We start from the raw sequence: 72,089 nt of genomic DNA on the forward strand, positions 1-72,089 counted from the left end.
GACCTGAGCTTCCATTGTTCTCACTCTGCAAACTCCAATTTGTCCTTTTTGTGTCCCTCTTTGTCCAGATTGGCAGTGGTTTCATTTATACCAACAGTTTCTTCAAGCACTCCAGGACTTCTCCATCATCCTCTTCACAGTTCCTCCAAAATCTTCCCCTTATCCATCCAAAAAAACTGATCCAACATGTCTGGTGTTTGCAAACTGCAGCAGCACCTCACTCCTGCTACCAAATTCTGTCCTAGTTTGCTAGCTGCCAGAATGCAAAACACCAGAGACAGACTAGCTTTCAATAAAAGGGGATTTATTTAGCTAATGCATAGTTCTTCAAAGGAAAGGCAGCTAACTTTCAATGAGGTACTTTCTTACATGGAAAGGCACATTGTGATCTCTGTTGGCCTTCTCTCCCAGGCCTCTAGGTTCCAACATCTTTCCTCTAGGTTCTTTCAACCTCTAGGTTCCACCAGCATCCTGAAGATTCTGCTGAATATCCAGATGCAGAACAAATTGTCACTTGTGCAGAATGCCCCAGTGAGAGCGTGTACCCTGGAAGATGCAGAAAGGGTTATTCCTTTCTGCATCTCCAAAGGCCTGGGCTGAGCTGCGAGTGCTCAGATGAGGTGTACTGATTTTGTTTTGGCTGTGCTATGTTGAGCTATCTCATTTAAATCATTCACATCTCCTAGCCAACTGCAGATGTAATCAGCAGCAGATGAGGTTCACATGCCATTGACTTATGTCCACAGCAATAGAACTAGACACTTCACCTGGCTAAGTTGACACTTGAATCTAATTACCACACTAGGTATCTGTGAACTTAGTTCTTTGTGCTTGGATATATGTGGAGTTGGAACCTGCTGCTGTGAATTAGTCTGCATTCTCTATCAGTGGTGAAAGGAACTGGATCTTGCTGCCTCTGTATGGTTCATGAGTCATGTAGGACCAAGTGTGGGGGAAATCAGAAACTAGCTCACAGTCCGACATGGACTTCTCCTTCCTGAGATTTTTGTTTTTTTGATTCAGCACTGATGGAGTCATTTCCAGTCTGTCCCACTCTCCTGAGTTTGAAGCAAGTGGAATTTGTCTTTTTATTAGCTAAACCTTTGGGTAGGTTTTTTCAAGGGATATTTACATTGTCATGTTGACATCACTCCCAGCCACTACTTTCTGTGCTTTTCCTGTTCATGTAGCTGGCCACATTCACCAGGGAATACATAGTGATCCTGGCCATCATCCTGGATTCCCACCTCCACACTCCCATGTACATCTTCCTCTCTGACTTTCCTTTTGCTGACATGTTTCATTTCCACCAGCATCCTGAAGATTCTGCTGAATATCCAGATGCAGAACAAATTGTCACTTGTGCAGAATGCCTCAGTGAGATATTTTTAAAATTTGTTTTTGGATGCCTGGACAACTTATTCCTCACTACAATGGCCTACAACTGCTCTGTGGCCATCCTATCACCCCTTGCACTACGTGGTTATCATGAATCTAAGATGGATTGCTAGTCCTGGGATCCTGGTCCATCAGAATGACACCCTGCTCCAGACCTTGACATTTTGAGGCTGTCCTTCTGCACAAATATGGAAACCAGTAATTTTTTTTTTTATTTCCCTAAAGTTTTGAACCTCAGCTATTCTGACACTCTTATCAATAAAATAGTGCTGTGCTTTGTGGCTACAGTTCTAGGCATTTTTCCTCCTGCTTAGATTGTCTTCTCCATTCCAAGATTTTCATCAGCCCTAGGCAAGTATAAAGCTTTTTTTTTTTTTTTTTTTTACATGTTTCACCTTCTCAGAGTCTGACCTCTGCAACCACACTGTATTCCAGAAGTCTGATGGCATTAGTGATGTATACTGTGGATACCCCCATGCTAAACCACTCTCCTACAGCCTAAGGCACAGAAACATGAAAGGGGCTCTAGGGAGGCTCTTGGCAGGGTGGTTGCATCTCAGTGATAGGGCCATTAGAGGACTATCATTGGCAGCAAGACTTGCCATTCCAGTGATCAGAAACCAACCTTTTTAGTTCATTTGCTTTTATTTAAATGTGAACCTCAATCTAGTGGTTACCATGTATATCAATTTCCCATTGTTTCTGTAACAAATGTAGTACAGCAAAACAAGGAAAACTTCTTATCTTTCCATCCTGGTCATCTTATTGGACTAAAATGTTCTTCTGGGACTAAAGTCAAGGCTCAGTGGGGCTGCCTTCCTTTTGGGGGACTTTAAGACAGAATCCATTTTTCTTTCCTTTTCCATTTCTAGAGGCTGTTTGCATTTCTTGGCTCACTGTACATCTCTCCATCTTCAAAGAGTACAAAGTAGCATATTCTGCCTCCCTCTTCAATATTTAAGGACTCTTGTGACCCACCAAGAAAATTATGGATACCCTTCCTTAATACCAGTTGATTATCAACCTTCATTACATTCTCTATTCTTTTCTATGTAGCCTAAAATATTCACAGGTTTCAGGGACTAGCTCATGGATATCTCTGAGAGACCATTATTGTGATTAATGTACCATGTGATGCAATTTGGATCAAAGAAATGAAAACTGAAGTCTGTTAAGTGGAGTTTCTTGGGAAGCATGTATTTTCCTTAAAGAAAGTCACAAAGTTGAACAAATGAAGTTATCAATAAAAGAATATACACTGCATGATTCCATTTTTATCAGATGACAGCAGGAGAAAGTTCACAGCCTGCTTTAAGAAGACAGAAGAAAAGTGGGTTGGACTTGGGTTGCAGCCCTGAAGATGTGGTTATATTTTGGTTATAAACCAAGAGGACTTGGTATTTTCCTGAACATGAAGGGTGAGGGAAAAGGAGGAAAAGAAGGTGACAGTGTTTCTCCTAATGTAGTGATAGGATAACATTTACTCACAGGAGAAAGCCAGTGAGCAGCACATTTGCTGGGATGGGATTTCAAGAGCTATTTTGTCTGCTTTGGGTTTTAGAGCCATTTAGTCAGCACCCTTGGTGGATATGGGTAGGGATGGGTGTCTGAATTCACTGGTACTCAAGTGCCCATATGTTGTCTCCTTTTGGCCACTAAAAAAAAAATCATGACCTCTGACATGGCCTCCACCTTTTGCAGCTTCAAACCAGAAAGAGGATCACAGTCCTGGCATATATTAGAGCTTTAAGAAGTGAAAGTTGATAATGTGGAATTATCTAAGGCACAACTCATAGATTCTGGGCAAGAAAAACTTAGTAGATTTGAATAAAGTTATGAATATGGCAAAAGTGCCTAAAGTACCAGAGAAGATACCAAGAGGAAACCTCAATCCTAAATGGGGGATTCTAGACTATCTATTATGGTGGGCTGAATTGTAGACTTATTCAGACATGTTCTTGGTTTCATTCTGTTGGGTGTGGATGCATTGTAAATAAGATCTCTTTAAGAGGTTACTGCAATTAAGATGTGGTCCACCTGGATCAGATTGGGCTTTAATTTGGATTATTAGAGGCTTCTATAAGCAGAGTGAAAGTCAGAGAAGAAGCTACAGGGAGCATCAAGAAGCTGGAAGTCAATGGAACCCATAAAAGAAGACACCACCATGTGCATTGGCATGCTACAGAAAAGCAAGTAACCCCAAGTTTGCTGGCCTGTCAGAAGATGTCAGTCCCAGGAGGAAGCAAGTCCTCTAGCCTCTGAAATCCTGAGCCAATAAATTCTCACTTTTTAAGCTAACATTTAGGAAACTAAATTTTTTTTTACACCAAAAATAGAGTGCTAAAAATGTTTAGCACTTTTAGAATTGTGTAATGAGTAGAAGCTGGAAGAATTGTGAGACACTTGCTAGAAAAAGCATAGATTGCTTTGAAGAGACTGTTGGTAGAAATATGGATGCTAAAGGTACTTCCAAGGAAATGATGAATGCACTATTGGGAACTTTAAGAAAGGTGCTCTCTATTATAAAGTGTCAGAGAACTTTGCAAAATTGTGTCTTGATGTCAAATATATATTGGAACTTGGATGAGTTCCAAGTGATGAACTTGGATATTTGGCTGAGGAGGTTTTGAAGCTATGCATGGAAGGTGCAGCCTGGCTTCTCCTTACAGCTTATAGTAAAATATGAGAGGAAAAGGATAAAACGTCAGAGGAAGGCTGAAATTTAAATTCTTAAGCACAAAGGAACCAGCAATTGATGATTTTAAAATTCTCAGCCTCTCCTGATAGTGTGCTCTGAGACTAGAGCCAGAAGTGGCTCCATTAGGCACCTCCATGAGCTTTTGGGAAGTGACTCCCCAGAGAACAGGGTTCTATGTGAGGGTCTAACTGAACAGCCTTTTGCTAAAGAAGGTGTGGCTGAGTATGGATTCAGTCTGCCATTTCAGTTGAATTCAGGACTGACAATGCAGTTATCCAGGAAGGATCCGTGGAAAGTTCTGTTGTCTAATGGGTTGGATACATTTGAACTGCACTCAAAGGTGACAAGTTTTTGCAAAATTTGTATGAGCAATACCACTGATAGCCTATCCTGAAAAGGTCAGAGAAGGGATAAATTAAAGGAAGCATGATTTCATGGGAAGAACCACATATGCAAAGATGAAATGATATTCAAATACGAAAATATATTTGGGTCAAGGGAGGGTGCCCATGCATGTGTACAGAAAGGGCAGGTTCACCCCTGTGCTTGAAAGGGACATACTATCTGCCCCTGCTTTTGGAGATGGGTCTTATGCCCTATTCTGAGTGCTGCCTCCTTGATAATTGGATTTGGTAGGGCCTCTGTCCTGGCATATGCAGAGATCCTGGTCATCATCCCAATGTTATAGAAGGTGAAACATTCACCCCAAGTGTTAAAGGAGAGCATGATAGATAGACAAACACTTGGAAAAAGTTGGTCTGCTGCTCCACCAGGACCAGAGGACAAAACAGTGATCCATAGATGACTCTCAGACCTTGAAATCTAATGGAATTTGCGATGCTGGGTTTCAGACTTGCTTGGGACATGACCCCTGTTTTCCTTCCAATTTATCCTGTCTGGAATGGAAATGCTTATCCTATGTCTGCTATACCATTATATATTGGAAGGAAATAACTTGTTTTCCAGGTCCAAAGATGGGAGAATTTTGCCCCAGGATGGGCCACACTCACAACCAGTTTTGATGAGATGTTGCACTTAGCATTGTTACTGGAATGACTTAAGGGAAATGACATTCGGGAAGAAAAGGTCTTTTAGGGGTGGAGAGCATACTCTGGTAGATTGAATTGTGTACCCCAGTTTGAACATGTTCTTGATCTTAGTCCACTTTCTGGTGGGTGTGGATGCATTTTAAGAGTTCTTCAAGATGTTACTTCAGTTAAGGTGTGACCGAATTAGATCAGCTTAGGTTTTAATATGGGTTATTGGATTCCTTTATAAACAGAATGAAAATCAGATAGTGGAAGAAACCACAGGGAGCAGATAAGACCTGGGGTTCTGTGGAACCCAGACAAACCTGACTCCACCCTACTGGGAGGAGGCACTGTAGCTCAGGAGGAGCTGTGGCAGGGTGGAGGAGCCAGGACTGTGTGTGGTTTCCCAGGTAATGACCATTCGGCTGCATCTGGTGGGTCAGACCCAAGGCAAAAGAAGAAAATACATACCTCACACCTGTGCAGGGGTATGACAGAAAATGGCCAGGGGCTCCCTGACATGCACTTCTGTTGCTTGTTTCTGGGACTCTGAGGATGAAAGGACCCGTGTTCTGTGAGCTGATGTAGAGGATCCACCCAGTGACTGTGGGATCCAGTGGCTTTCCTTTGGACTTGAAATCTCCCTCCACTGCTGTCTTTTCTTCTTCTCTTAAAGGGTTAGGGTTTCTGAAATGAGTATTTTAGCTTACATGTTCTTATTAGGGAGGAAAGAAAGTAGAAATTTGTATATTTGTCTACTTGAAAACATTTTTCTTCAGTGAAATGGTACTTTTGCTGCTCCTAAATATTTGCTCACCTTCAAATTCTTTAAGTTGAAGGGCTGATTTATGTTTCACAGTATATTGTCTCTCGTACATCAGTTACTTTTCCCAGGAATATGGCACTGACTATACAAATCCAGTCTAATCTTTCCATTGGTATGTAAAGAAAAGCTGTGAACCATGAAGAGTTCTCCAGGGTGAGAGGCAGACAAATATGTGTTCTTGTGAGGAGCCATACATTTCTTTCGAAAATGACAATTATGAAGTTTTTACTTCATACATTTCTTTTGAAAATGACAATTATGAAGTTTTTACTTTTTCTCAGATATACATATATGAAAGTGCATCAAGTGAACTAATCATAAGTGTACAATGTGAGTAATCTTTACACGTGTATATACTCATTCAACCCTCTCTGAGATCAAGTTAGGGAATATTCCTAGTAACCTAGAAGATACTCCTATGCCCCATTCCCAGTTGCTATCACCCCTAGGAGTAACCAGTGTTCTGACTCATCATGAAGGATAACTGTCGTCTTTTCTTGGACTTCATATAATCAGAGTCATACTATATGAACTCTTTTGTGTCTGGCTTCACCTACTAAAAATGTCTGTGCAATATTTGCTTTCTTTCTGTGTACTGTTCTAGAGTATGAATATAACACAATTTAAAAAATAATTAACCAGTTGTTAAGGTTTGTATTATAACCAGAATATGATCTGCCTTGGTAAAAGTTTAATGAACACTTCAAGATACTGTCTTCTGTTGTTGTCAGGTTGAAGTCAATTAGGTCAAATTGGCTGATGGTATTGTTCAGGTCTTGTATATGTTTGCTGACTTCTACATCCTTGGGTATTGTTTTTTTTCTATTTTGTCTTTCAGTTCTATCAATTTTTCCTTCATATATGTTGAAGCTCTGTTGTCAGGTGCATACATGTTTTAGATTGTTATGTCTTCTTGTTGAGTTCACCTCTTTAACTTTATAAAGTGTCCATCTTCATCCTTGATAATTTTATTTTTTGTATTCTTATTTGCTAATTATAACTTTTTGTCTCAGAGTGGGAAGTCTGGTTTCCATTATCTTGCAATTTATGTCTTTGCTCAACCTGTGATTTAACATGAGATTTTCTTTTATGAAATCTTGTCTTTTGATGATATTTCTCTTGATTTTTTAAACAATTGTTAATTTTATAGAAATGTTTTAAACTAATCATTTGTTAGATACACATGATTCTATATAAGTATAACTGTAAAATTAATTTCTGTCCGCTCTCTGTGGAATCTTTTTTAAAACTTTTTTATTGTATAGTATTACATATATACAAAGCAAAGAAGTAAAAAAAAGCAAGTTTTCAAAGCACTCTTCAAAAAGTGGTTACAAGATACATCCCAGAGTTTGTCATGGGCTACCATACAATCCTCTCATATTTTTCCTTCTAGCTGCTCCAGAATATAGGAGGCTAGAGGGCTTAAATACTTTTTTATCATCACAACCGACTTTTTCCTCTTTTTTGTGAATAACATATATACAAAAAAGCTATAAATTTCCAAGCACAATACCATAATTAGCTGTAGAACATATTTTGGACTGTGACATGGGTTACAATTTACAACTTTAGGTTTTTACTTCTAGGTGCTCTAAAATACTGGAGACTAAAAGATATTTTAATGATTCAGCATTCATATTCATTTGTTAAGTCCTATCTTCTATGTATAATTCCATCATCCCTTTGATCTTTCCATACCTCTCATTAGGGTTATTTGGGCTATGGCAATTCTAAATTTTTGATATTGGAAGGGTTTGTCATGAATATGCGGTAGGGAGATGGAACTATCTGATGTTCTGGAGAGGCTGGGCTAGGTTTCAGGACTTATCTTGACCAGGGACCCATCTGGGGGCTCTAGGTTTCTGGAAAGTTACTCTAGTGCTTGGAATCCTTGTGGAATCTTATAAATAGCCCTAGGTATTCCTCAGGATTGGTTGGAATGGTCCTGGTTGGGGGTTGGCAGTTTATAATAGGTAGCAAGGTCTACCTGAAGCTTGCATAAGAGCAACCTCCAGAGTAGCCTCTCAACTCCATTTGAACCCTCTCTGCCTCTCTGTGGAATCTTAATGAATAGGATTTAATTTTTAATGTAGTCAAATAATCATTGCCTTTACTTTGTATGTTTCTCTGTTTTCTCTAAGAAATCGTTCCCTACATAAGGTCATATGTATGTTCTGCTGTATTATATTTAAATTCTTTATACTTTTGGTATAAATTATGTATTTTAATCCATCTGGAATTGAATTTTGAATGTACTATTGAGAACAGTCTGATTTCACATTTTATCCCCATGAATAACAAGTTTGTCCAAGAACATTAACTGTAATTTTCATTCCTCTTTCCTCAATGAACTGCAATGTCCACTTATTCATTAATGAAATTTGCACAAATATGAAGGTCTTTTTTTCAGGGCCTTATGTTTTTTTTCTAAGTTAAATTCCTTGCTTCTGCAACAATACAATTTTCTTTTAATAAGAAGATTTATAGCATTTAAAAAAATCTGTTACAGCAAGTCCCCATACATTGTTCTTCAGAAATGCTGGAAGTTTTAGCTTTTCATGATATTGAGGAACTGTACAAATGACCATGCAAGTTGAAACTGTGCAAAACAGTCTTAAGGGAAAAATTACAATTCTTTTGTGACCTTAATTTTTTGTCAAAATATTAAAAATTCTCTTGCTGTTGGATAAACATGTATAGGGAAATGAAAAAATATAGTAAAAAATTTAGTACACTATAAGATAAAATGTTAGAAACAATGAGAAAGTGTTTTCTTTGTAAAAAATGTATCAAGAGTACTGTAGTGTGAACAGTGCTTGTGCTGCCCTGTATAACTTACCATATGGAGCAGGCAAGCATCTTTTCTTTCCCTTGGTGAATTGCCTTACTCCTTTCTAAGTCTGAATCAACTCCCCACTTTATCCATTGTACTTTAAATGTCATGAAATATCCCCAAGAATTCCTTTAAGATTTCTTGCTGGTGTCACTTATTCTGGGACAACTTCATTTTCTTCTGGACAATTGCTTTCTGCACTTATGATGATAAATTTGCCTTCATTAATTTCCTCAGGCTGCATATCTAGACCCTCTCCACCCCTAACAGTGTCACTATTTCCATATATGTATTCCTTCTTCTCCATTCCTACCTTAATTCTCTCAGCCTCTCAACTACAAAACACTGTTTAAAATATGTAAATCCAAGGTCATTTTCACAAAAGCTGTGTAGATTATCTTTATATTTTCTAATACCTTTTAGTAGGTGATTAATATACTCTAACCCCAGTCCTAGATTGCTGCTCCCAGTACCCCTTTAAGGGCCTATTCAACTAAGCCTCACCTCTAGGCCTATGCCACCTGCACTCCTGCCCTTGATTCTTAATCTTCCAACATTCATATCATCCAATCTTAGGGACTGTGGTAGTTAGATTCAGGTGTCAACTTGGCTAGGTGAGAGTGCCTAGTTCTGTTGCTGTGGACATGAGCCAACAGCATGTGAATCTCATCTGTTGTTGATTACATCTGCAGGAAGCTAGGAGGTGTGCCTGCTGCAGAGAATAATGTTTGATTTAATCAGCTGGTGCTTAAATGAGAGAGCTCAACATAGCACAGCCCAAGCAGCTCAGCATACCTCATCTCAGCACTCGCAGCTCAGTACAGGCCTTTGGAGATGCAGAAAGGAATCACCCTGGTGAAAGGTGATAGAACCCAGAGGCCTGGAGAGAAGGCCAGTGGAGATCGCCCAGTGCCTTCCCACATAAGAAAGAACCTCAGTTGAAAGTTAGCTGCCTTTTCTCTGAAGAACTATACATCAACCAAATAAATCCCCTTTTATTGAAAACCAATCTATCTCTGGTGTGTTGCATTCCAGCAGCTAGCAAACTAGAACAGATTTGGTACCAGGAGCGGGGAGCTGCTGCATTTTGCAAATACCAAAACTGGAATGGTTTTTTTGATGGATGAGGGGAAGATTTTGGAGGAACTGAGAGGAGAATGATGGAGAAGTCCTGGAGTGCTTGAAGAGGTTGTTGGTGCACACAGAACCACTGCCAATCTGGACAAAGGGGGACACAAAAGGTACAGATTGGAGTTTGCAGAGTGAGAACCATGGAAGCTCAGGTCTGAAGCCAAGAAACCTCGGCCTGGAGAATGGACCCACCCAAATACATGGAGATGGTGAGTTTACCCTGAAGGGCGAGGATGAGTCTCCCACCTTGTTGCAGCAGAAGAGTCATGTAGCCTCAGGCCTTGGAGAAGGTACAGCATGCTCCTTGGGGGACTGGGGAGAGCTTGGCTGTCACCACATGGAGGGGCTGAGCGTATGCCCCGAGAATGGCAGAGAGCCCAGATGTGGCCCCAATATCTGGAAAGAGTGGAGCTGAGAAAAAGGTGGTCTCCTCAATGTTCCCCAAGGATGATTTGGAAAGAGGAAGGTCACCGCATAGGCCCTTGGAAAGGGTGGGACTGGCACTTTCTAAAGCCGAAGGATAAATGACTTTCAGACTTTGAAATCCACTAGTGTTTGCCCTGCAGTTTTATATCTTTATTCCTTCCAATTTCTCCCTATGGAAATGAAAACCTGTATCCTGTGAATATCCTCCTTTGCACATTGGCACCAGATAACTTGTTTTGAGATTCATAGGTTCACAGCCAGAAGAGAATTTTTTGCACTTTAATATTGTTTAAGGTGATGCGTGTAGTTGCCAAGTTGACAAGGGGTGCACATGTGGTAGTTAGATTCAGGTGCAACTTGGCTAGGTTAGGGTGCCTATTTCTACTGCTGTGGAATGAGCCAATGGCATGTGAACCTCATCTGTTGTTGATTACATCTGCAGTTGGCTAGGAGGCATGCCTGCTGCAGTGAATGATGTTAGACTTAATTGGCTGGTGCTTAAATGAGAGAGCTCAACATAGCACAGCCCAAGCAGCTCAGCATACCTCATCTCAGCACTCGCAGCTCAGCCTGGGTCTTCGGAGATGCAGAAAGGAACCATCCTGGTGAAAGATGTTGGAACTCCAGAGGCCTGGAGAGAGAAGGCCAGTGGAGATTGCCCTGTGCCTTCCAGTGTAAGAAAGAACCTCAGTTGAAAGTTAACTGCCTTTCCTCTGAAGAACTATATGTCAACTAAATAAATCCCCTTTTATTAAAAGCAATCCATCTCTGGTGTGTTGCATTCCAGCAACTAGCAAACTAGAACAGGGCCCAACACCACTTCCCTAAGAGGAAAACATTATTTCTACTCCACCCATGGTTGGAAGAAGAGGCTACTGGCCTCAGTCAGTCCTCCTTCCACCCCACATGATCCCAATTTTGAGCTCTAGGGGCTCCCATACACTTATGTTTCCAGTGTACAAATTGGAAGTGGAAGTGCTCACTTGAGCATGTGCATCTGCGAGCCAGCAACCATGTTACTTCACACCACCGTCTGTGGCAGGTTTTCACCTCCACCTATGCCCATGTGCATTGAGTCCACACGTGTGGTCCCACAGAATAGGTGTTGTGGGAGGAGGGAAAAGAGTCAAAGGGCAATTCCCTCTGCTTCAATGCATTCCTGGTGATCTCCACTTCCTGTGGCTGCTCTAAAGCCACAGTGACTGAGTGGCCTGTAACTCCCTCACCTGAACACTGGGTATGGGGCTTTCCATCAGCAAAACTGAAATGAAAAATTTAATAGGGGGTTTCAACAGTAGACTTCAGCAAGCACCAGAAAGGAGCAGTGAACTAGAAGATACGACTATTGAAATTATCCAGTGTGCAGAGCGGAAATAAAAGGAGGAAGAAAATGAAAAGAGCTGGAAGAACCTGTGGATTGCCATCCATATACCAATATATGCCTTTTTGGAGTTCCCAGAGAAGAAGGGATAAACAGGCAGAAAAAATACGTGGGAGAAATGGCCAAAGTGTTTCCTTTTCTGAGGAGAGACATATATACATAAATCCAAGAAGCTCTATGAACTTCAGGAAAAACTCAAAAGTAGTTAACAGCAAGGCATATCACAGTTAAACTGACAAAATGCAAAGACAGAACCATGAAGACACCAAAAGAAAAGTGATACATTATGTATAATGGGTCCTTGGAAAGATAAAAATTTGAATTCTCAGTAGAAACTATAGAGGGCAGGAAACAGTGGGATGATAAATTTAAAGTCTGAATGGGAAAAAACCAAAAACCTGTCAACAAATAATGCCATATCCAGCAAAACTGTCCTATAAAATGAAGGGGAAATGAAGATATTTCTGTATTTAAGAAACACTGAGAGAGCTCATTACCACTGTTTCTGCCTTCCAGGCAATGTTGAAGGGAGTCTTTCATGGTGAAAGGAAGGCAAACTGGACAGTACCTTGAAGACGTATCCATAGAGATATATGTATGGGTATATGCCTCAAATATTGTTGCATTTTTCTTCTAACAGGGTTTAAATACACATATATTAAAAACTACCATAAGTCCGTGCTATTGGGCAAACAATGTATGAAGGTATAATTTGTCATAAGAACACACAAGGACAGTGATGGAGGCAAACGGGCGTACAGTCTCTGTAGGCTATTAAAGTTAATTTATCAGTACAAACAAAATTGTAATATATTTAGGATGTTAATGTAATCTCCATGTTCCTGCACAGAAATATCCAAGAAAACTTACATAAAAAGAAATGAATGGTAGATGCAAATAGCCAAACCAATACACTGGGAAACCTAATTTAACCACACACTAAAAGGATTAAAATCATAACTATGTGGAATTTATCCCAGGAATACAAGGGTAGTTTCATGCAACAAAAATCACCGACATATTATACTACATAAATAAAATGAAGAAAAAAAATATGATCATTTAAATTGACGTAGAAAAGTTACTTGAAAAAATCAAACATGCTCTTATGATAAAAACACTCATAAAAACAGGATCATAATAAAACATCTTCAACATGATACAGGGAATTTATTAAAAATCAAGACCTAACATTATACTTAATGGTGAAAAACCAAAATCTTTCCCCCTAAGATCAGAAAAAAGAGGATGTCTGCTTTCACTATTAGTATTTACAAACATGATTCTGCATATAAAAAATCCAAAGGAGTACACAATAACGCTCCTAGAGCTAATGAACTAATTTAACAAGTTTGCAGAACACAAGATCAACATGCAAAAATTCACATACTAGCAATGACCAATTTGAATAGGAAACAATTTCATTTGTAAAATCATAAGAATAAAATATCTAGGAATACACTTAACTAAGGTGATGAAACACTTATATACTGAAAACTCTAAAATGTCACTAAAAGAAATTAAACAAGGCCTATATAAATAGCAAGACATCCTCTTTTCATGGATAGGAAGACTTAATATTGTTAAGATGGCAGTGCTACCCTTAGTGATCTACAGATTCAGTATAATCCTGATAAAAATTCTGGTGGCCTTTTTTGCAGAAATGGAAATGTCTATTCTCAAATTCATATGGAATTGCAAAGGAACCCAAGTAGCTGAAAACATCTGAGAAGAACAAATGTGAAGGTTACACTCTGATTTCAAAACTGACTGTAAAGTTACAGTTAACAAAACACTGTGACATTGGAGTAAGGATAGACCTATAGGCCACTAGAATATAATTCCAAGTCCAGAAACAGACCTAGATATCTATGGTCAATTATTTACAACAAGGGTGCCAACAGCATGCAATGGGAGAAAGAAATGTTTGCTTTTACAAACGCTGCAGAAAAAACTGGATTTCCACATTCAGTAGAATATGATTGGACCTCTATCTCACACATTATACAAAAATTAACTTGAAATGGACCAAGCATAAATACAAGAGATAAAACTATAAAATTCTTAGCATATAGACGAAAAGCTTCATGAACTTGGATTGGCAACACATTCTGAGATATGACACCCAAAATACAAGCAACAAAAGAAACAACAGATAAATTGGGCTTCATCCAAATGAAAAATTTTTGTGCACCATTATCAGAAAGGTGAAGTGCAACCTCTAGAATGGGAGAAATATTGCAAATCATATTTTGGTAAGGGCTTAATAGAAAATGTACACCCAACAACTAAAAGACAAATAACCCAATTAAAAAGTGGGCCTAGGACTTGGATATACATTTTTCCAAAAAGAATAAATAAGTGGCCAAAAAGCACATGAAATATGCTCAACATTATTAACCACTAGGGAAATGTAATCAAAACCACAATGAAATACCACTTTACACCCACAGATATGACAGTTATTTAAGAAACCCCCACCCTCTGAAAATAACATGTTGAAGAGGATGTGTGGATACTGTTACCTCATGCCACCATGGAAAGCTATGGCAGTTACTCTAAAAGTTAATATAGACTTACCACATGATCCTGCAATCCCACTCCTAGGTATATAACCAAAGAAACTGAAAACAGGGACTGAAATAGAAACTTGTGCACAAAATTCATAGCAGAAGAATCAATAAACAAAAGTTGGACGAAACACGTGTCCATCTACAGGTGACTGAATAAAGAAAATGTGGTACATATATACAAGGGAATATTATTTGGCCATATAAAGGAATAAAGTTCTGCGACACACTGAAGCAATGGGTGAACACTGAACATATTATGCTTAGAGAAATAAGTAAGTCACATAAAGAGAAATGCTGTATGATTTCACTTACATGATCTATCTAGAAATAGCACATTTGTACAGACATAAGGTAGATTAGAGGTTACCACAGGATTTTGGGAGGGGTAAGGGGACTTGTTGCCTGGGGGTATAAAAAAAAAACCCCTCGAGATACCACTTCACAACCACTAACTAGAATTACTAGTGAAAAGAAATGAAAGCGGGGGTGGGGAGGGTGGGGGGTGGTGTCAAACAAATACTTTTACATCAATATTCATAGCAACATTACTCACAAAAGCCAAAGTGTGGAAAAAAAAACCCGTGTCCATTAAGAAATGAATGGCTAAACAAAATGACTTTCTCTAACTGTTGATCTTACATCACTTATTAGATGAAGCAGACATTTCTCTAGAAAATCTAAACTTAATATTTGTTGATAGGTCACATTGTAAAATGTGAACAGGGAAATATCAGGCAGGATATCACAGATATTACTTGGTCAATAGACTATGACCCCCAACCAGAGGGAAAATCAGTCCACATGGCAGAACTCGTGTGCACCCGAGACTGTCTTTGGCAAGAAGTCCAGAAGTTTTTAGGGTTAGGTTATATCAGTTGTGGAGACCCTGCTCAAAACAGTAAGACAAGAAGAACAAATGAGTTATAAGTACCATAAGAAGTAAAAAAAAAAAAAAAAAATTAGTATTTATAGTGTGTATTTATATTGGAAGACCCAAATAATGAATGGATAGTTATTAGAGTTCAGCAGAGTTTCAAAGCAAAAAGATCTATATAAATAGCAATAGACTTCCTCTACAGGAGCAGTAATCAGGAAAAAAATAAAAGGGAAAACTAAAGGTCTAAAGAAGTGACTGAATGGAAGGGAGAGCCCATCTCATCGACTGGTACTTATGACTACTTTCGAGTGTCCTATTTATAGGGCTGTAGCAACACGGAGAAGGGCAGGTATAAACGTAACTGATAACATTCTGTCCTTAGACAACGGGCCACGATCCCGGCTCCCTGGCCCTAGACCCGTCCCTAAACTTCTTTGAGGAAGCCAGGCTCCTAGGCCTGGCCCCACCCTGACAGTTTTCAACCAAGCCCCGACTTGTCCTCATCCCATCCCGGCCCACGGTTTTTGCTCTTCCCGGGGTCCCAACCGACCCCTGCGTTAAAACTGACCCCCCGGGTCGAGCGCGTCCCCGAGGGAAGAAGCTGGACTTTCTCTTGGGCTTGCCGCCGCCCCTCTCCTCCACTCCTTACCTGCCGTCCGCCGTGCCCGAGGCTCTTTCCCTTACGCTGACAGACGCACGGACACCGGAAGGAGTGCGCTTTTGCGCGTGCGTGTTCGCGCGCCGGCGGCCATTTTCCTTCGTGCTCCCGCCTGCTTCCGTTGGAATGCAGTGCGGCCCCTCTCGGTTTCCGTTCCCAGAGGCAGTGGGCTGGGCCTTGGAGTCGGTGGTCGGAAGACCGGCGGTGGTGGGAGGGCTGGCGGCGGCCGGGGTCCCCGCGGTCAGCAGGGGCTGCCCCTGCCTCCCGCGGCCACTGCGGAGCCGCGCCCGCCCCTCCTCGCCGGGACGCGCGCCTCCCGCTGCCCGGCCGCGCCTCCCTCGCCCGCAGCTCCTTCTGACTTGCTGAATCAGGAGCTCTGGAGCGGGTCCCTCAGTCAGGGTGATTCCTGTTTAATCGGTGTCCAGAAGCAACCTTTGCTGTCTTTCCAGAGAGGACCAGCATCTCTGCCATTCGGGTCGCGGGATCCGGGCCGTGGCATAGTTCTCTCTACGCTGCTGTGTGGATTTCGGCAAGTTCTGTGAGCTCTGGGTGAAATGTGCCTCAGCTCGCCCCTTGCCTCTCTTCCTTATCCAAGAGATGTTATTTAATCTGTGAATTGTACCCTTGCTTGTCAGCATTAATTTGATACGTTATATCCAGGTACACTTTTCTAAAAATTTATTCCTTATCCTCACGTTTTCATATCTATTCTTTTATTTGTATGTCATATTCTCCTTGTAACATCTGTAATTTTGATTCATTTTCCTCCATTACTTGGTCAGTGCTCTGTTGTTCTTGAAGAAGATTGCTAAAGGTGTGTCAATTAGTTTTCAAGGGGTACATGTTTAGTCTTTGTAATTCTTTTCGTTTTTTTAAAACCATGGATTTTGTCCTTGTTTTCATATTTTTTTCTTCACCTTTCTGGTGTTGTTTCTTTTCCAGCCTTATTAAGTTGACAGTATTTTTTTTCTTCTATGGGAGTTAATGCTTATAAATACATAACCCCAAATACGAAACCAGTTATAGATTTCGGTGTATTCTGAAGTAATTATTTAAATTTTCTGACTCTGTTCTGCTCCATAACCCAGTTCGGACTCACTGAAGGTAAATAAATGTGTCTCGTTATCCCTTTACTGTACTGCATTTTTATATAGCAGGTAGCCCAACCTGATACATTATGCTTTGTTTATTTACTGCCATCCCCCAAAAGATTGAAATGTGCTTCTGGATTTTTCTGTTTTGTTCAGTGCTGTACTCTCTGTTCCTGCATGTAGTTAGGTTAAATATTGTCTAATAAGCAAATTTTAGGAAATGAAAGAACAGGAGATAAGAACCTAAGGGAGGCATACTTTGCCAGGAGGAACTAAAAAACATAGCATTTGAATAGAATGCTTCATTTATTTACTCTTCATAGTTCCCATCAGGATTCTAAACTAAGCCCTGGTAATGCTGACCTTAATAAGAACTAAATGTTCATAAATGTATTACTTGAATGTTTAAGTATTGAAGACAGACTTACATTCACATCCTGCCTCAACAACTTTCTTATTGGGTAACGTTGAATGCATGGTTAATTGTTAATTGACTGTGTTTCTAAGATTCCTCAGCTATAAATTGGTTATAATAATAGCTGATGTGCAGAGTTTCTGGAGAATATACATCCTCATGTCATGGCTGCTCAATAAATGGCACATTTTGTTATTTTAGCAAAGAATGTTAAGCTTTAAAATATGCTACTTGTTTCGCTGAAATGGAAGTGACTTGAATTTTTGCTGTTTGAAATTTGTGAAACAGCTTTGCAAACAGGGCTGTATCAGAGATGACACGGGATTGTTACTTCAAGTATTTTTGTTCTGCTTCTGTCCCATACAGACAGTTTTTGGCATGGGAATCATATCATGGCGTTCTTTTCTCTGCTGCATGTGTGTGTAATTCAGTGGCTTGATGCTTCTTCTCAGAGATCAAGTCTTAGGGGATCTAGCACACAGTCCAGTAGTCAGGTGCTGGGCATGTATGTTTGCCTGCCTAGAGAAGCAGAAATGAGAAATATTGGGAGTGGAACCTCCAAAATCCTGGTGTATAAGTCATTGCTTTTTTGGATTTGAGACATGAAGTGTCTATTATTTTGCTTGAAGGCAGATGTGACTTACTATCATGGGCAAACTAACACTTAACCCTTTTAGGCTTTGGATAGCATACATGATGGTACTTTTAACCTCTTCTTCATGACCATCAAGAACCAGAGCATTCTTCTAGCTCTGGAGGAGACATGGTTGCTTTTGCTTAAATGGTTAGTCATAATTAACGTGCAACATGCAAGCTCATGAGCGTGGGAATTATGGGAGGTCTGGATTCTCATATCTTCTTTCTCTTGTCTCAGCTCTAACAGCTCAATAACCTGCCTTTCTTCATGAAGGGGACATGGGGGAAGAAAGAATAGCTGCTGAATTTCTGAAAAATATGACACAGGTAGGTATAAATTAACAATTCTCCAAAAGAATATTTTCATTTCATCATATCATCTACTCCTTCTAATTGTCTAAGTAGAGATCAGCAACCTGTTTCTTAGGGCTAGATAGTACCCTGGGCTTTGAAAACCATACAGTTTCTGTTGCAAAAATGTCTGCCATTTTAGTGAGAATGCAACCATAGGCAATACCTAAACAAATGTTTTATTGTTAAAGCTAAATTTTATTTACACACAGAGGAGGCGGGCTGGGTTTAGCCCACAAGCTTTAATTTGCTGACCCCTGGCCTAGAGTACAAGAAAATATGGCCAGCTGTGGGCCTGGGTTGAAAGTTGTGCTTCTGTAGGCTTCTAGGCCTCAGGTTTTGTGGGGGTGGGTGTGGGGGGGAATGGAAACCATCCCAGTCTTTTGATATTTTTGTAGTCATTCAAACCTCATCCAGATTTGACTGTGTGTCATGTTGTATGGCTGCTATGATGGACAGTAGGAAGTGGGTGTAATTGTTTTTATAAGAATGAATTTATGATGTCATTGTGAACATTATTTCATTTCAGGAGCATTTCTGTCAATTCTGCTGTATGCTGTGGACTGTTATGGAGCATAAAAATAAAAATAAGACTAGAATTGGTCACCACCAAACTGTGAAGAGATAAATTTAGTATGCTAGAGTGTAGTTAAATCTGTGAGACAGAATTTATTCAGTCAGGGAATATGTGTGGGTAGAAAGGGGAAGGGGTCTAATGATTGAGTTTTACAGAGTATCTAGATGCTGGAAGACCACAAAACCTTTTGAATTTCCTATGAATTGATTCTCAGTTCCTCAGTGCTATGAGTCTAGCCCATCCATCTGCACACATCAGGGGAGTTTGTGCCTTGCTTATGCTAAATATGTGGAATGTTTTAGGACTCAGTGGTCTTTGAGGATGTGGTAGTGGACTTTACCCAAGAAGAGTGGGCTTTGCTGGATCTTTCTCAGAGGAACCTCTACAGAGATGTGATGCTGGAAAACTTCCAGAACCTGGCCTCACTAGGTAACAGTGGCAACAGTTCTTCATTTACTTATTTATAAAACAATTTTATGTTACTCTTTAACCTTGTTCCAGAATTTGGACTGAGGAATGGGAAGACATTGGAAAATGAGACAGATGTGGTTACTGGCCTCAGGGAGCTTACAGTCTGGTGGTCTCACCATGAAAATAAGCATCTGATTATTCAACTTTTTGTTTTTCTTATGATTGAAAACCATGAGGCTCATTGAGTGTTGAAAACTGGGCATAGGTATTGGGTCTTGTAGGGACAAAGGGTGAAGTTTTGTGGTTTGGAACCTTTTGTAATTTTTACTACTATCAGTGGCCTTTACACGGAGACCACCAGGAACACATCTTTAGACAAGTTCTGTTACAGCTCTCTATAGTATGGGAGAACACATACCAATGGGAGCTATGGATTATCTGATTAAGAGTAAGGAAGAAACTATTACAGGATCTGTGCTTTAGTTGGGTGATTTGGGGAAGGGTCTAAGGAGGTGAGGGTTACTTCTTGACAGAAAACAGGGACAATGGGTATTTTGTTTGGTACAGTGACCTAACTGTTGTCCATGCTACTTAGACAAAGTTATAAAGTGGCTTTGTTTATTACCTATGTCTGGTCTTAAGAGTAACCTTGTCTGAGATGGATATTCTATGAGATGTTTGAGTATTAGGAAAACAAAATGTCTTGGCTGTGTGTCAGACAAGCTTTCGATAAATAATTAGGTTTAGTTATGTTTAGTTCTTGATGTTAGAGGCTTCTTCTTTTTCTGTGTTTTTAATATATTTGGCAAATATTTTCCTGTAGTTAAACTCATGTCTACCTTTAGAGCATCTGAAAACCAAAGTTTTTTTTTGGCCCTGTCTCATGGAAATGTTTGTGGTTCTTTGTTGTTTTCCCTCATGATGTGTCTTTCTTCATGAACAGGGTGTCCCCTACACATACCTCATCTGATTTCTCAGTGGAAACAAGTGGAAGTCACGGAGACAGTGAAGAGAGGACTTCCCCAGAGCACCTTTAAGAAGGAACACCAGGAAGGCAAGAATCCTCAGGAGAAACTGTCGCAGTTGGGAGATAGTACATTTGGAAAAATCAAATAAATTACAAACATCTTTTTGTCTAAGGAGGATGATCTTCATCAGATACTTTAGATTACTTTTTTGTCTATCAGTCTTCTCATGTTTTCCATGTTCTTTGGAAAGATCTTTCACATTTTCTCTGTGAAAGTTAGCATGTAGTGAAGTACACTTTATTGTATTCCTTTTTAGTTTTCTCACCTAATCTCCTATTTATCTAACCATTATTCTCAGTCTTCATGGAATTATTTCTTAGCAAATTGACTCTGTGTCTATTATTACCAAAGTCCTGAAACAGCTAAACTCCCATAATTCCTTTGCTCACAGGTGTCTTCACTTTTTTATTTCAGGTTTTGAGATTCATCTTAAAACCAATGAGTCAGTTGCTCAGCAAGATATTTATGGAGGAAAAATATCCAATGAACAGAAAATAGTTATATTGAAAAGGAATGATTCCTGGTCCTCCATTTTACATGAAAACTGGGAATTCTATAATATCAATTATCAGAATAAAAACCATGAGAGACATTTGAGGTGAGTGGCATTTATATAAAAGAAAGCAGTGTCTCAACAGAATATCTTAATATATCATGAATTTTAAAGTATATTTTTTGTTTTAGAATATAAACTAGGTCAAAAATTGCTCTTTCACGAAGAATTTTCACATGATAATATTGTCACACATGTAACTAAGGTAGTTGAATGTTGACAAATAATTCACTTGTAAAGAGTTATAAGAAAAATCTCTAAGTGAGAAACTCAGTGGCATTATTGGCTGTATTACAGCCCTCTGTGAGAACTTTAGGTTTATAAATTGGCAGGTAAGAAAGCAACACATTCACTGAAACTGAATTTATTCTAATAATGTGCTTTTTTGTTTTTGAAAGAAATCATATGGTGGAGAGCATCTGTGAATGTAATGAACGAAATCAATGTGTGCAAACCTGCAGCCAAATTACAAATCTTAATATTTGCAATAGAACTACTGGAGTAAAACCCTATGAATGTTATGAGTGTGGAAAAGCCTTCATGGATCATTCATCCCTTAAAAATCACATCAAGTCTCACCCTGGAAGCAAACCCTATCGGTGTAAAGAATGTGGAAAAGCCTTCCATTTTCTCACTTCCTTTAAGAAACATGTGAAAAATCCTATTGAAGAGAAACCTTATGAATGTAAGGAATGTATTAAAGCCTTTAATTGTTCCTCATCCTTTAGGGCACACGTGAAGAGTCATACTGCAAAGATAAACCATGAATGTAAGGAATGTGGAAAATCCTTTAGTTGTTCCTCATCGCTCACAGAACACAAAAGAATTCATAGTGGAGAGAAACCTTATGAATGTAAGGAATGTGGAAAAGCATTTAGTTGCTCTTCCTCTCTCTCTAAACACAAAAGAATTCATAGTGGAGATAAGCCTTATGAATGTAAGGAATGTGGGAAAGCCTTTAGTTCTTCCTCCCACCTGATAATACATATAAGAATTCATACTGGAGAGAAGCCTTATGAATGTCAAGAGTGTGGGAAGGCCTTCAGTGAGTCCTCAAAACTCAATGTACATGTGAGAACACATACTGGAGAGAAACCCTATAAATGTAAGGAATGTGGAAAAGCCTACAATTGTCCCTCCTCCTTGAGTATTCATATGAGAAAGCACACTGGCGAGAAACCCTATGAATGTCTGGAATGTGGAAAAGCCTTCTATCTTCCCACTTCCCTTAATACACATGTGAAAAATCAAAGCAGAGAGAAACCCTACGAATGTAAGGAATGTGGGAAAGCCTTTAGTTGTCCTTCATCCTTTAGAGCACATGTGAGAGATCACATTGGAAAGGTACAATATGAGTGTAAGGAATGTGGGAAAGCCTTTAGTCGTTCATCATCCCTCACTGAACACTTAAGAACTCACAGTGGAGAGAAGCCATATGAATGTAAGGAATGTGGGAAAGCTTTTATTAGTTCCTCCCATCTTACAGTACATACAAGAACTCATACTGGAGAGAAACCTTATGAATGTAAGAAATGTGGGAAAGGATTTATTTATCCCTCAGCCCTCAGGATTCATATGAGAACGCACACTGGGGAGAAACCATATGAATGCAAGGAATGTGGGAAAGCCTTCCGTCATTCTTCATATCTTACTGTCCATGCAAGAATGCACACTGGAGAAAAACCCTTTGAATGTCTGGAATGTGGGAAAACTTTCAGTTGTCCCTCATCCTTTCGAAGACATGTGAGAAGCCACACTGGAGAGAAACCTTATGAATGTAAGGAATGTGGGAAAGCCTTTGTTTGTCCTGCCTACTTTAGAAGACATGTGAAAACTCACACTAGAGAAAACATACACATGTGATATGTATGATACTTTTTCTAATCTTAGGCAACATGTAAGATTTCACACTGTGGGGACACCCTGTGAATGTAAGAGGAAGCCCATTAGTTATCACTCATTCTTTTAAAAACTTTTGAAAACTTGGCATCTAAACCATGTGGGGAAGTCTTCATGAACATCACTATATTGTGCATAACAAAATTCATACCAGACATGAATTCTTATCATTGTGGTATTTCCTTTGCCACTGCTTCATCCTTAAAGTGGACTTCTTTAAAATTCACAGTTTATTTTCTGATATGAACATTTAAGGTGATAAATTTCCTTCTAATACCTCATTAACTCTAGCCATATACGTTTTAGTATGAGGTTTTATTATGGTTCAGACATAAATATTGTCTTATTTCCACTACAAAGTCCTTATGAACCCTTAGAGGGCCCTATGAACCCATAGAAGTGTATATATATTTATATGCAAGTAGGAGTAGTGTTTTTAAATTGTTTTCTAATGAACTCTAATTGGGTCTAAATGTGAAATCATGTTAAACTTTACTATGGAGAATCTTTTTTGTCTAGAATGGCAGATACTGGTCATGGCCCACCCAATATTTATGTGTCCCTTTTTTTAACTAAGAGAACTTACATTTACTGAGGTTATCAGTCTTTGCTATTAATAGATTTTCCCATCCACTAAGTGATTTCAGCAAAAATTAATGTGTTGAAAATGGATGGTCTTATCCAATGAGGTAATTTTGTATTTTGTCCTGTGTCCTTGTGATGTAAAGATAAGTAAAGATGGTTGGGCTGGTTTATGTTATATTAACTAGGTAGGGCTGAGGACTACATTTTCCACATCACTTTTTGGCATATTCCTGGTTAGAATTATCAAAGAAATTTCATGAGAAGGCAAGGAAGACAATGAATAAAGCCAATATTACTGTCAGTATCATGGGGCCATTTGACAAGTAGACAGCTGCTTAGGGGCTTGGCGTGCTCTAGTTTCCAGCTCATTTTCCTGATTATTGGGTTTAGCAATCAATAATTGGCTCAAAACAAAACAGTAAGGCCTTGGTGACAATTGTTGCTGAAGGTGCACAAAATCCTTTTGGGATTTTCTGGCATGCTTTGGCTTTATCATTTTGTTGATATGGTTTTCCTGGTACATCAACTGACTAGAATTGGTCCTAATTTGGGGCAGAGTTATTGTCTGCACAGTGCTGCTCATCATGACACTGTTGATGGGGAAAGATACTATGCAAGCCCACTCTGATTTTGAAAATGCAAGGAGTTGTGACAAATTATCATAGGCAGGATTGAGGTAAGCATCAGAGATGTTATCACATTTAGTGGACAAGGATTTATATGTGATACCCTCAGACAGCAAGGAAGATTTTGCTGCCTTTTTATCTGAGGAGATGAAAGCTATTTGGTTTTAGCTTCTTCAGGCATATTTAGCGTCTCTTCTCTTTTTGTTTCTTTGTATTTTCCAATTATCTCTAGAAATATACTTTCCTTTAATCAGTTTTTACCTTTTTATTAAGGTATACATACACTAATATGCATGTAGTACTAATTTTAAATGTATAGCTTGATGAAATTTCACATGTATATATCCTCTTAAATGTAGAACATTTCTAGAACTTCAGGAAGTTTACTTATGCCCTTTCCCAGTAATTACCAAACCACAATTGTGACTCTTGCTGCAATTGATTAGGTTTGTTCCTGGTTTTCATATAAATGTTAAAACACAGTATGTATACTTTGTGTGTGGCTTCTTTTGCTCAACATGCCTGAAATCCATTTTGTTGCATATATTATTAGGATTTGTTTTGGTTGCTCTTTTGGTAGATTTATTTACTTATTTTTCATGATATATATGTAGGAATGAGATGACTGAATCTTATTAGGCTTTATGTTTAGTTTTTCTAGGTGTTCCATTTTGCAAAACAGTTGATCAATGTATATTGCCCAAAGCAATATAATAGAGTTCTAGTTCCAATACCAGGACAGGACTTTTTAATTTCATTCATTCAGCAGAGTACAGTGGTATATCATATTTGACTTTAATTTGCATATTCTTGATATGTAGTGATGTTCAGTACTTTTTCATGTGCTTATTGACCATCTGGATATCTTATAAGAACACCTTTTCAAGCATTATTTTGTTGATTTGAAGGGCTTCCATCTGGTGTCTTATTTATTGTATATGTGTGTATATCTCTTTATAGATGCATACATATGTCAACTATATATTATATATGATATAATATGTATATTATATATACATATATTGCAAACAACTTCTCCAAGACTCTGGATTTTCATAATTCCTTTCATTTTTGTAAGTTATGGAGGGAATTTACTGGCTTGCTTATTGAGAGGTTCTTGGGTGTAACTAGTTTTAGGCATGACTGGATCATGAGCCTAAAATAATTTATCTGGATGAAATCTTTCTCCATATCTTGACTGTGCATCCTTCCATACTTGCTTTTCTCCAAGGCAGGCTGCTTTCTTCATAGAGGACCCTGGAAGCTCCAGGCTTCCCTCTTCTCAGGTTGAAGTCTTGGGGAAAAGGGTGTGATTATTTATTTGGACAGTCCCAATATGATTATCTGCATGTAATCTTTTTTTTTTTTTACATGGGCAGGCACCAGGAATCGAACCTGGGTCCTCTGGCATCACAGGCAAGCATTCTGCCTGCTGAGCCATCGTGGCCCACCCTGCATTTAATCTTATTGGCTCTGGTTGACTCATCCACCATGATCCAGTCACTGTGGTCAGGGGACTGGTTTAGGAGTAGTTCCTGTGCTCTCAGAAATGGGTTAGATTCTGCACCGGGTACATCATAGTCCTTGAGGTTGTGATGCATATGGGTTATATTGGAGGTGGCAGTGGGCAGATGGGGTGAACTTGTGGGTAGGATCTAGAAATAGAGCTAATATTGTCAGCTAACAAGTTGTGCTTACTCTAGTCTTAGCAGTGGGAGGTAACCTAGGAACTCTGGGAACTGAGCAAGGACTAGATACATAGTTCCTACCAATCCTCTCAGAAAGGTAGCTGACATCTGATAATGTGCCTATAGATTACTAAAATTGCTTTTCAGTATTTAAGTAAGCATAAAAATCGGCTAGCAATTTGAGTCCTGTTTTAAGACATGATTTCCCAGGCCAAGATAATGGACATATTCTCTGATGCTTTATTCCCCCTAGACTTTATTGTTTATCTCTTTTACATCTGGGTTCCATTTTGAATAATGTTTTTTGTAGGGTGTGAGGTGGGATCAAGATAAATGTGTATTTGTATGTGTGTGTGTCCAGTTGATAATAATAATTTATCAAATAGACAAATTTTCCCCACTATCTCTATCTCTGGTACATTTGTCTTGTACCGGTATCACACTATCTTGATTTAAATTGCTTGACAGTACTTTTGGAAATCTGGTACTATGAGCTTTCCAATTTTTTTATTCTTCAAGGTTGTATGTCTTCTTTATTCCCCATTGATTTCTATATTAATTTTAGAATCCCCTTATCAGTTTTCACTTGGCACTATGCTTGCTGTTGCATTGACTTCATAGAACAATTTGAGGAAAATTGACATCTTTACAATATTAAGTTTTCCAATTGGTGAACATATTAAGTATAATTGCTTATTTACCAGGTCATCTCTAATTTTTCTCAACAGTGTTTTATAGGTTAAATTGTGGAAATCAAGAATGAATGTCTGCTTAATTTATTTCTATCTATGTGGTGTTTCACTTTGTGAATATTATTGATATATTAGCTTCCTTTTTCAATTGTTTTGGCTTATAGAATTGCAGTTTTTTCTTGTACATTGACCTTCTATCCATTGACATTAATAAATTTAATTATTTATTCTAATACTTTGTTTTGGATTTTCTGTACACACAATGCTGTCAATACCAATAAGAGAAAGTTTTACTTATTTCTAAACTTCTAGTGATAGTAGAAATGATGAAAGTGGACCTCCTTGCCTTGTTCCTGATCTTAGGAAATTGTTCAATATATCATTGAGTACAATGCTAGCTGTAAGTTTCTAAGTGATAACTTTCATATTAAGGAAATTTATTCTATTCCCCAGTTTGTGAGATTTAAAAAATCATGAATGGATATTGAATTTTATCCAGCACTTTTCTGCATGCATCAAGATCTTTTTATTTTTAATTTTAGTCTATCCTATACTTTTCATTTTTTTTTGTAGCTGACTTCATAAAAGGAGTTGGAAACTATTCTGAAAGACTGTGAATGAATGATCTGTTCTTTCTATTAATGAAATTATCTTTGGATTTTCTTCCAGGGAATCTTTTATGAAGTAGTCTTACTGGTGAATTATTCCTGGCATATAAATAGACAAGAAACTATTTAAGTTTTCTATTTGTTTTTGTTAGTTTTTCTAAGTTTTCATAACTCTTCAAGTTTGTTGGCATAAACTTGTTTAAAATATCCTGTATTTTCTTTTTAATGTCTGAAACAAGACTAACAATACTTCCTTTTACATTCCCAACAATGGTAATCTGTGTGTATTAGGGCTGTCTAGGGAAACAGAAACACAGGAGCTATATCTCTCTATAATATATATATATATATATATATATATATATATATATATATATATATATATATATATATATATATATATATATATATATAAATATGGGATTTTAAAAAGAAATTGGCTCATGTGACTGGGAATAGGCAAGTTCAAATTTTGTAGGGTGGACCTCAGGCTGGGAACTGCAATGAAGTTTTTTCATAAATTCTTCATGAGAAGCTCACTGGGTGAAGTAGAAATGGATATTCTCCCATCTGACTGCTGAAATCACCACTTCTTTTAAGGCCTTCAGCTGATTGGATGGGACTTCTCTTTATTGGTGTCAATCTCCCCAGTTGATTGTAGATGCAATCAGCCATAGATGCAGTCAAATTATGGATGATTTAAATCCTCACAGTAAGAGTCAGGCCAATGCTTCTTTGACCAAACAATTGGCCAAGTTGATGCATTAATTTAACCATCACGTTGTGTATTTTCATCCTTTTTATTACTCTTCAAAGAGATATTTTTTAACAGTTTTATTGAGAATTATTCACATACAATACAATCTATCCAAAGTGTGCAATCAGTGGTTCACAGTATCATCACATAATTGTGCACTCATAACCAGAATTTTATAACATTTTCATTACTTGCCCCCCAAAAAAGACCCCAAAATATCCCATACCACTTATCTCCCACTATTATTGATCCTTGGCATTGGTGTTGTACATTTGTTACTATTGATGAGAGAGTATTAAAATTTGACTGTTAACTGTAGTTTGGAATAGTGCATTTCTTCCATATGGTACTATGTTATTATTATTCCATGTAGTAATGATGTACATTTGTTCTAGTTCATGAAAAAATATTTTGTATTTATACTATTACTGTCATCATCCACCACAGGATTCACTCTGTTATACAGTCCCACGTTTTTTGGTATGTGTGTTTGTTTTTGTTTTTTTACGTGGGCAGGCACTGGAAATTGATCCCAGGTCTACAGCATAGCAGGCAAGAACTCTGTCCCTGAGCCACCATTGCCCACCCTTACAGTCCCAAGTTTTATCTTCTAGCTTTCCCTCTAGTGATATATGTGACTCTAAACTTCACCTTTCAACTAAAATCATAATTCAGTGCTGTTAATTACGCTCACCATAATGTGCTACCATCACCTCTATCCATTTCCAAGCATTTAAATTCAGCCTTGTTAACAATTCTGCACATATTAAGAATCTGCTTCCCATACTGTACTCTCATTCTATCTCCTAGTAACCTATATTCTGGATTTTAGCTCTTTGAATTGACATTATAATTAGTTCATTTCAATGAGATTGCAATATTTGTCCTTTTATATCTGACATGCCACATAATATCCTCAAAGTTCATCCATATTGTTGCATGCTTCAGGACTTTAGGCATTTGACAAAATCCAGTATTCTTTCTTGATAAAAAGTCTTAGAAAAATGAGAATAGAAGGGAACTTCCACAGCATGATAAGGGCATATATGGAAAATAATCCAACAGCTAATATTGAACTCAATGGTGAAAGACCAAACTTTTCCCTTTAACATCATGTGCTGGTTTGAAGCTGTTATGTACCCTAGAAAAGCCATATCCTTAAATCCTCATTCAGTATTTCTGGGTTGGATCTTTTGATAGTTCCAATGGAGATATGATCCACCAAATTGTGGGTGGTAACTTTTGATTAGATGGTTTCCATGGAGACGTGTCTCCACCCATCAAGGTGGGGTTGCTTACTGGAGCCCTTTAGGAGGGAACTATTTTGGAAAAATCTTTAGAACCAACAGAGCCCGCATAGCTAGAGACCTTTGGAGAAGCATAAAGAAAACGCCTGCGAGTAAGCAATAGAAGCCTCAGAGAAAGCTAGCAGATGTTGCTAGGTGCCTTTCCAGCTGAGAGAGAAATCCCAAACATCATTGGCCTTCGTGAGCCAAGGTTTCTTTTCCTGGATGCCTTAGGTGGGAAATTTTTATAGCCTTGCTTTAATTTGGACATTTTCATGGCCTTGGAACTATAAGCTTGCAACTTAATAAATTCCCTTTTTAACAGCTGTTCCATTTCTGGCATATTGCCTTCCAGCAGCTCACAAACTAAAACAATCAGGAACAAGACAAGGATGCTTACTATCCCCAATATCATACTAGAAATCCTAGCTGCAGAATTAGGCAACAAAAAGAAAGGAATTCAAAGAGGAAAAGAAGAAATAAACTTTCAATATTACAGATGACATAAAGTATTTAAAAAATCCTGAGAAATCTACAGCAGAGCTATCCGAGCTAATAAACAAGTTCAGCCAAGTGGTGGGATACAATATCCACACAGAAAAATCTTCACAGGGCGTTATAAGTTATATTAATTTATTAAAAAATCAATTTTCAAAAAAAATCAATTTTCAAAAAAAATCAATTTTCAGCTTCCTTTTTCTTTCTCAAACTTCAATTTCTGGTCTTATCCCCTTCTATTTAGGTTTAATTTTCTTTTATTTTTCTACATTTTTGAGACATTTCTACATTTTTGTATCTGTATATCCAATTTGTTTTTAAACCCATCCAAGGAGAACTTAATTTCAAATATTGCCTTTATTAAAGATATAGAATGTGTTATTTTTTGAGTCCTATATTGGAATTCTTCACCTTTTCATCCACTTTCTCGTGTCTCCTGTTTTGTTAAAAATATTTGTATGTTTATTTTAAATTTCTTTGCTAACTCTAACATTTGAATTGTCAATTGGTTCTGCATCCGATATGTGTCTTTTCCTTAATTATTCACACTTTCTTGACTCTGTTCATGTGTCTTATATAAATGCCTGTGTGTGTGTGTGTGTGTGTGTATAGTATTAGAGAAGTTCTCGGTTTATAGAACAATCATGCATAAAATACAGGATTCCCAAATACCACCACAGCAACAATTTGCGTAGGTGTGGTACATTTATTACAATTCATAGCACATATTTATAATCATACTCTTAAAGTCCATGGTTTAACTTAGGGTTCACAGTTTGTGTAATGTATTTTCATGGATTTATTTTAAAGGGATTGTTCTGTTACTGCATATTAACAACCTGACATTTCCCCCTTTTAATCATATTCAGATAAATGTATTGGTGATATTGTGTTCACAATTGTGGTAGTTTGAAGTTGTATATACTCCAGAATATGTCATGTTTTTGAAATCCATTCTTGTGGGTATAGGTCTGTTGTGGTTAAGACCTTTTGATTAGGTTATTTCAATTGCAACGTGGCCCACCTCATTAAAGGTGGTTCTTAATTGTCTAAACAGAATCCTTTATAAGAGGATAAAACACATACAGAAATAAAGAGATGAAATTGAGAAAAGCTCACAGAAAAAAAAGGCTTTGAGAGAAGAGCCACTGAAGTCAAAACATGGAAGCTCAAAACCCAGAGAGAAGGACCAGAAGATGTCACCATGTGCTTTGCTGTCTGAGAGAGATCACTGGTAGCTGATCATCAGAGAAGGTTCTAATCTGTTGATGCTTTAATTTGGACATTTTTCATGGCCTAAAAATTGTAAACTGGTAAATTAATAAATCCCCATTTTAAAAGCCAACCCATTTCTGGTACGCTACATTCTGGCAGATTAAGCAAACAAAAACAACGATGTTGTGATATCATCACCACCATCCATTACCAAAACATTTTCATCATTCCAAATAGGAACTCTTCACATTTTAAACCCTAACTTCCCATTCCCTATCCCCACCTGTCCAGTGATAATCTATAGTATAGATTCTGACTCTGAATTTACTTAGTCTAATTGTTTTAAATCAGTGAGGTTGTACAATGTTTGTCCTTTTGTGTCCACCTTATTTCACTCATTGTGATGTCCAAGGTTCATCCATGTTTCTGCATGTATCAGGACATCATTTCTTTTTACAACAGTATAGTACTTGATTATACATACATATATATATATATATATATATGTATACACACACACACACACATGCCATATTTTGTTTATCCATTCATCAGTTGATGGATACTTGGTTTGCTTCCATCTTTTGGCAATTGTGAATAATGCTGATATGAACATCTTTGTGCGAACCTCTGTTTCAGTCCCTGCTTTTGGTTCTTTTGAGTATATAAGATGGTGTGGGATTGTGTGCTGGTTTGAAACTTGTGTACCCCAGAAAAGCCATGTTCTTTAGCCCTGATACAGTATTCCTGGGTGGGATATTCTGATTAAGTTATTTCCATGGAAATGTGACAGACCCAATTGTGGGTGGGAAATTTTGATTAGGTGATTTCCATGGAGATGCATCTTCACCCATTCAAGTTGGGATTACTTACTGGAGTCCTTTAAGAGGGAACTATTTTGGTAAAAGTTTTAGAGCCCTCACAACCAGAGGCTTTTGGAGATGAAGAAAGATACCTTTTCTGGTATATTGCATTCTGGCAGCATTAGCAAACCAAAACAGATTGCCAGGTCATATTGTTGTTCTACATATAGTTTTCTGAAGAAACCCCAAACTGTCTTCTACAGTAGCTACACTAGTTTACATCAATGAATGGGTGTTCCTATTTCTCCCCATCCTCTCCAACACATGTAGTTTTTTTTTTCTAAATAGAAGCCATTCTAATGAGTCTGAAATGGTATCTCATTGTAGTTTTGACTTGCATTTCCCTATGGTTAATGATGTTGAGCATCTTTTTATGTGCTTTCTGGTAATTTTTATACCTTCTTTGGAGAGATGTCTGTTCAATTTTTTGCCCATTTTTAATTGGTTTGTTTGTCTTTTTGTTGTTAAATTGAAGTATTTGCATATCTTTGATATTAATCCTCTATCAGATATATGATTTCCAAATATTTTTTCCACTCTAGGTTTTTTGTTTTACTTTCATGATAAAGCCCTTTGAAGCACAAATGTTTTTAGTTTTTATAAGGTTCCATTTATATATTTTACTTTTGTTGCTTCTGTGTAAGAAACCATTGCCTGACATAAGGTCCTGGGCATGCTTCCCTGTATTTTCCTTGAGCAATTTTATAGTTATAGCTCTTATATTAATGTCTTTAATACACTTTGTGTTAATTTTGTGTATGTTGTGTTGTAGGGTTCTGTGCCTGTTTTACATTATTGTGTACCCCAGAAAAGCCATGGTCTTTAATCCTATTTTAATATTGCTGGGCAGAATCTTTTTGATTAAGTTGTTTCCATGGAGATGTGGTCCACCCAGTTGTGGGTGGGAACTGTTGATTAGGTGGTTTCCATTGAGATGTGTCTCCACCCATTCAAGATGGGGTCACTTACTGATGTTCTTTAAAAGGGAGCCAATTTAGAAAAAGCTTTAGAGCCCACACAACCAGAGGCCTTTAGAGATGAAGAAAGAAAATGCCCCTGCGAAAGCTGTTTGACATGAGAGACCTGAAGAGAAAGCTAGAAGACATTGCCATGTGCCTTCCCAGCTGACAGAGGTATTCTGGACCCATCAGCCTTCTTTGAGTCTAGGTATCTTTCCATGGATGCCTTAGTTTGGACATTTTTATAGTATTAGAATTGTAAATTTGTGACTTAATAAATTCCCTTTTTAAAAGCTGTTCCATTTCTGATATATTGCAACCTGGCAACTTTAGCAAACCAAAACAGGGTCCTTCCTCTTTTTTTTAATTTTTGCAAAGGAAGATCCAGTCTTCTCAGCACCATTTGTTGAGGAGACTATTCTTTCCTAATTGAGTGGTCTGCCATCTTGTCAAAAATCAGTTGGCCATATCCTCACTCTCTCTAAGCCCAACTCTTCAAGTGAAATCATTGCCATCCCCCTACATGGGACATGACATCCGGGATTGAAAGTCTCCCTGGCAGCGTGGGAGATGACTCCCAGGGATGAGTCTGGTCCTGGCACTATGGGATCAACAATTCCATCCTGACCAAATGGGGGGAAATGTATAACTAATAAAATATCAGTGGCTGGGAGAGTTCAAATAGAGTTGAGAGGCTACTCTGGAGGCTGCTCTTATGCAAACTTCAGTTAGACATTGTTGCTATCATAAAACTTGCCAACCCCCAACAAAAATCATTGCAGCAAATTGTAAAGAGCATTTAGGGCAATATGTAAGATTCTACAAAGGTTCCATGCACTAGGGTAACTTTCCTTAAACCTACAACCTCCAGATGGGCCCCTGGGCTAGATAAGTCCTGAAACCTAGAGGGCCCAGCCTCTTCAGAACATTAGCTAGTTCTATCTCTATACCCAATATTATTGACAGTCCCTTCCAACATGAAAAAGTTAGAATGGCCATAGCCCAAATACCCCTAAAAAGTGGGATAGAAAGATCAAAGCTGATGATGGAGTTATGCAGTGAAGGTAGGGTTTAACAAATGAATATGATTGCTGAATGAAATCATTACATTGATATTTCTTTCAGCTTCCAGTATCTTAGAGTAGCTGGAAGTACAAACCTAAAATTGTGGAATTGTAACCCATGCCAAATTCTGAAATCTGTTCTACAACTAATTGTTGTGGTATGCTTTGAAACTTATTGCTTTTTTAATATATGTTTTTTTCACAAAGAAAAAGAAAAGTTGATTGTGATGATTAGAAAAATGTTTGTCCCTTCTAGCCTCCTATATTCTCGAGCAGTTAGAAGGAAAAATCTGAGATGATGGTATGGTAGCCCATGACAGACTCTGATCTCTCCTGTAACTACTTGTTGAAGAGTGCTTTGAAAACTGTTGCTTTCTTTTTTCTTTGCTTTGAATATATATTCTATTATACAAGAAAAAAGTTTAAAAAATAAAAAATGAAATGGTAAAAAATGTACTTAGAAATTTATTGCTTTTTAAAATATATGTTATATTTCACAATAAAAAATGTTTTAAAAAATCAGTTGGCCATAAGTGTTAGGGTTGATTTCTGAGCTCCCAACTCTTTCCTTTGGTCTGTAAGTCTGTCATTGTGCCCAGACTATGCTATTTTGATTATGTGACTTTGTAATAAGTTTTAAGGTTGGGAATTGTGAGCCCTCTAACTTCATTCTGCTTTTGTGGCATGGCTTTAGCTATTCATGACCCCTTACCCTTCCATATGAATTAGATGATTGGCTTTTCCATTTTTGCAAAGAAGATCATTGGAATTTTTATTGGGATTACAATAATTCTTTAGATTGCTTTAGATAGGATTGACATCTTAATGATACTTCGTTTTCCTATTCATGAACACAGAATGTCCTTCCATTTATTTAGGTGTCTTTGATTCCTTTTTAGCTCATTTTTGTAGTTTTCTCTTTACAAAGCCTTTACATGCTTGGTTAGGTTTATTCCTAGATATTCGATGATTTTATTCCTTATTTGAATGATATTTTTTTGAGATTTCTTCTGATTGTTCATGCTTGTGTATAAAAATATTACTAATTTATGGGTGTCACTATTATACCCCACCAAGTTGCTGAATTCGTTTTTTAGCTCTAAGAACTTTATTGTGGATTTTTAAGGATTTTCTATATATAGGATCATGTTATCTGCAAACAGTGAGTGTTTTATTTCCTCCTTTCCAATTTTGATGCCTTTTATTTCTTTTTTGTGACTAATTGCACTGGAAAGAATTTCCAGTACAATACTGAGTATCAGTGGTGATAATGGGCACCCATGTCTTATTCCAAATCTTATAGTGAAAACTTGCACTTTTTCAACATTATGTAGGATGTTAGTGTGGGCTTTTCATATATGCCCTTTATGTAAGTGTTTTAATTAAGAAAGGGTGCTGTATTTTGTCAGAAGCTATCTCTACATCAATTAAAACAATCATGTTTTTTTCCTTCATTCTGTAATATGGGGGTCTTACATTAATTGATTTTCATTTGTTGAACTACCCTTGCATACCAGGGAAAATTCACAAATATGGGGAATTAATTCTGAAACAACCAATGGGTTACAGAGGAAATCAGAGTTGAAATTAGGAAATATCTTGATAGAGAATGAAAATGAAAATACAGAAAACAATGTTTTCTTACATTAAAAAAGAAGAAAGACTTCAAATCTTTCTAACCTAACCTCAAAACTGGACAAACTAGAAAAAGAACAGCAAACTAAACCCACGGTGAGTAAAAGTAATGAAATAACAATACTTAGAGCAGAAATAAAATAAAAAATTCTATAGAGAGAATCAATAAAACCTGAAGTCAGTTCTTTGAAAAGATCAAATAAATGGACAAAACTTTATCTAGACTGAAAAAAAAGGAAACAGATATTGAAAACCTGAAATGAAAATGGGGACATTACTACTGACCTTGCTGAAATAAAAAGTACTATAGCAGGATACCATGAATAACTGTATGCCAGTAAACTGGATGACCTAAATGAAATGGATGAATTCTTAGAAATACACAAATTACCTACATTGATTCAAGAAAAAAATAGAAGATCTCAGCAAACCAATTACTAGTAAAGAGATTAAATCAGTAATGAGAAACCTCCCAACAGAGAAAATCCCAGGGCCAGATGGCTTCACAATTCTACCAAACATTTCAAGAAGACAACTCCAATTCTGCAGAAACTCTTCCAGAAAACTGAAGAGTAGTGTACATTCCCTAAGTCATTCTACAAGGCCAACATCACCCTCATTTCAAAACCTAATAAAGGTACTGCAAGAACAGAAACTACAGACCAATCACTCATATGAATATAGATCCAAAATCATCAACAAAATACTGCCAAACTGCATTCAACTGCATATTAAAGGAAGTATCACCATGATCAAGTGTAATTTAACCCTGGTATGCAAGGTTAGTTCAACATAAGAAAACCAATTAATGTAATATACCACAGTAACACAATGAAGAAAAAAGCCACATAAGCCACATAATCATTTCAATCAATGCAGCAAAGACATTTGACAAAATCCAGTACTGCTTCTTGATAAAAGCATTTAGAACACCAGTAATTGAAGGAAACTTCCTTAACATGATAAAGAGCATAAATGAAAGCACACTGTGAATGTCCTACTTATTGATGATAGATTGAAAGCTTTTTTCCTAGATCAGGAAGATAAGGATTGTATTTTACTTTCCTAGGTTGCTGAAAGCATATACCATTAAACAGGTTGGTTTTGACAATGAGAATTTATTAGCTTAAGTTTGACATTGAGAAAATGTCTAAATCAAGGCATCTTCAAGGCAGTGTTTTCTTCCTAAAGACTGGCTGCCAGCAATTCTTGGCTCCTCTGTCACATGGTATGTCACATGCCTTCATCTGCTAATCTTTATGTGTTTTGTTTCTGGCTTTCATTCATTTCAGCTTCTTGCTTCCATAGCTTTCTCTCTCTCCTTTTCTGTATTCATTCCATTTACAAAAGACTTAAGTATAGGATTAAGTCCTATCCTGAGTGAATTGGGTCACACCTTAACTGAAGTAACCTCATCAAAACATCCTACTGACAATGGATTTATACCCACAGGAATGGATTAGATTTAAGAACATGGCTTTCAGTGGTATATAAGCTTTATACCACCACACTTCTCCATCTGGACCCCCAAAGGACTTGTTCTTTCCCTATATAAATATATTTATTCCATCACAATATCCCCAAAGCCTTATATCATTTCACTAATATACTGAGCACAAAGTCTTATCAAAATTGGTTATAGTTGTGCTTTGTCCTGGGGCACAGTTTCCCTCCTCTGTGGACTGTGCCAGGCTCATCCCTGGGAATCATGTCCCACATTACCAGGGATGCTTGTATCCCTGGGAGTCATGCTCCACAGAGGGGGATGAGCAGAACATTTATTTGCAGAGTTATCTTAAAAAGAGAGGGCACATTTGAGCAAAAATGAGGCTCTCTGAGAGTGACTCAGGCATGATTACATGCAGACCTAGGCTTACCATTACAGAAATAAGACAAGCCTCAAGATCAAGGGGTTGACTGATTAAATTGGAAGTCCCTAATACCTTAGAGAGTATTAGGAATTCCCCAGGTGGAGAAGATTAATAGTTCCTCATTTTCCCCCAATTCCTCAAGGGGACTTTGCAAACACTTTTTAATTTTCTGTCCACACTACTCTGGAATGCATCCAGGTGTTAAATTAACCTGTACATAATAATAATAACTCATTCCCTTTTCTATGGAATCCCCTGTTCCATGAAATTAGGTTGTTTAAATAAAATGACCAGACAATTCAAATAGACAGTGAGTATTTGGGTTTGCAAATGCTGCCAGAATTAAAATACCAGAAATGGATAAGCATTTATAAAAGTTTTATTAAATTACAAGTTAACAGTTTTAAGACCTTAAAAATATCCAAAATAAGTCATCCAGAGAAAGATGCCCTGACTCCATTAAACATCAATATCTGTCACTTGGGAAGGCACGTGGCTGCACCTGCTACTCCATATTCCTAATTCCATTGCTCCAGCTTCTTATTCCAGGGACTTCCTCTCTAAGCATCTGTGGGTCCTGACTTAGCTCCCCTGGGACAAAACTCTGGGTTTCATCTCTTAGCTTAGTGTCTGTTGGTCTCTGGTTCCTGTCTAGCTTCTGTCAGCTCTCTCAGCTCCTGGCATCTCCTGGGGCTCTGCATTTCCAAACATTTGCATTTAATCTTTTTCCTGAATGTTTCCTTGTATTGGCTTTTTTAGGGACTCCAGTAAACCAATCAAGACCCCACCTTGAATGGGCAGAGCCACATCTCCATCTAATCAAAAGGTCACACCCACAATTGGGCATGCCGTAGCTCCATGAAAACAACCTTATCAAAATGTCCCACCCTACAGTATTGAATCAGGATTAGAGGAACATGGCTTTTCTGGGGTACACAACATTTTCAAACCAGCACAGACTCTTTGGTCTCTCACAGAGGTTGAAATTTAAAAATACGGGCAATATTATCCTTTACCCTACATTCTGATTTGCTCTAGTTCTAAACAGGTCCATTTCATTCTAATTTCCATCTGGAGTTTGAACTTTCCTTCAACCTCTTCAATGGTTGCTGTGTGAAGCAATGCTGACTTTCAGACCTATTGAACTCCAAATATGAGTCTCAGGTGTCACAGATACCCAGTGTTCCAAAACCACCAAGTCCCATACCATGAACACAGCATCTCAACATTTTGAAATAACAGTTTATCTTTTAAACTCTTTTATTCACATGTATACAATCCATCCTTAGTTTACAATTAATGGTTCCTGGTATAATCACATGGTTATACATTCACCACCACAAGCTATATGAGAACATTTCCATTTCTTTTGCAAAGAAAGAAGAGAAAAGGAGAAGAGAGAAAAAAAAACAAAAAGTAAAAGAGAACAACAGCAAGAATTCCATCACCCTCCCTTTTATCCCTCTGTTATTCACATTTAGCTTTGGTTATTGCCTTTGTTACAGTTAATGAAAGAATCTTACAGTGTCACTGTTAACTAGTTGCATTAACTGTATTTCCATTCTCCCTTCATTTTTGCCAGCTTTTGAGTCATGTATCTTGGGGTACTGTTGTTAGGTGCATAAATATTTATGATTGCTATTTATTCTGGGTGAATTGCCCCTTTTATTAATATACAGCATCCTTCTTTGTCTCTTAATTAGTTTTTTTTTCTTAATTAGTTTTTAACTTGGCCTAGTTTGTCTGATATTAGTATAGCTGTCCCAGTTCTTTTCTGATTACTATTTTCCTGGAATATCTTTTTCCAAACTTTCACTTTCAACCAATTTTTGTCTTTGGGTCTTATGTTTACAAAATGAGTCTCTTGCAAATAACATTTTTGTATCACCCTTTTGTACCCATTCTGTTGTGTGTTTTTTGATTGGGAAGTCTCAACTGTTAATATTCAGTATTAATATAAATGTAATGCCTACTTCAGCCATATTGCCCTTTTGTTGTTTTAAAATGCAATTTTGTTGGGATACATTCACATAGCATATTCTCCATCCATAATATAAAATCAGTGGTTCATATTATCCTAACATAGTTGTGCTTTCGTTACCACAATCAATTTTAGAACATTTTCATTATTCCAAAATAAAATAAAATATACATTTAAAAGAAAACCCCAAACATACCCCTTCTCCCCCTTTAATGTTGACCCCTGGTATTGGTGTAGTACATTTGTTACCATCGGTGAAAGAATATTAAGATATTACTGTTGTGGTGGTTCAAAGTTAAAAAGATTACATTCTTTTAATCAATTCCTGTATGTGTTGACTTACTGTGGTTGGAAAAGTTTAATTAGGTTATTTTAGCTGAGATGTGCCCCACCTCATTCAAGCTGTGTCTTAATATTTTTATTGCAATCCTTTATAAGAGGATAATGTACACCCAGAAAACAGAGAGAAACATTCAGAGAAGCTAAGACAGCCAGAGAAATTAAGAGACTAGGACACACACAGAAACAGAGAGGAAGCCACTGAAACTATATGCTGAAGGCAATGGCTTCTGGGAGAGAAGGACCAGCAAACACTGCTGTGTATCTGACCATGTGACACAGGAGCTGAGAACTGCTGGTAGCTGGTCTTTAGGGAGAAGGTATTGGCCTAATGACACCTTCATTTGGACATTTTCATGGCCTAGAATTATAATTTGCAAACTAATCAATCCCCATTGTTAAAAGCCCATCCATTTCTGGTATATTGCCCTCCAGCAGCTTTAGAAAATCAAAACATTTATCTGTTGTGATGTAATGACTGATACATGACTTTCTCATTTTCTTGTTTCTGCATATATCATATACTTTCTTTGTGGTTAACCTGGGGTTTATATTATACAATCTACATCTATATCCTGATGATCTGAAAGGATATCTACTTAGCTTCATAGCATACACATTCTCTGCTACTAGGCAAGTTGCATATTGAGGATACAGTACTATTGAGTTTTGCATTTCCCTTTTAGTTAACTTCACTGATAATCTTTATTTCTTCACAGTACTCCAAATCATAGTCTCCTGTCTCTTCCTTTCAACCTGAAGGACTCACCTTAGTAATTCTTGTAGGGCAGATCTCTTGTCGAACTCTCTCAGATTCTGTTTTACTGTGAATATTTTAAACTCTCCCTCATTTTTGCAGGACAGATCTACAGATAAAGAATTTGGGGGCTGTTTTCTCTTTCTGTACCCTAAATATATCATATAATTGATTTCTTGTCCTCATCATTTCTGATGAGAAATCAGGGCTTAATCTCACATGTGTGATATGTCCTATGTGATTAATTGCTTTTTTCTTGCTCCTTTCAGAGTTCTCTCTTTATCTTTGCCATTTGGTATTCTGACTAGTATGTTTCTCAGAGAATGCTTATTTTGTTTGGAGTATATTGTAATTCCTGGAAATGTATATCTGTGTCTTTCATAGGAGTTGGGAAATTTTTGGCCAATATTTCCTCAAATTTTCTTTCTGTTCCTTTTTGCTTCTCTTTTCCTTCTGGGACATCCATCATATGTATTCTGTGTGCTTCATGCCATTACTCAAATCCCCAAAACTGCTCAATTTTTTTCTATCAGTTCTTCTGACTGATGAGTTTGATTGTCCTCTCATCTAGTTTACTCATTCTTTCTTCTGCCTGTTCAAATTTGCTGTATGCTTCTAGTGTACTTTTTAAATCTCTTATATTGTGCCTTTCATCCCCACAAATTCTGTTATGTTTCTTGTTATACTTTCAAATTCTTCTTTGTGGTCACACTATGTCTTCTTAATATCCTTCATCTCTTTAATCATATTTTCTCTCACCTCCCTAAATTGATTTTGGAGATTTGTTTGAACATCTTTGATATTTGTTCCAAATTCTGTGCCTTATTTGAAGTTTTAATTTATTTTCTTGATGGGATCATATTTCCTTATTTCTTAGTATGGCTTATAATTGTTTGCTGAAGTCTAGGCATCTGAATATCTTGTTAAGTTTATTTTGAAGGTCACCTTCTCTTTTTTTATGATAATGATTAGCAGACTTATTGAGATATATTAACACACCACACAATCCATCTCAAATATGCAAAGAATGGCTCAGCATAGTTGTCCATTCATCACCACATCAATTTTGGAACACCTTCATTAATAAAAAAAATTCGATAGCCCTTATTCCCCCTTATTATTGGCCCTTGGCATTGGTGTGGTACATTTTTTACTGTCGATGATAGAATATTAAAATATCACTGTTAACTTTAACACATATTTTGCAATAGGTGCATTTGTCCCACATGCCACTCAATTATTAACTTCTTGCGATAATGGTGTACATTTGTTCTAGTTCATGAAAGAACATTTTTATATTTGTTCTATTAATCAGTCATCATTAACAATAAGGATCACAGTATTATGCAATACCATGTTGTTTTACTCTACTCTTCCTTCTAGTGTCATACATTACTCTAAATTTCCCATTTTAGTCACAATCACATAATTTAGTGCTGTTAATTAAACTCAACATAATAGGCTACTATCCCCTCTATCAATTTCTAAACACTGAAATTCAACCTAGTTAAAAATTATGAACACAGTAAGCATCCACTTTCCATTCTGTACCCTCATTATATCTCCTGGTAACCTATGGTCTGGATTTTAACTTTATGAATTTACTTAGTATATGTGATGGTTAGGGACAGGTGTCAACTTGGCCAAGTTGTGGTACCTGTTCATCTGATTGGGCAAGCGCCGGCCTGTCTGTTGCAATGAGGACATTTCATAGGATTAGGTCATGATCATGTCAGCTACATCCACAGCTGATTCGATTTGTAATCAGCCAAAGGGGAGTGTCTTCTGCAATTAGTGATGCTAAATGCAATCATGGGAAGCCTTTTAAGGAGGACTCAGAGGAGACAGATTCCATTCCTGCTTTGGCTGGTGAGCCTCTCCTGTGGAGTTCATCCAGGCCATCCATTGGAGTCATCGGCTTTGCAGCCTGCCCTGTGGATTTTGGACTCTGCATTCCTATGGTCACATGAGACACTTTCATAAATTTTATATTTGCCAATGTTCCCTGTTGATTCTGTTTCTCTAGAGAACCCTAGCTAATACAGTATAGTTAGTTCTTATTAATGAGATCATGCAATATTTGTCCTTTATGTGTGTCATATTTCACTCAAATTAATTTGGTCAAGGTTCATACATGCTACATGCTTCCGGACTTCATTCCTTCTTATTGCAGATTAATATTCAATCATGTGTGTATACCACATATGGTCTATCCAGTCATTAATTGACAGACAGTTGGGTTGCTTCCTTCCATGGCAGTTGTGAATGTGTGCTATGAAAATCTGTGTGCAAGTGTGTGTTTGCACACCTGCTTTCAGTTCTTTTGAGTATATACCTGTCATGGTGAGGGACATGTGTCAACTTGGCCAAGTTGTGGTAGCTGTTTATCTGATTGGGCAAGTACTGGCCTGTCTGTTGCAATGAGGACATTTCATAGGATTAGGTCATGATCACGTCAGCTGTATCCACAGCTGATTCCATTTGTAATTAGCCAAAGGGGAGTGTCTTCTACAATTAGTGATGCTAAATCTAATCACAGGAAGCCTCTTAAGGAGGACTCAGAGTAGACAGATTCTATTCCTGCTTCAGCTGGTAAGCCTGTCCTGTGGAGTTCATCCAGACCCTCCATCGGAGTCGTTGACATCACAGCCTGCCCTGAGTTGGCAAAGGAGATAGTCAAAATATCATCATTCGATTCTAATGCTTCGCTTGTATGAAGCCAGACTCTGGGGGATAATGTTTTTGACACCTTTACAGAGTTTTGTAGAAATAAGAGTTATAGAGATGTTGGTTGGTTGTTGTTAGATACACTGGCTACATTAAGGGGTGAAAGGGATGGGCGTAAGGCTTCAAATGAGAAGCTTAAGCACCGTGTGAAAGATGTAGAAGTTTCTATGAGTATCCTGAAGGAAAATCTTATTTCCTGTAGCCGTAGACTTGAGATCTCTGCAAATCAGACTCAGAATCTTATTGTTAGAGTAGTAACTTTACAACGTAAACTGAAATCTCAGTCTTGCATGGTGTCTGCCGTTAAAGTGAGGGCATTGATTGGAAAGGAGTGGGACCCTGAAAAATGGGATGGTGACATATGGATGCATAATGATGTTGAGGGCGAGGTTGAAACCCTAGACCATGCTGAGTCTTCTCTAGATAACCCTGTAATAGTCGGCCCTGAGGACATAGCCACCCCACCTCCAGCCTGCCTTGAGAAATTGGCCACCCAACCTCCTCCTGAAGGGATTAGCCCTAGAGTGATTAATCCTGTTTCACCAGATGAAACTGCAAATGAAAGCCCTGAAGCAAATGGCTTGGAAGATATTTCTAATTCTTTTCATGACCCACCCCCACCACCCCTCGTTTCTTCCAGACCTATAACTAGACTAAAATCCCAACAGGCCCCTAAAGGTGAGGTACAAAGTATCACACATGAGGAGGTATGTTATACTACAAAAGATCTGTGTGAATTTTCCAATTTATATAGACAGAAATCAGGGGAATATGTGTGGCAATTGATTTTAAGAGTGTGGGATAATTGTGGGAGAAATATAAGGCTGGATCAGGCTGAATTTATTGATATGGGCCCACTAAGCAGAGATTCTGCATTCAATGTTATAGCTCGAGCAGTTAGAAAAGGTGTTAACAGCTTGTTTGGGTGGTTGGTTGAAAAATGGATCAAAAGGTGGCCAACATTACCTGAGGTTGAAATGCCAGAACTGCCCTGTAATGTAGATGAGGGGATCCAGAGGCTTAGAGAGATTGGGATGTTACAGTGGATTTATCATGCAAAGCCTGCTCTTACAGCCCAGGAATGTCCAGAGGATACACCTTTTACCAGAACAGTGAGAAATAAGTTTGTGAGACTAGCACCATCATCCCTAAAGAGCTCTGTGGTTGCCCTTCTATGTAGGTCAGATATTACTGTAGGAATTGCTGTCACTGAGCTGGAATCCTTAAACACAATGTGGATGATGGGCTCCCGAGTTGGCAGAAGCCAGGCGGCAGCACTTAATCACCAAGACAGGGTAGACGTGGCTATTATAATAGGCAGCAAACTCAAAGGAGGCATCAAAATTATATGACATGCAGAGATTTGTGGCATTGGCTAGTAAATCATGGGGTACCTAGAAATACAATAGAAGGGCAGTCTACTAAATTCTTGTTGGAGCTGTATAAACAAAAGAGTTCTAAATTGAGTGAACAGAAGTCTAACCTGAATGACAAAACACAGAGTCCCAACCCCTTAATCAGTTTCCAGACTTGAAACAGTTTACAGACACAGAGCCCCTTGAATGAAGGGGAGGCCAGGTCCCTTTGGGGGAGAAACCTGTTACACTGCCACAAATTTATACTGTTAATCTTCCTCCACGTCTTCCCCAAGGAGATTGACAGCCTTTTCCAGGGTAACTGTGCATTGGGGAAAAGGAAATGATCAGATATTTCGGGGATTATTAGACACTGGTTCAGAAGTGACATTAATTCCAGGGGACCCAACACATCACTCTGGACCACCATTCAGAGTGGAGGCTTAAGGAGGCCAGGTGATCAATGGAGTTATAGCTCAGGTTCGTCTCACAGTGGGTCCAGTGGGCCCCTGGACCCATCCTGTACTTATTTCCCCAGTATAATTGGCATAGACATACTGAACAACTGGCAGAATCCCCACGTTGGCTCTCTAACTCATGCAGTGAGGGCTATTATGGTGAGAAAGGCCAAGTGGAAGCCACTAGAACAGCCCCTACCAAGCAAAATGGCAAATCAGAAGCAATACTGTAATCCTGGAGGGATTACAGAGATTACTTCCACTCTTAAGGACTTGAAAGATGCAGGGGTGGTGATTCCCACCACATCCCCATTCAACTCTCCTATTTGGCCTGTGCAGAAAACAGATGGGTCTTGGAGAATGAGAGTGGATTATCATAAGCTCAACCAGGTGGTAACTCCAATTGCAGCTGCTGTTCCAGATGTAGTATCATTGCTTGAGCAAATCAATACATCTCCTGGTACCTGGTATGCAGCTATTGATCTGGCAAATGCTTTTTTCTCAGCAGCTATTAGTAAGAACCACCAGAAACAGTTTGCTTTCAGCTGGCAAGGTCAGCAATATACTTTCACTGTCCTACCTGAGGGGTATATCAACTCTCCAGCCCTATGTCATAATCTTGTTCGCAGAGACCTTGATCGTTTCTGCCTCCCACAAGACATCATACTGGTCCATTATATTGATGATATCATGTTGATTGGACCTAGTGAGAAAGAAGTAGCAACTACTCTAGATTTACTGATAAGGCATTTGTGTGTCAGAGGATGGGAGATAAATCCAACAAAAATACAGGGGCCTTCCACCTCAGTAAAATTTCTAGGTGTCCAGTGGTGTGGGGCATGTCGAGATATCCCTTCTAATGTGAAGGATAAGTTGCTGCATCTGGCCCCTCCCACAACCAAAAAAGAGGCACAATGCCTAGTTGGTCTTCTTGGATTTTGGTAACAACATATTCCTCGTTTGGGTGTGCTACTCCAGCCCATTTATCGAGTGACCAGAAAAGCTGCTAATTTTGAGTAGGGACCTGAACAAGAGGAGGCTCTGTGACAGGTCCAGGCTGCTGTACAAGCTGCTCTGCCACTTGGGCCATATGATCCAGCAGATCCAATGGTGCTGGAAGTGTCAGTGGCAAATAGAGATGTTGTTTGGGGACTTTGGCAGGCCCCTATAGGAGAATCACAACACAGACCCTTAGGATTTTGGAGCAAAGCCTTACCATCTGCTGCAGATAACTACTCTCCTTTTGAGAAACAGCTTTTGGCCTGCTACTGGGCCTTAGTAGAGACTGAATGCTTAACCATGGGCCACCAAGTTACCATGAGACCTGAGTTGCCTATGATGAGTTGGGTGTTGTCTGACCCACCAAGCCATAAAGTTGGGCATGCACAGCAACACTCTATTGTAAAATGGAAATGGTATATATGATATAGAGCCAGAGCAGGTGCTGAAGGCACAAGTAAGTTACATGAAGAAGTGGCACAAATGCCCATGGTTTCCACTCCTGCTGCCACATTACCTTCTCTACCCCAGACCAGAGCTATGGCATCTTGGGGAGTTCCTTACAGTGAATTGACTGAGGAAGAGAAAACTTGGGCCTGGTTTACAGATGGTTCAGTGCGATATGCAGGTACCACCCGAAAGTGGACAGCTACAGCATTACAACCCCTTTCTAGGGTGTCCTTGAAGGACAGTAGTGAGGGGAAATCCTCCAAGTGGGCAGAACTTCGAGCAGTGCACCTGTTGTTCATTTTGCTTGGAATGAAAACTGACCAGAGGTGCGTTTGTATACTGACTCATGGTCTGTTGCTAATGGTTTGGCCGAATGGTCAGGGATTTGGAAAGACCATAATTGGAAAATTGGTGACAAAGAGGTCTGGGGAAGAAGTATGTGGATAGATCTTTCTGAGTGGGATAAAAACATGAAGATATTTGTTTCCCATGTGAATGCACACCAGAAGGTGACTTCAGCAGAGGAAGATATTTTTTAAATTTTTTTATTAATTAAAAAAAAATTAACAAGCAGAACATTAAGATATCATTCCATTCTACATATACAATCAGTAATTCTTAATATCATCACATAGTTTCATATTCATCATTTCTTTTTTTTTTTTTTTTTTTATAGCTCAGATGCAGCTTCATTCAGTGTTTTAACATGATTGCTTTACAATTAGGTATTATTGTGCTGTCCATTTTTGAGTTTTTGTATCTAGTCCTGTTGCACAGTCTGTATCCCTTCAGCTTCAATTACCCATTGTCTTACCCTGTTTCTAACTCCTGCTGAACTCTGTTACCAATGACATATTTCAAGTTTATTCTCGAATGTCCGTTCACATCAGTGGGACCATACAGTATTTGTCCTTTAGTTTTTGGCTGGATTCACTCAGCATAATATTCTCTAGGTCCATCCATGTTATTACATGGTTCATAAGTTTATCTTGTCTTAAAGCTGCATAATATTCCATCGTATGTATATACCACAGTTTGTTTAGCCACTCTTCTGTTGATGGAGATTTTGGCTGTTTCCATCTCTTTGCAATTGTAAATAATGCTGCTATAAACATTGGTGTGCAAATGTCCGTTTGTGTCTTTGCCCTTAAGTCCTTTGAGTAGATACCTAGCAATGGTATTGCTGGGTCGTATGGCAGTTCTATATTCAGCTTTTTGAGGAACCGCCAAACTGCCTTCCACAGTGGTTGCACCCTTTGACATTCCCACCAACAGTGGATAAGTGTGCCTCTTTCTCCGCATCCTCTCCAGCATTTGTCATTTTCTGTTTTGTTGATAATGGCCATTCTGGTGGGTGTGAGATGATATCTCATTGTGGTTTTGATTTGCATTTCTCTAATGGCCAGGGACATTGAGCATCTCTTCATGTGCCTCTTGGCCATCCGTATTTCCTCTTCTGAGAGGTGTCTGTTCAAGTCTTTTTCCCATTTTGTAATTGGGTTGGCTGTCTTTTTGTTGTTGAGATGAACAATCTCTTTATAAATTCTGGATACTAGACCTTTATCTGATATATCATTTCCAAATATTGTCTCCCATTGTGAAGGCTGTCTTTCTACTTTCTTGATGAAGTTCTTTGATGCACAAAAGTGTTTAATTTTGAGGAGTTCCCATTTATTTATTTCCTTCTTCAGTGCTCTTGCTTTAGGTTTAAGGTCCATAAAACCGCCTCCAGTTGTAAGATCCATAAGATATCTCCCAACATTTTCCTCTAACTGTTTTATGGTCTTAGACCTAATGTTTAGATCTTTGATCCATTTTGAGTTAACTTTTGTATAGGGTGTGAGAGATGGGTCTTCTTTCATTCTTTTGCATATGGATATCCAGTTCTCTAGGCACCATTTATTGAAGAGACTGCTCTGTCCCAGGTGAGTTGGCTTGACTGCCTTATCAAAGATCAAATGTCCATAGATGAGAGGGTCTATATCTGAGCACTCTATTCGATTCCATTGGTCGATATATCTATCTTTATGCCAATACCATGCTGTTTTGACCACTGTGGCTTCATAATATGCCTTAAAGTCAGGCAGCGCGAGACCTCCAGCTTCGTTTTTTTTCCTCAAGATGTTTTTAGCAATTCGGGGCACCCTGCCCTTCCAGATAAATTTGCTTATTGGTTTTTCTATTTCTGAAAAATAAGTTGTTGGGATTTTGATTGGTATTGCATTGAATCTGTAAATCAATTTAGGTAGGATTGACATCTTAACTATATTTAGTCTTCCAATCCATGAACGCGGTATGCCCTTCCATCTATTTAGGTCTTCTGTGATTTCTTTTAACAGTTTTTTGTAGTTTTCTTTATATAGGTTTTTTGTCTCTTTAGTTAAATTTATTCCTAGGTATTTTATTCTTTTAGTTGCAATTGTAAATGGGATTCGTTTCTTGATTTCCCCCTCAGCTTGTTCATTAGTAGTGTATAGAAATGCTACAGATTTTTGAATGTTGATCTTGTAACCTGCTACTTTGCTGTACTCATTTATTAGCTCTAGTAGTTTTGTTGTGGATTTTTCCGGGTTTTCGACGTATAGTATCATATCGTCTGCAAACAGTGATAATTTTACTTCTTCCTTTCCAATTTTGATGCCTTGTATTTCTTTTTCTTGTCTAATTGCTCTGGCTAGAACCTCCAACACAATGTTGAATAACAGTGGTGATAGTGGACATCCTTGTCTTGTTCCTGATCTTAGGGGGAAAGTTTTCAATTTTTCCCCATTGAGGATGATATTAGCTGTGGGTTTTTCATATATTCCCTCTATCTTTTTAAGGAAGTTCCCTTGTATTCCTATCTTTTGAAGTGTTTTCAACAGGAAAGGATGTTGAATCTTGTCGAATGCCTTCTCTGCATCAATTGAGATGATCATGTGATTTTTCTGCTTTGATTTGTTGATATGGTGTATTACATTAATTGATTTTCTTATGTTGAACCATCCTTGCATACCTGGGATGAATCCTACTTGGTCATGATGTATAATTCTTTTAATGTGCTGTTGGATACGATTTGCTAGAATTTTATTGAGGATTTTTGCATCTGTATTCATTAGAGAGATTGGTCTGTAGTTTTCTTTTTTTGTAATATCTTTGCCTGGTTTTGGTATGAGGGTGATGTTGGCTTCATAGAATGAATTAGGTAGTTTTCCCTCCACTTCGATTTTTTTGAAGAGTTTGAGGAGAGTTGGTACTAATTCTTTCTGGAATGTTTGGTAGAATTCACATGTGAAGCCGTCTGGTCCTGGACTTTTCTTTTTAGGAAGCTTTTGAATGACTGCTTCAATTTCTTTACTTGTGATTGGTTTGTTGAGGTCATCTATATCTTCTTGAGTCAAAGTTGGTTGTTCATGTCTTTCCAGGAACCCGTCCATTTCCTCTAAATTGTTGTATTTATTAGCGTAAAGTTGTTCATAGTATCCTGTTATTATCTCCTTTATTTCTGTGAGGTCAGTAGTTATGTCTCCTCTTCCATTTCTGATCTTATTTATTTGCATCCTCTCTCTTCTTCTTTTTGTCAATCTTGCTAAGGGCCCATCAATCTTATTGATTTTCTCATAGAACCAACTTCTGGCCTTATTGATATTCTCTATTGTTTTCATGTTTTCAATTTCATTTATTTGTGCTCTAATCTGTGTTATTTCTTTCCTTTTGCTTGCTTTGGGGTTAGCTTGCTGTTCTTTCTCCAGTTCTTCCAAATGGATAGTTAATTCCTGAATTTTTGCCTTTTCTTCTTTTCTGATATAGGCATTTAGAGCAATAAATTTCCCTCTTAGCACTGCCTTTGCTGCATCCCATAAGTTTTGATATGTTGTGTTTTCATTTTCATTCGCCTCGAGGTATTTGCTAATTTCCCTTGCAATTTCTTCTTTGACCCAGTCGTTGTTTAGGAGTGTGTTGTTGAGCCTCCACGTATTTGTGAATTTTCTGGCACTCTGCCTATTATTGATTTCCAACATCATTCCTTTATGGTCCGAGAAAGTGTTGTGTAAGATTTCAATCTTTTTAAATTTGTTAAGACTTGCTTTGTGACCCAGCATATGGTCTATCTTTGAGAATGATCCATGAGCACTTGAGAAAAAGGTGTATCCTGCTGTTGTGGGATGTAATGTCCTATAAATGTCTATTAAGTCTAGTTCATTTATAGTAATATTCAGATTCTCTATTTCTTTGTTGATCCTCTGTCTAGATGTTCTGTCCCTTGATGAGAGTGGTGAGTTGAAGTCTCCAACTATTATGGTATATGAGTCTATTTCCCTTTTCAGTGTTTGCAGTATATTCCTCACGTATTTTGGGGCATTCTGATTCGGTGCGTAAATATTTATGATTGTTATGTCTTCTTGTTTAATTGTTCCTTTTATTAGTATATAGTGTCCTTCTTTGTCTCTTTTAACTGTTTTACATTTGAAGTCTAATTTGTTGGATATTAGTATAGCCACTCCTGCTCTTTTCTGGTTGTTATTTGCATGAAATATCTTTTCCCAACCTTTCACTTTCAACCTATGTTTATCTTTGGGTCTAAGATGTGTTTCCTGTAGACAGCATATAGAAGGATCCTGTTTTTTAATCCATTCTGCCAATCTATGTCTTTTGATTGGGGAATTCAGTCCATTGACATTTAGTGTTATTACTGTTTGGATAATATTTTCCTCTGACATTTTGCCTTTTGTATTATATATATCATATCTGATTTTCCTTCTTTCTACACTCTTTTCCATATCTCTCTCTTCTGTCTTTTTGTATCTGACTCTAGTGCTCCCTTTAGTATTTCTTGCAGAGCTGGTCTCTTGGTCACAAATTCTTTCAGTGACTTTTTGTCTGAGAATGTTTTAATTTCTCCCTCATTTTTGAAGGATAATTTTGCTGGATATAGGAGTCTTGGTTGGCAGTTTTTCTCTTTTAGTATTTTAAATATATCATCCCACTGTCTTCTAGCTTCCATGGTTTCTGCTGAGAAATCTACACAAAATCTTATTGGGTTTCCCTTGTATGTAATGGATTGTTTTTCTCTTGCTGCTTTCAAGATCTTCTCTTTCTCTTTGACCTCTGCCATTCTAACTAGTAAGTGTCTTGGAGAACGCCTATTTGGGTCTAATCTCTTTGGGGTGCGCTGCACTTCTTGGATCTGTAATTTTAGGTCTTTCATAAGAGTTGGGAAATTTTCAGTGATAATTTCTTCCATTAGTTTTTCTCCTCCTTTTCCCTTCTCTTCTCCTTCTGGGACACCCACAACACGTATATTTGTGCGGTTCATATTGTCCTTGAGTTCCCTGATACCCTGTTCAAATTTTTCCATTCTTTTCCCTATAGTTTCTGTTTCTTTTTGGAATTCAGATGTTCCATCCTCCAAATCACTAATTCTATCTTCTGTCTCTTTAAATCTATCATTGTAGCTATCCATTATTTTTTCTATGTTTGCTACTTTATCCTTCACTTCCATAAGTTCTGCGATTTGTTTTTTCAGTTTTTCTATTTCTTCTTTATGTTCAGCCCATGTCCTCTTCATGTCCTCCCTCAATTTATGGATTTCATTTTTGAAGAGGTTTTCCATTTCTGTTCGTATATTCAGCATTAGTTGTCTCAGCTCTTGTGTCTCATTTGAGCTATTGGTTTGTTCCTTTGACTGAGCCATATTCTCAATCTTTTGAGCGTGGACAGTTATCTTCTGCTGCTGGCGTCTGGGCATTTATTCAGATTTCTCTTGGTGTTGGACCCAGCAAGGTTGTAATATTTTTCTGTGAAATCTCTGGGTTCTGTTTTTCTTATCCTGCCCAGTAGGTGGCGCTCGTGGCACCCGTTTGTCTACGGGTCCCACCAGTAAAAGGTGCTGTGGGACCTTAAACTTTGGAAAACTCTCGCCGTCCTGGGGGTTCGCTAGCCGAAACGGCTTGAGCCGGCCCGGGGTCCGAACGCAGGGAGGGTTGCTGGTCGCCGCAGCCAGGGAAAGAGCCCGTCCGAATTTCCTAGTCGGCCCTGGGCAACAAGCGTGGCGGGAGGGCGCCAGCGGCAGCGGCCCGCCCGAGAGAGTGCACGTTCCCCGGGAGTCACGGGTTTGGAAGGGGCCTCCCCCACCCGTCACCGTTCTCCACGGCCTGGGGGTTTCCGATCCAATTCTCTCAGTTGGTCCGGGGGCTGCGCGTGGTGTGGGCGTCAGCCGTCTTTGTTTCAGGGGACCGCCTCTCCAATTCTCCCAGCCGGCCCGGGAAGGGGGAAGGGAGTAACTCCGGCCGCTTCCCGCCCCGCCCGGTAAGGCCCGCGCGCCTCGGCGATCTCACCCGAGCTGCTTCTCTCAGCCAGCCAGCCGTTCCAGGATGGGGTACGCTGTCTTTTTTATCTCTGTTGTGGCTTTGGGCGCTTTCTGTATCGTTTCTACTCCCCTAGTAGGTGTCCTGGAGAAGAAACTAAGATCCGCGCGTCTTACTAAGCCGCCATCTTCCAGGAAGTGATCCATATTCATCATTTCTTAGTACATTTACATCAATTTAGAAAAAGAAATAGAAAGACAACAAAAAAAGAAATAAAATGATAATAGAGAAAAAAAGATTATACACACCATGCCCCTTATCCCTCGCTTTCATTTACCACTAGCATTTCAAACTGAATTTATTTTAACATTTTTTCCCTCTATTATTTATTTTTATTCCATATGTTCTACTCTTCTGTTGATATAGTAGCTAAAAGGAGCATCAGACGCAAGGTTTTCACATTCACAGAGTCTCATTGTGAAAGCTATATCATTGTTCAATCATCATCAAGAAACAAGGCTACTGAAACACAGCTCTACATTTTCAGGCAGTGCCCTCCAGCCTCTCTGCTACATCTTGAACAACAAGGTGATATCTACTTAATGCATAAGAATAACCTCCAGGATACTCTCTTGACTCTGTTTGGAATCTCTCAGCCACTGACACTTAGTCTCATTTCACTCTTCACCCTTTGATGGAGAAGGTTCTCTCAATCCCTTGATGTTAATTCTCAGCTCATTCTAGGGTTTTTCTCAGTCCTTTGATGCTGAGCCTCAGCTCACTCCAGGATCTCTGTCCCACGTTCCAGGAAGGTCCACACCCCTGGGAGTCATGTCCCACGCAGAGAAGGGGAGGGTGGTGAGACTGCTCATCATATTGGCTGGAGAGAGAGGCCGCATCTGAGCAACAAAAGAGGCTCTCTTGGGGGTGACTCTTAGGTCTAAATTTTAAGTAGACTTGACCTATCCTTTGTGGGGTTAAGTTTCGTATGAACAACCCCCAAGACTGGGGGCTCAACCTATAGCTTTGGTTGTCCACACTGCTTATGAGAATATCAAGAATTCAACTTGGGGAAGTTGAATTCCTCCCCACTCTCACCATTCCCTGAAGGGGGCTTGCAAATACTTTTCCAGTCACTGCTCAAATCATTCTGGGATTCATCGGGGTATCACTCTGGACAAACCAACAAAATCTCATGTGCTACCTGAGATTCCAAGTACTTATGACAGTCAATCAAACTATCTACATGAGTTATATTAGGAAATGCTCCAGTCAAAATATAAATTTTGTAACAAATAAATATTTTTTGCTTTAGTCTCACACATAAGGTGACATTTTAAAGTATTAATTATCATCTATTTTCAGCACCCTGCAATAATGACATTCCTTTGTTCTTCCTCATGCAAAAACATTTTTAAAATTTGTATATTGTACATTTCACTATTATTATACACTCTAGGCATTCCTAGATTATACCATCTTGATCTTTGGCATCTATCTTTCTTTCTGATTTCATTTATGTCCTCAGCCCTCCTACCTCTATCATTCTCACATGCAGCTTCATTCAGCATTTTAACATAATTACATTACAGTTAGGTAGTATTGTGCTGTCCATTTCTGAGTTTTTGTATCCAGTCCTGTTGCGCAGTCTGTATCCCTTCAGCTCCAATTACCCACTATCTTACCCTATTTCTATCTCCTGATGGTCTCTGTTACCAATGACATATTCCAAGTTTATACACTAATGTCAGTTCATATCAGTGAGACCATACAGTATTTGTCCTTTAGGTTTTGGCTAGTCTCACTCAGCATAATATTCTCAAGGTCCATCCATGTTGTTACACACTTCATAAGTTTATTCTGTCTTAAAGCTGCATAATATTCTATCATATGTATATACCACAGTTTATTTAGCCACTCGTCTGTTGATGGACATTTTGGCTGTTTCCATCTCCTTGCAATTGTAAATAATGCTGCTATAAACATTGGTGTGCAAATGTCCGTTTGTGTCTTTGCCCTCAAGTCCTCTGAGTAGATACCTAGCAATTGCATTGCTGGGTCGTATGGCAATTCTATATTTATCTTTTTGAGGAACCGCCAAACTGCCTTCCACAGTGGTTGCACCATTTGACATTCCCACCAACAGTGAATAAGTGTGCCTCTTTCTCCACATCCTCTCCAGCACTTGTGATTTTCTATTTTGTTGATAATGGCCATTCTGGTGGAAGTGAGATGATATCTCATTGTGGTTTTGATTTGCATTTCTCTAATGGCCAGGGACATTGAGGATCTCTTCACGTGCCTTTTGGCCGTTTGTATTTCCTCTTCTGAGAGGTGTCTGTTCAAGTCTTTTTCCCATTTTGTAATTGGATTGGCTGTCTTTTTGTTGTTGAGTAGAACAATCTCCTTATAAATTCTGTATACTAGACCTTTATCTGATATGTCATTTCCAAATATTGTCTCCCATTGTGTAGGCTGTCTTTCTACTTTCTTGATGAAGTTCTTTGATGCACAAAAGTGTTTAGTTTTGAGGAGCTCCCATTTATTTCTTTCTTTCTTCAGTGCTCTTGCTTTAGGTTTAAGGTCCATAAAACCGCCTCCAATTGTAAGAGTCATAAGATATCTCCCTACATTTTCCTCTAACTGTTTTATGTTCTTAGAGCTAATGTTTAGATCTTTGATCCATTTTGAGTTAACTTTTGCATAGGGTGTGAGATATGGGTCCTCTTTCATTCTTTTGCATATGGATATCCAGTTCTCTAGGCACCATTTATTGAAGAGACTGTTCTGTTCCAGGTGAGTTATCTTGACTGCCTTATCAAAGATCAAGTGTCCATAGATGAGAGGGTCTATATCTGAGCACTCTATGATTCCATTGGTCAATATATGTATCTTTATGCCAGTACCACGCTGTTTTGACCACTGTGGCTTCATAATATGCCTTAAAGTCAGGCAGCATGAGACCTCCAGCTTTGTTTTTTTTTCCTCAAGATACTTTTAGCAATTTGGGGCACCCTGCCCTTCCAGATAAATTTGCTTATTGGTTTTTCTATTTCTGAAAAGTCAGTTGTTGGGATTTTGATTGGTATTGCGTTGAATCTGTAAATCAGTTTAGGTAGAATTGACATCTTAACTATATTTAGTCTTCCAATCCATGAACACGGTATGCCCTTCCATCTATTTAGGTCTTCTGAGATATCTTTTAACAGTTTCTTGTAGTTTCTTTGCATAGGTCTTTTGTCTCTTTAGTTAAATTTATTCCTAAGTATTTTATTCTTTTAGTTGCAATTGTAAATGGAATTCGTTTCTTGATTTTCCCCTCAGCTTGTTCATTACTTACACTAGTAGAAACACTACAGATTTTTGAATGTTGATCTTGTAACCTGCCACTTTGCTGTACTTGTTTATTAGCTCTAGTAGTTTTGCTGTGAATTTTTTAGGGTTTTTGACGTATAGTATCATATCATCTGCAAACAGTGATAGTTTTACTTCTTCCATTCCAATTTTGATGCCTTGTATTTCTTTTTCTTGTCTAATTGCTCTGGCTAGAACTTCCAACACAATGTTGAGTAACAGTGGTGATAGTGGACATCCTTGTCTTGTTCCTGATCTTAGGGGAAAAGTTTTCACTTTTTCCCCATTGAGGATGGTATTAGCTGTGGGTTTTTCATATATTCCCTTTATCATTTTAAGGAAGTTCCCTTGTACTCCTATCCTTTGAAGTGTTTTCAACAGGAAAGAATGTTGAATCTTGTCAAATGCCTTCTCTGCATCAATTGAGATGATCATGTGATTTTTCTGCTTTGATTTGTTGATATGGTGTATTACATTAATTGATTTTCTTATGTTGAATCATCCTTGCATACCTGGGATGAATCCTACTTGGTCATGATGTATAATTCTTTTAATGTGTTGCTGGATTCGGTTTGCTAGAATTTTGTTGAGGATTTTTGCATCTGTATTCATTAGAGAGATTGGTCTGTAGTTTTCTTTTTTTGTAATATCTTTGCCTGGTTTTGGTATGAGGGTGATGTTGGCTTCATAGAATGAATTAGGTAGCTTTCCCTCCATTTCAAGTTTTTTGAAGAGTTTGAGCAGGGTTGGTACTAATTATTTATGGAATGTTTGGTAGAATTCACATATGAAGCCGTCTGGTCCTGGACTTTTCTTTTTGGGAAGCTTTTTAATGACTGATTCAATTCCTTTACTTGTGATTGGTTTGTTGAGGTCATCTATTTCTTCTTGAGTCAAAGTTGGTTGTTCATGCCTTTCTAGGAACTTGTCCATTTCATCTACCTTGTTGTATTTATTAGCATAAAGTTGTTCATAGTATCCTGTTATTATCTCCTTTATTTCTGTGAGGTCAGTGGTTATTTCTCCTCTTCCATGTCTGATCTTATTTATTTGCATACTCTCTCTTCTTCTTTTTGTCAATCTTGCTAAGGGCTCATCAATCTTATTGATTTTCTCATAGAACCAACTTCTGGTTTTATTGATTTTCTCTATTGTGTTCATGTTTTCAATTTCATTTGTTCCTGCTCTAATCTTTGTTATCTTTCCTTTTGCTTGCTTTGAGGTTAGTTTGCTGTTCTTTCTCCATTTCTTCCAAGTAGACAGTTAATTCCTGAATTTTTGCCATTCTTCTTTTTTGATATAGGCATTTAGGGTAATAAATTTCCCTCTTAGCACTGCCTTTGCTGCTTCCTATAAGTTTTGATATGTTGTGTTTTCATTTTCATTCGCCTCAAGATATTTACTGATTTCTCTTGTGATTTTTTCTTTGACCCACTGGTTGTTTAAGAGTGTGTTGTTGAGCCTCCACGTATTTGTGAATTTTCTGGCACTCTGCCTATTATTGATTTCCAACTTCATTCTTTTATGATCTGAGAAAGTGTTGTGTATGATTTCAATCTTTTTAAATTTGTTGAGACTTGCTTTGTGACCCAGCATATGGTTTATCTTTGAGAATGATCCATGAGCACTTGAGAAAAAGGTGTATCCTGCTGTTGTGGGGTGTAATGTCCTATAAATGTCTGTTAAGTCTAGCTTATTTATTGTAATATTCAACTTCTCTGTTTCTTTGTTGATCCTCTGTGTAGATGTTCTGTACATTGATGGGAGTGGGGTATTGAAGTCTCCAACTATTATGGTAGATGTGTCTATTTCCCTTTTCAGTGTTTCCCTCACGTATTTTGGGGCATTCTGGTTCGGTGCATAAATATTTATGATTGTTATGTCTTCTTGTTTAATTGTTCCTTTTATTAGTAGATAGTATCCTTCTTTGTCTCCTTTGACTGTTTTACATTTGAAGTCTAATTTGTTGGATATTAGTATAGCTATTCCTGCTCTTTTCTGGTTGTTATTTGCATGAAATATCTTTTCCCAACCTTTCACTTTCAACTTATGTTTATCTTTGGGTCTAAGATGTGTTTCCTGTCGACAGCATATGGAAGGATCCTGTTTTTTTAATCCATTCTGCCAGTCTATGTCTTTTGATTGGGGAGTTCAATCCATTAACATTTAGTGTTATTACTGTTTGGGTAGCACTTTCCTCTACCATTTTGCCTTTTGTATTTTATATGTCATATCTAATTTTCCTTCTTTCTACACTCTTTTCCACACCTCTCTCTTCTGTCTTTTCGTATCTATCTCTAGTGCTCCCTTTAGTATGTCTTGCAGAGCTGGTCCTTTGGTCACAAATTCTCTCAGTGACTTTTTGTCTGAAAATGTTTTAATTTCTCCCTCAGTTTTAAAGGGCAATTTTTCTGGTTATAAAATTCTTGGTTGGCAGCTTTTCTTTTTTAGTAATTTAAATATTTCATCCCACTGCCTTCTCGCTTCCATGGTTTCTGCTGAGAAATCAACACATAGTCTTATTGGGTTTCCTGTGTATGTGATGGGTTGCTTTTCTCTTGCTGCTTTCAAGATCCTCTCTTTCTCTTAGACCTCTGACATTCTGACTAGTAAGTGTCTTGGAGAATGTTTATTTGGATCTATTCTCTTTGGGGTGTGCTTCACTTCTTGGATCTGTAATTTTAGATCTTTCATAAGAGTTGGGAAATTTTCAGTGATAATTTCTTCCATTAGTTTTTTTCCTTCTTTTCCCTTTTCTTCTCCTTCTGGGACACCCACAACATGTATGTTTGTGTGCTTCATATTATCATTCAATTCCCTGAATCCCTGCTCATATATTTCCATTCTTTTCCCTATAGTTTCTGTTTCTTTTTGGATTTCAGATGTTCCATCATCCAGTTCACTAATCCTAACCTCTGTCTCTTGAAATCTACCATTGTAGGTTTCCATTGTTTTTTTCCCCATTTCTTCTACTGTATCTTTTATTCCCATAAATTCTGTGATTTGTTTTTTCAGACTTTCCATTTCTTCTTTTTGTTCATTCCTTGCCTTCTTCATATCCTCCCTCAACTCATTGATTTGGTTTTTGATGAGGTTTCCCATTTCTGTTCATATATTCTGAATTAGTTGTTTCAGCTCCTGTATCTCATTTGAGCTATTGGTTTGTTCCTTTGACTGGGCCATATCTTCAATTTTCCTGGTGTGATTTGTTATTTTTTGCTGATGTGTAGACATTTAATTACCTTAATTAGTTTATTCTGGAGATTGCTTTCCCTTATCTTACCTAGGGTTTTCTTGCTAGATGAGTTTGTTGTCTATCTTTTCTTTGACCTTCAGTTCAGCTTTTTCTTTGCCTCTAGCTTAAGTTTTGTTTAACAGAGGGTAATTTTTCAGTTCTTGTTTCTTGTCCTGCTTGTAAGGTGCCTTTTCCCTCCCCACCCTTAGGAGGGTCTACATAGGTATTACAGACTCCAGCCAGGTTTTCCTGGACTAAACAGGCCTCCTATCAGGGGGAAGGAGTCACATGCATCAGTTGTCCCTGAGGGTGAGACCCAGAAGGTTGAAAGACTTTCCTGTGAAGTCTCTGCGCTCTGTTTTTCTTATCCTGCCCAGTATGTGGTGCTTGTCTTTCTGCAGGTCCCACCAGCAAAAGCTGTTGTGGCTCCTTTAACTTTGGAAGGCTCTCCCTGCTGGGGGCGTGGTGGAGACAGAGGAGAAATTGTAGGCTGGTTTTAATGGCTTCAAATTGCCAAAACCTGGGGTTTGAATTCCTTGAGAGAGGGATTCCACCTAAGTTGGGCTTCCCCCTCCCCTGGGGAAGGCACAGGTGGGAGATAACCCTGAAAGCAGTCTGTTTCTGCCTATGCCTGGGACAGTTGCAGCCAGAGTATTCCCACCACTGAATCCAGAGGCAGCCAAGCCTTCATAGAAACAGCCACAAAAACCTCTGTTTTGTCCCCTTTCCTCCTTTTCAGTTAGCCCAATAAGCGACCTCCACCTTGACCAGTTTCGCCTGAGCTGGGGGCCTATTTTTAGTAGTCAGAATTTGTTTATTAATGCCACAATTGGTGTTTGGTTGGACTCAGTCCCTGCTACTGCTACAGTCTCTTCTCTCTGGGAAGCCACCTGTGGGGGAGGGGTGCCGGGCACTGGCCACCATGGCTTGCGGTACTCACGGTTCCAGAGACTCACAGCAGGTCCAGCTGGTCCAGACTGGGATACGTTGTGTGTCTGGTCACTATCATGGCTCCAGGGCTGTTCTGTACTGTTTCTGGTTATTTAGTAGTTGTTCTGGAGGATGAACTAAAACATTGCTAGGCCGCCATCTTGGCCCCAGCAGAGGAAGATTTTAATAATGAAGTGGATAAGATGAAAAACCGTTATGTAGATACCAGTCAGCCTCTTTCCCCAGCAACTCCTGTCATTGCCCAATGGGTTCATGAACAAAGTGGCAGTGGTGGTAGGGATGAAGGTTATGCATGGGCTCAGCAACATGGACTTCCACTCATCAAGGCTGACCTGGCTACAGCCACTGCTGAATGCTCAATCTGCCAGCAGCAGAGACCCACACTCAGCCCCTGATATGGCACCATTCCCCGAGGTGACCACCCAGCTACATGGTGGCAGGTTGATTACATTGGACTACTCCCTTCATGGAAGGGGCAACAATTTGTTCTAACTGGAATAGACACATTCTCTGGATATAGGTTTGCTTTCCCTGCATGTAACACTTCTGCCAAAACTACCATCTGTGGGCTTACAGAATGCCTTATCCATCACCATGGTATTCCGCATAACATTGATTCGGATCAAGGAACACACTTCACAGTTATGAAGTGTGGGAATGAGTGCATGCTCATGGAATTCTCTGGTCGTACCATGTTCCCCATCATCCAGAAGCAGCTGGATTGATAGAATGGTGGAATGGCCTTTTGAAAACTCAATTACAGTCCCAGCTAGGTGGCAAAAACTTGAAAGGCTGGGGTAATGTTCTCCAGGAAGCTGTGTATGCTCTGAATCAGCGTCCGCTGTATGGTGCTGTTTCTCCCATAGCCAGGGTCCATGGGTCCAGGAACCAAGGGGTGGAAATGGGTGTGGTACCACTCACTATTACCCATAGTGATCCACTAGGAAAATTTTTGCTTCCTGTACCTGCTACCTTGTGTTTTGCTGGTCTACAGGTTTTAGTTCCAAAATGGGGTGTGCTTCCTCCAGGAGAAACAACAATGATTCCACTGAACTGGAAGTTAAGATTGCCACCTGGTCACTTTGGGCTACTTATGCCTCTGGATCAACAAGCCAAAAAGGGGATTATATTATTGTCTGGGGTAATTGACCCTGACTATCAGAAAGAAGGAGGACTGCAACTACATAATGGAGGTAAAGAAGAGTTTTCTTGGAATATAGGAGATCAACTAGGGCATCTATTAGTACTACCATGCCCTGTGATTAAAATCAATGGAAAACTGCAACAACACAATCCAGGCAGGAATACTAATGGCTCTGAAACTTCAGGAATGAAGGTTTGGGTCACCCCACCAGGCAAGGAACCACGGCCAGCTGAAGTGCTTGCTGATGGTAAAGGGAACATGGAATGGGTAGTGGAAGAAGGTAGTGATAAATATGAACTTCGACCACGTGTTCAGTTACAGAAACAAGGACTGTAATATTGTTTTGTTCATCTTATGCTGTTTAAGTTGTAAAATATCAAGTTTAAGAATGGATGTTGCCTAAGGATTTGCATCCTATTCTGGAGATATTTAATGTGTTTCCTGTTATATGCAGGACAGTTGAGTATTGTCAGGAAAAGAAAAAAAAGTGTGCTTATTTGTTTTCATTTGGAAATTAAGTATGGTTTAAGGTGATATATATATATAGGTACCAAATTGACAAGGAGTGGACTGTCATGGTTAGGGGCATGTGTCAACTTGGCCAAGTTGTGCAACTGTTTAACTGATTGGGCAAGTAGTGGCCTGTCTGTTGCAATGAGGACATTTCATAGGATTAGGTTATGATCACATCAGCTGCATCCACAGCTGATTCCATTTGTTATCAGCCAAAGGGGAGTGTCTTCTACAATTAGTGATACTAAATCTAATCACGGGACGCCTTTTAAGGAGGACTCAGAGGAGATAGGCCCCATTCCTTCTTCGGCTGATGAGCCTCTCCTCGGAGTTCATCCAGACCCTCCATCGGAGTTGTCGGTGTCACAGCTTTCCCTGAGGATTTTGGACTCTGTGTTCCCACAGCTAAGTGAGACACTTTTATATATTTTATATTTGCAAGTGTTCCCTGTTGATTCTGTTTCTCTAGAGAACCCTAACTAATACAATACCAAATAGTGGGATTGAAGTTCTTTGCTTAGCTTCATGAGGAACTGCCAAACTATCATCTGCAGTAGCTATACCATTTTAATTTCCCATCAACAATGAATAAGTGTTCCTATCTTGTCACATCCTCACTAACACTTGTAGTTTTCTATTTGTTTAATAGTGGCCATTTTGGTAGCTGTGACAGGATAATCTGTTGTGGCTTTGATTTGCATTTTCCTAAAAGCTAGTAATGTTGAGCATCCTTCTTTGATAGACAGCATAGGTTCTTCATGTTTCTAGGAAATTGTCCATTTCAGCTACAATTATCTAGAACTGTTGGCACAATTTGTTCATAATATCCTCTTATGATCATTTTTATTTCTATGGCATCTGCGGTAATGACTCCACTCTCAAGTTTTTATTTTATCTATCTGTATCTTCATTTTTTGTCAGTATAGCTAAAGGATTGTCAATTTTATTTATCTCAAAGAACAAACTTTTGTTTTTGTTGATTATCTCCATTCTTTTTTGTTCTCAATTTCACTTATTTCTCCTTTGTTATTTCTTTCCTTCTGATTGTTTGGGATTAGTTTGCTTCTCTTTCACTTGTTCCTTAAGGTGTTCTGTTAGTTCTCTGATTTTAGTGATGTCTTCATTTTTAATTTAGATGTTTAGGGATATAAATTTCCATCTCAGCACCCTCTTAACTGCATCCCATAAGTTTTAATATGTTGTGTTCTCATTTTCATACATTTCAAAATGTTTGCAATTTATATTGCAATTTCTCTTTGACCATCGTTAAAAAGTGTGTTGTTTAACCTCCAGATATCTGTGAATATTCCTGATCACCATCTGTTATTAATTTCCAACTTCATTCCATTGTGATAATAAAAAGTACTTCGAATACTTTCAGTATGAAGGTCACTTTCTTTTGCTTAGGGCCTTATTGATTTACTTTGTGTTGAGACTCTGCTTTGGTACTTGGTTCAACTTATTCTATCCTTTAGATTAGCCCATATTTAACCGATCAAAAATGTTTTGGCTGTTCTGCATCTGACTCTTACCCTGAATATAGGGTACAAATTTTAAGATTGTACCTTTTTTGCAATTGTTTCATCTTTAGGAGAAAGTTGCCTTTCCTCTGTTCCTTTTCCAGAAATCTTGACCTGTTCTTTTCACTTTGTTTTTACTGTACCTTTTTTTGCACTCCTTTCATTGTCTCTGTCTCCATCTGCCTAAAGGCAAATTCTAAGAGTAGTGTCATCCCTGAGAGGACCTACCCTTGTCAGTATTTCCTAGCTAAAATGGGGCTAGGGATCTATGAAGGGGGTGTTGGCCACCTTCAAAATGCTCTGGGGAAAAGATCAGAAAGGATGCCAAAAGCCTCCCTGACAGCTCCGTGAAGTTGCACCTTCCTGGTCTGTCCAAGAGATGCTATCCTTCAACAAATTTCTCCCTGATGGCCCAAGGAGACATTGTGTCTTTAAATCTCCACTACCTCTGAAAACCTAGTGAAGAAACATGCATGGCGGCAGACAGGAGGAAAATGTCCATGACTTCTTTCAATTTTCTGCTGATGGGCATCTGGAATTTCTGTGCCAGTCTTCACAGAGTCTGGTATCCTAGGTGTCCTGTCTTTCTATCCAGCTATTCAGCAGCATCATGCGATGTTGACTTTAGATTGAATTTTTGATAAAGCATCTGCTTCAGTATTGCCATGTGTTCTAGTTTGGCAAAGCTTCCAGAATGCAACACACCAGAGATAGATTGGCTTTTAATAAAGTTTTATTTATTTAAAAACTTATAGTTCTTCAGAGGAAAGGCGGCTGACTTTCATCTAAGGTTTTCTCTTAAACAGGAAGGTACAGGGTGCTGGCCTTTTCTCCCAGCATCTGGGTTCCAACAGCTTTCCCTGGGGCAATTCCTTTCTGTGTCTCCAAACATCTGGGCTGAGCTGCGAGTGCTGAGAGGAGTGCTGAGCTTCTTGTGCTGTGCTGCATTGAGGTCTCTTCTGACCTCTCTTTTAAGCTTCCAGCTAATTAAATTAAACATCACTCATTGTGTAAGGCACTCCTCTTAGCTGAGTACAGATGTAATCATCTATAGATGAGTTTTGCATGCTAATGGCTTAAGTCCACAGCAACAGAACTAGGCACCATCACCTGATCATGTTGACACCTGAACCTAACTACCACGTCATGCAAAGAATTTATTATGGGCAGAAATATAAAACATGGTGTGCCAGTTTGAAACCATTATGTACCCCCAGAAAAGCCAAATTTTAATACTGATCCAATCTTGTGGAGCCAAACCTATTGTTTATGTTGGAAAACTTTGATTGGATTGCTTCCATGGAAATGTGACATACCCAACTGTGGGTGTGGCCTTTTTATTAGATGGAAATATGACTCAACACTTTTCAGGTGGGTCTTGATTAACTTACTGGAATTCTTTAAAAGGGGAAACATTTTGGAGAAAGCTCAAAAGTGACAGAGCCAGCAGAGTCAACACAAGGCCCAGATGTTTGGAAGTGTAGACTCCAGCAGATATTACCACATGCCTTCCCATGAGATGCTAAGCAAACCAGAACCTGGAGAGAGCCAAGGAAAGTCAAGATATGAAACCTATCCTTGGAGAAGCCAAGTGAAGAACCCCCTTGGGAAACAGAGGCTTCAAGCAATGGAGCCCTGAAGCAAGGGAACAGCAGATGACAGTCAGGTGCTTTTGCAGCTGACAGAGGTCCTCTGGACAGCATCAGCCTTTCTTGATTGAAGGTAACCTCTTTTTGGTGCCTTAATTTGGACACTTTCATGACCTTAGAACTATTAACTTGTAACATAATAAATTCCCTTTATAAAAGCCATTCCATTTCTGGTGTATTGACTTCTGGCAGCTTTAGCAAACTAATACATATTATTTATTACCTTTCACTTGTGACAGGCAGTCCAGATGTCTTTAAATAAGGTGTGGCTGACAACAGTCCATTAATCTTGCTTCCACATGGCCGTCCACACTGTCAGGCCCCAGTACACTGCCCAGTTGTCAGAATAAAGTTAATGCATCTCTTGATTCATGAGCAGTGGCCATCCATAGTGCCCTTAATTCAGCCCATTGACTCTTCTGCATTATCTCAGTTTCCCACCACATAATTTCCATACTAGGTTGCATGGCTACTGATGTCCATGTGGCAGGCTGTCTGTGTGCTGGTCCATCAGTATACCAGGTAGACTTTGGTATACTGCCACAACCATCAATGGTGAGCCCAGAAACAGCCACTTCAGGAGGATCAGCAGTCACAGTGGTGGTGCAAGCATTGTTCTTATACATAGAAACTGGTTTTAGGATATCATGCATTCCTGTATTTTAAGGCCTGTTGTTGAGAATGCTGCATTGCAGCAGATAAACTTTCCATTTTGTGAATGTGCTTAATTGTGCACTGCCAGACTGAGGCTTCGTGGCAGCATCACCCCTGTATGGGGATGCTATTCTCAGGGCATTTCTGAGTTAGTCCTTATTTACAATAAGGCATTATAGGTAACACGTATTTCTTTTTCTAAAGGTCTTGTGTTAGTTTGCAAGCTGCTGGAACATGATATACCAAAACTGGAGTGGCTTTTAAAAAGGGGAATTTAATAAGTTACAAGTTCACAGTTCTAAACCTATAAAATTGTCCAAAGTAAGGCACCCACAGAAAGATGCCTTAAGTCAAGGGAGGCTTATGGGTCAGGAATATCTCTGTCAGCTGCACAGTCATGTGGCTGGCATCTGCTGGTCCCTTGCTCCTGGCCTCCATTGTTTTCAGCCTCTGTTCCTTTGGGTGTTCCTAACTTTCCTCCTCCAGAGCTGGCCTTTGTCTTCTGGCTTCCCTTGGCTCTCTCCAAGTTTTGGCTTGCTTAACATCTCATGGTGATGACTGCTGGGCTCCAAGTATCTCCAAACATCAGTGTCTCTGATCTCTGAAGCAACGGTTCTCTGAACATCTACATCTACTCTCTCTGTCAGCTCTGAGGCTTCTGTCATTCCTGACTTTCACCAAAATGTTGCCTCTTTTAAAGGATCCCAGTAAACTAATTAAGACCCACATTGAATGGGTGGGGCCACATCTTGTGGAAATATTCTAATTAAAAGTTTCTGCCCTACAATATTGAATTAGGATTAAAAGAAACAGCTGCCTCCACAAGATTGAATCGGGATTAAAACATGCCTTTTCTGGGGTACATAATATTTCCAAACTGGCACAAGTCTATATCAAATTTCAGACCAAAAGTTGATGGAAACTTGCTTTATCTGCTTTATCCACAAGACCCACCCAAGGCCATATATACTTCACAAAGCACATCTTGGTCCACCCCCCCTACAGCCTAAGCTAGTGCTATAGTCCATTGGCTTTTGCAAAATCAGCCTGGTGGGAGGTATCCCATCACCATATATGCCTTTTCCTAATCACAACATGCACATATTTTAACATTTGGACTAAGCGAGGAATGAAAAGTTGCCTATACTCCAACAATGTTAAGAAAGCCACTAATTGTTTTGGCATGTGTGGCATAGGGAAACATTGTACTTTATCAATTACCACAAGAGGAATACATTTTGCCCTTCCCAATCGTACAATACCCAAGAATTTGACAGGGCAGCCAAGGCATTGTTGTTTATCATGATTAACTGACCATCCCTGAAATAGCAATGAGTTTGAGGCTTCTTTTAGTCCTGGAAAAGAGTTTTTGGTTAACATGACATCATCAATATAAAGAAATAGAATTACACTTTTCCACTTAGCCGAATACTTTGCTAAGAGCCTGTGGCAGATGATCAGGCACTGTAAATGGTCTCATGGGAATGCAATGAGATCCTTTATCCTCCTTCCCAGATGAGGGAAAAAAGAGGTTGCTGGCTCTATGTAAAACAATACTGAAGAAAACAACATGATAAAAACATAATTGATTGCAAATTCCATGTAGTAAAGAGGCAACCTTTAAAACTGCTGCATAAAAAGATGGCATTTGAGACAGTCTGCTGTAGCTGGCCACAGTGCACAAAACAATGAACACTGACTGTAGTTCAGTCAAGCAAGTGAGCAACCCCTCCCCACATCATGGGAGCAGACCACCCCGGGATTACCCAAGTGGGCTTTCTGTTTTCTCTTTATTTGAGACAGTTTGCTATAGCTGCCCATACCACACATGATGGCCAACCAACTGCAGCACAGTCAAGAAAGTGGGTTATCCTTCCTCACATAGTCTCATTTTCTTAGACTCATGCTCTCTATGGCTGGTGGCTCTTTGGTATCCTGCTGTCTTGCCAAATGCTCCAGCCCAGCACTACCCCAAGACTAAAGAACATGCCAGGCAGATAATTACCCATGAGTTTTTTGTATGGTCAGGCACGGGAAATGAACCCAGGTTTCCAGCATGGCAGGTGAGAACTCTGCCTGCTGAGCCACTGTGGCTCAGCCCATGAGTTTTAATTAGGGACTTACAGACAGGAGAAAATCTTCCCAATGACAGCCAGTTGGGAAATGGAAGACAGCACTCCACCCAAAAAACAAAAAGAGAGCAAAAGTACCAAAGTATAAGGTTCAGCAGAATCTTGTGAGATTTGGTTGTAATGGAGTCTCAGCAGATTTCCATGGGAGTTAACTACAAACTATTAGGAAGTCATAAGCCTGTCACATGGGAAAAAGGGGACCACCCCAAGGCCACCCCGGGAGGCTGAAACTAACTTTAATAGATGGTTAAATTGAGCAAACTGCAGTCAGAACATTCTGTCTTTAATGGATAGTTAAATGGTTAAATTGATTAAAGTGCAGTCAGAACACCCTGTTAAAGCAAGAAACAAAGCCACAAAGGAAACCCCCCAAAAAAGCCCCCTAGTAATGTGTGTGCAATGCTACTACCATCTGGCCCCATAAAACCCTGAACTAAATTGTAATTGGGGCCAGTTTGGTTCTTCACCAACTGAGCCTTTCTTTCTTTAGGATGTATTCTTCCTCTCTTTCCTCACTCGTTTTAATAAATCATCTTGCTCTCCTAACTTCGATTCAAGTTTCAATTCTTTGTCTTGGTAAGTCAAGGACCAGGATTCCTAGCCAGGTTTTCTTCCTTTCTTTATTTGCTACTGAGGTAGTTTACAAGTTTATCCTCAGTATTATTGTATAACTTTATGAATTCATGTGTATCACCTCAGTATTATTGTTGTATAACTTTATAAATTTGTGTGTATTTGTGTGCATCACCTTATGAATTTATGTATGAAATTATGTACTCCTAAAGTATGTTAAAAGCATGGAGTAAAATGAAATGTCTGTGGCATCTGTCTGCCCTTGATCACATCTGCAGACCTTGCCTCGGGTCAAGTCTGCAGAACACGGGTCCTCTGCACATATTTCATCTCAGAGAAAAGAAATTCTGTACCTTTCCAGTGTTTACCTCCCCATTCACTTAGTAACTCCTGCCTTGCTCACTTGCCTATATAATCTAGAAATGAAGAATATTTGGGGGTCAGACTTTGGACAGAGAGTCCTCTGGGTCAGCTGGCAATAAAGTTTTGGCCACTTCTCAGAGGCTCAGGTGCTATCTTGAGTGAACGGAGTTTTCCCTATTGTATTTCTGGTGCATTGGCCAGGAAGCTGTGCACCCCAAGGAAGAACTCCCTTGAGCAGTCCCCTCAGTGGTTGCTGCTAAGAAGTTAGCTCATGTACCAGCCCCAGAAGGCTCTCTGCTACCAACAGTAAAGCACCCCGACCACTTAGATAAAGAGACAGAAGTCACCACCGCTGTCTCTGTTCTAGGCTCTGGCTCCCGGCGGCTGGGGGGTGTCACGGCACAGATACCCGAGCCTTGGCGCCCTCCCTGCTGCAGACAGAAACTCTCCACGACTGTGCACATCAGAGCGACATCCGAGCCTCAGTGCCCTCCCTGCTGCTGACAGAGACTCTACCCCCACCTTTCTAAGTTTACATCCCTGGAAAAACCTCCAGTCCTCCCAGCTGAAGAAGAAAATCCATTGCCTCTGCTTTACTCAGCTCCAGCCCCTCGAACCTGCCACCTGCCGCAAGCACCGGCTTTGGTCCTGGAGGCGCCATCAACTCCCCCGACGCCCTCTACTGAGAACTCCATCTTGTCAGGGACCCCAGATAGCTCTCCACAGCCATTTTCCATCTCACCGGGTTCCAGTCCACCCTAACTCTCTCCAAAGATCCCGCAAACCTGGAACCTTCACTCCCGAGCTGGGACGGCCTGCAGGGCCGCAAGGGCTTTACAGCTGCCTCTGCGGGAAACCTAAGCACTACTTTACTATGATCCATAAGGCCAGTTGCAGGGGGGCAACCCATGTTCATCTACCAGCCTTTTTCTGCTTCTGACCTCATAAACTGGAAAAATCACACTCCCAGGCTATGATCAACCTGCTCCAGTCGATTGTACACACCCATTGACCGACAAGGCAAGATTGCTGTCAGCTCTGCATCACCCTATTCCACACAGAAGAGCACAGACAGTGCTTAGAAGAAAATACTCCCAGAAGGGCAGTGAATGTATCCCCGATATGCTCAAAACTCCTTCCCAGATGCTGACCCATGGTGGGACCCGAACACTAAAGAGGCAGAAACAGTTTGCGCTCATTCAAGGCATGATAAAGGGGGCCAGTAAAACAATAAATCTGTCCAAAACTGCTGAAGTCCTGCAAAAGCTAGGCGAAGCCCCTAGCCAGTTCCACGAGCACCTCTGTGAAGCCTTTACACTGTATACTCCTTTTGACTTTGAGGCACCAGAAAACCAGAAACTTGTTAACTCTGCATTTGTTGGGCAAGCCCAACCTGATATCTGGAGAAAGCTGCAGAAATTAGAAGGATTTTCTGGAATGAGTATACCCTAGCTCCTTGAAGTGGCTATGAAAGTCTACTTGGGGTGGGCCAGGGTGGCTCAGCAGGCACAGTTCTTGCCTGCCATGCTGGGGACTTGGGTTCAACTCCTAGTGCCTAGCCATGCAAACAAAACAAAACAAAACAAAACGAGTCTACATGAACTGAGACCAAGAGGTACGGGTAGAAGCAAACTGCTGACTAAATAAAAAAGCAGACCTGCCTGCTGCAGTGCTCTCCCAGGGCACCAGAAAGCCCCCATTCTCAAGACTCAGAACCTTCAAGCATCTGGGGCTAGAAAAACACCCACTTATTGGGGCCCGCCTGGAGAATGGAAGAGAGCCTGCCTGGGAAGAAATTAATGTGTTTATTATAAAGAGAAGGGACATTGGAAAGCGGAATGCCCCAACAAAAAATGGGAAAGGGGAAGCAAGCACCATGCTAGCTATGAGGAGCCCATAGTTACTAATTTGTAGGGCTAGCAGGCCTTGAAAACAATTCATACTGAGATAGAATGGGCCCCTTCATACTCGGCCCCAGGGAGTCCATGGTCAACGATGACAGTAGGGGGCCAAAAATGGACTTTGGGTAGACACAGGCACAGAATATTCTGTTGTCACACAGCAAATTGGGCTTAAAACTAAAGGGGAAACCACCATTATTGGGGTCCATTGGTGTCTCGGCTCAACATCCGTTCTTAATTGCCTGCATGTGTCTGTTGGGATCTCATGAAGTTTCTCCTCAATTTCTTTACCTTCCTGATTGCCTGGTACCCCTGCTGGGCTGAGACCTCCTGACAGCTCCAGGCTCAGGTAAGTTTCAGTGCAGAAGGGGACTGTTTCCTGATGCTAGAAATCCCAGAGAGAAAAATCATGGTGACCCTGATAGCTCCCCAGATGGAAGAGTGGTGCCTCTTTCTTGCCAAAGAAAACTGAAGCCAGCCTGACCATCCACAGATACCAGGAGTTGAGCCTTCTGTTTGGACAGAAAACAGTCCACCAGGGCTAGTGAAGACTGCCTCTTTGTTCCTCATGGAACTCCATCTGGGAGTTGCCCCAGTGCATCTTAAACAATATCCAATCCCCCAGGAAGTCCAGGTGGGAATTCAGGCACACATCGACCACCTGCTTGTTCATGGTATACTACAGGAGTGCCAGTCCCTATGGAACACTCCTCTGTTACTGGTACGAAAACCTGGCACCAATGATTACTGCCCTGTTCAAGATTTGTGGGCCATCAAGAAAGGGACTGTTACCCTACATTCCATAGTGCCAAACCCATATACTCTACTGAGCCTAATTCCTGCAACAGCATAATTTTTCTCCTGCCTGACCTGAAAGACACTTTCTTTTGAGTTCATCTGGCACTAGTCAGCCAACGCATTTTTGCCTTTGAATGAGAACATCTGTGCACTGGAAGAAAACAACAATTCATCTGGATGCACTGGCCTCAAGGGTTCAAGAATTCTCCTACTATATTTAGCCAGACCCTAGGAAAGTACTTGCAGGAATTCCATGATAAAAAATATAATAGTGATTTACTCCAATATGTGGATGATCTGCTCTTAGCCAGCACAACCTCACAAGACTGTCTAGAAGGTGCTAAAGCATTCCTGATCCACTTAAATCAAAGAAGCTACAAGGTCTCTAAGAAAAAGGCCCAGATTTGCAAGGAACAGGCCAAGAAACCTCAGGAATGAAGATCTGGGCCACCCCACCTGGAAAAGAACCATGGCCTTTTGAAGTACTTGCTGAGGGTAAAGGGAACATGGAATGAGTAATAGAAAAAGGTAGTGACAAATGTGAACTTTGACCATGTGACTAGTTACAGAAATGAGGGCTGTGAATGTATGACTATTTCATCCCTGTTTTGTTATGAGTATGTTTGCCTTTGTACATAAGCAGATATCTTGTTTTCCTCTTATCATACGAGATAAATTGTATTGTTCATGTATAGTATTAAGTCACAGGATATGAACTTTAAGAATGAATGTTATCTAAGGACTTGCACCACATTCTGAAGAGATGTAGTGCATTTCTAGTTGTATGCAGGGCAGTTGAGTATTGT

At 39.1% G+C, this 72,089-nt stretch overlaps 1 protein-coding gene and 1 long non-coding RNA gene across 2 annotated transcripts; one reads left to right on the plus strand and one right to left on the minus strand.

Annotated features, from left to right (window-relative positions):
* Window positions 1-7,045: 7,045 nt before the first annotated feature.
* On the minus strand, window positions 7,046-15,921 carry LOC143650742 (uncharacterized). The gene is made up of 3 exons (XR_013159662.1): window positions 15,827-15,921; window positions 10,892-10,977; window positions 7,046-10,007 (listed from the first exon to the last, which is right to left on the minus strand). It is a non-coding gene; the product is annotated as an uncharacterized LOC143650742 (long non-coding RNA).
* A 28-nt stretch (window positions 15,922-15,949) lies between these two features.
* Window positions 15,950-22,866, plus strand: LOC143650735 (uncharacterized). The gene is made up of 6 exons (XM_077121898.1): window positions 15,950-16,495; window positions 18,216-18,304; window positions 19,208-19,334; window positions 20,260-20,370; window positions 20,759-20,942; window positions 21,296-22,866. Exons 2-6 carry the CDS (start codon window positions 18,257-18,259, stop codon window positions 22,758-22,760), a joined length of 1,935 nt encoding a protein of 644 aa, XP_076978013.1. The 5' UTR covers window positions 15,950-16,495; window positions 18,216-18,256; the 3' UTR covers window positions 22,761-22,866.
* Window positions 22,867-72,089: the final 49,223 nt, after the last annotated feature.

Source organism: Tamandua tetradactyla, chromosome 11 (assembly GCF_023851605.1).
Source record: "Tamandua tetradactyla isolate mTamTet1 chromosome 11, mTamTet1.pri, whole genome shotgun sequence".
Taxonomy (NCBI): domain Eukaryota; kingdom Metazoa; phylum Chordata; class Mammalia; order Pilosa; family Myrmecophagidae; genus Tamandua; species Tamandua tetradactyla.

Bases quoted from the DNA above. Each gene is read 5' to 3' on its own strand.
- LOC143650735 (XM_077121898.1), top strand. From the start codon at position 18,257: ATGGGGGAAGAAAGAATAGCTGCTGAATTTCTGAAAAATATGACACAG. The intron at 20,371-20,758 runs GCAAGAATCCTC...TTTTTATTTCAG, and splicing joins TAAGAAGGAACACCAGGAAG to GTTTTGAGATTCATCTTAAA. The intron at 20,943-21,295 runs GTGAGTGGCATT...TGTTTTTGAAAG, and splicing joins AACCATGAGAGACATTTGAG to AAATCATATGGTGGAGAGCA.